Below are 72089 nucleotides of genomic sequence, written 5' to 3' on the forward strand. Positions count from 1 at the left end.
CTGGCAGCCACATCATCCAGAATTCCACATTATCCAGAAATCCAAGTCTCCTGATGCCCCTCAAGCCTACTCTGAGCGACCCGTCTCTTCCTCAGCAGTCCCTTTAAAACTACCACCGAAGGCAGAAATCTTGCGTCACTTCTACAACGACAGACCAGTTATAAGAAGCGTCATTTTCGATGATGACAAGTAATTGATATACTCAAATGATGTTAAAAGACGGCAGCAATAAATTGCAGATTTTTTAAATTGTTTTTTTCACTAATACGTTTACTGTGTAACTGAAAACAGATATCGACCTCTCGTGTGCAATGTTTTTTTTAGACAAACACATTGGAATTTATGTACATAGACACACTATGGCAAGAAAAAACAATCTGAAAAGATTCTCGTCGGATTTTCCATAGTGGCCCACATATGGGCCATGCACGCTATTATGGGACAAGACTTTCAAATTGATTGTCTCATATGTGGTTCATACACAGTGAACGTGTTAATATGGCTTCCCCTCTGTTACCATCCCTCTGTGTCTCGAGATTTTATGGGATTTTAAAGGCAAGAGCGAATATTTTATTTTACTTTAGAGTTTGCGCGCTCCACCTGGACACCCGGCGGGATTGTATTTATTTATTTATTTATTATGGTGCATCAACAGCAGTACATACACAAACACGAAATAAAATACACGCCAATTATAGACGCACACACCACTGATAATAAAAAGTAGAAACTAAAGCAAACGAATTGTAGTCAAACCTACACAAAAAATACTTTCTCCACTGTGTTGGGCCAAGTAGTGAACGCCATAAGAGGCAAATCTAGACAAGCGATTTCAGTTAATTATTTGCTAAAATTGCAGGCGGGAATTTTAAAATCCGTCTCAATATATTGGCCAATATCCCGACAGGATTAAGTTGATAGCACACGTCAAACGGGTTGCATACCAGCGACATGCCTATTTTATTCGCCCGGGTTATTCATTCATTTTAAAATGAACAGTTGTCAATCATCCGTCCCTTTCTTTTTCGGCGGATAAGAAAATGACGGACATAACTTAAAATAAAATTAGGTGTCTGCCGGAATCGGGGCCACTGTTATATTAAAAAAAAAAATTATAAATAAAAATATAAATAAAAAATAAAATAACTATGAACTTTAAAAAAAAATAATTATGAACTTTATATGAGCAGATCTGCAAAAATTTTTATCTCTTTTTTTACTATAATGAGTTTAGTTTTAACTTTAGTTTTATTTAGAGTAGAGACTCCCATGAATCCAAACACTTTCAACAGTAAAGTTAGATCTTAACATACTAGATAAGAGTTTTCTTCAATGAAAGAAGTTTGTTATAGTCGCATTAAAAGCGACTCCTAGTGTAATAAGGATTTTACGAGAGGTTCTTTGAGGCGTCTGAATGAGGAACCAAGCAACCACGCCGGTGCGGGGTGTCGTGTGAGAAACGCCTTAAAGCGAATGCAATAGTGTTGCATATTGCTAGGACATTATCGGTAGCGAAAGTTTAAAAAAAGTATGGATTACCTATCGATAGTATCCCTAATTGGCCGGCATAACGGAACGGATTATGATTTTTGTTAATAAAACCACGCAATACTGCTTACTAAAAATAAATAAGAATAATATGCTTAATAGTGCTTACTTTTATTAAATTTTGTTATGATTTTCGTTTTTCTTTTTTTTAATAATTTTTAATACAAAACAATACAAAAACTCTTTATTGCACTAATCTTTTCTCTTTTTTAAAATATATATTAATTTCCGTGTGGTTTCTGTCCTGTGTTATATGTAATGTATCTGTCTGTCTAGGTCTGTGGTGACCGGGAGTAATAAAAGTTTATTTCTTTCTTTTCTTTCATTAGTTGTCTAGTTTCAATCCAAGTAAAAAAAATGGTCTTTATTTTTACCCGATATGAAATAAATTGAAAGAAATCGATATTTGGTTGAAGAAAATCATACCATTTCAAAAAGGCCCTTACGGTTATTCACTACAAGGTGACGAGTATTGTGCACTTACTGAAGCTCTCGCGTGTCACCAGCCCTAAGCACACACCCGACACTTCATACAAAACACCTCGTTTTACCTAGACACTACACATTGGCATTATCGTACACGCGCATCTGTGTGTGTGGCGTCTGACACCATACGATTGAAGATTAAAGTAAGACCGAGGGGGTTGAGGTAACGTAGCACATCCGCTGGTGAGAAGCGGAGAGTTGCCGTTCTATACGTAGTATTATTCCTTATTCTGTGACCTAATAAGGGTCAATATCGAGCAGCCAAAGACCTTTGGATTATGTAACGATTACGTACACATCCGTAAGTAGTACTAACTGAGTGATAATTTAATTCCAATAATCTGGGTCAGGATCGGAGCAACTTCCTCAGACAAGATGGCGGACTGTGCTTTGAGATTCCACCGTGGCAACATCAGCCTGTGGAGTTGGAGAAACATATCCTGAGGGTGCAGACTATGTGGGGTGCCAGTAATTACACCAGCAGGAGGGAAATTGCGACCCACTTCGCAAATGGGTATACCTTTTACTCCTTTATATTATATATAACGTAAAAAAACAGCCTATATACTTTCCACTGCTGGGCACAGGCCTTCCCTCAAATAACGGTAAGGGGTATGGAGCATACTCTCCAAAGTTACTGGGCTTTGGAGTCTAGAATCACTGTGGAACTTCTTTGGAAGTAGGCTCCTCTCCTCTTCGCCACTTCCGGGGGTTTTGAGTCCTCTGCTCCTAGCGTGGCCTGCATATATCACCAGCCGTCTAGCGATGAAAAAAGCTGTTGGAATATTTTAGACTATGCGAGATTACTTTAGTTAAAGCCATTGGGCTTTGGAGTCTAGAATAAGCTGTGTAAAGTAGATACAAATCATCATCATCATTGTGGACCTTGGATGTAGGCTACTCTCCCCTTCTCCACTTCCGGAGGTCTTGAGTCGTCTGCATCCAATCTTGCCCTGCATGTCTCCAGGGATGTAAATAGCTGTTGAAATATTTTAAACTAAGCGAGATTACTTCTGTTAATCGAGTAATCTACGTATTCTTAGTTTATGACTTCGGCGTTTAAGTTACAAATCGAATTAAGCTTTTCATTATTTTAAACTTCCAGGGAATTATCACGTTACATGGACACTGTCATCGGCCCGTTCCTGGACACGTATCACAGGAACATCCAAAATTCATACCAGCAGTTCACCACCAAAATCCTGAGGAGGATCAAAGAAGAAGTCAACCAGGCTGTCAAGAGGAAACAGCAGATTTACAAGGAACTTATTCAATTAGCTGATGACTTGCAGATTCCAGGTTTTCTTTTAAAATGTTATATCTTTTTAAAAAAATCTTATTCTGCGGTATATCCGGTCATAAGGTTTAAATGCCTAATACGTTAATTTTGGATAGAGAATATTTCGGTACTATTCCTGTGGGGGAATTAATCAAAAGCCGGAACCACAAAAGGACTTGTGAGGTGAGGAACAGAGCCGAAGAAGCTTTGTTATTTATGAAACACTCAGCAGGGTCCACCATAATACAAGCGTCTTGGTCACGCCGCGACTTGTGCTGAGTGAGACCCTTTTATTTCAGGACGTCCAACCACCACCTTATGATCATTTCGACGAATATATAATTTTTTTAGATAATAGTTATTTTGTGACTTGTTTTTGTGTGAAACTTCCTTTTAATTTATATTCTATTGTAATTTTTAAAGCCCTTGGGCTGGGGCTAGTCAGTCCTAAGACAGCATGCAGGTTTTATTGCAAAGGAACCATCGGGTTGTTTGATAACCAATCTTAACTTTTAAGAACAAGTGAATTCCCTTTCAGAACTCTGCGCAGAAGAACGCAGGGCCACGCGTACGACAGCCAGCAATTTCGTGTCACAAATATTCGCGTGTACTGAAGACGCAAGAGCTGCTATAGCAAAGATGGGCAAATATGCTGAGGAGATGATCTCCATCACGAGAACGCACATGCAAACTACCATGAACACCATCGCCAGGGTCAACGAAGGGAATGATGAGAATAATAAGACTATGAAGAAGTAAGTTTTGTCTTCTGTTTTATTTCGACAAGTAGGTCAGATAGTAAATGTCATGTGAGGCAAATTGATAAACAGGCGCGACAAGTACCGTTGATAGATAACATAATGATTTGGAGGTCCTTGTTTGATTTCCGATCATTGTTAAAATCATTTTGTGAGATTGTCATTTGTTTCGTAAGGATATTGCAGGCTTGAATCACCTGATTGTCCAAAAAAGTAAGATGAATTTTCGGAGGGCACGTTAAGCCGTTGGTCTCGGCTATTAGCTGTAAAACACCTCCACCAACCCGCAGTAGAGCAGCGTGGTGGAGAATGGTCCATAGCCCCTCTGGTTGATTGAGGGGAGGTCAGTGCCCTGCAGTATATAGGCTTATGTAAGATTTATTTCTGCTCTTTTAGGATGGAGGTGGAAAAATGCCTGGAAAGTATGTCTATCGATGCAGTAACCTTGGGATATGAGTTGGATCTGAGTTTGACCAACGCTAGGCGTCATAACGAGCAGTCTTGTGAGAGACTCTCCAACTGCGCACTAAAGGCGCGCAAACGCAGTGATGAGTCAGTAGCTGAGCTCAGAGATCTCCTTTACCAATGTGTTTACACTTAGATATTATTTACATATACATAAAACATTAACAACTAATGTGTAATGGTGTGCATGGTATAAAAATACCAGGTATGCTCAATCCTGTGAAAAGCCGCCATTGCTACCCGTTTGATGACGTAAGTGGTATCACTGTGTTACCATTAAATTGGTATTTCCAACATTCCAAGAACGTAAATTTTATTATTGAAATTTAAGAGAATTACTGATTGATGTATTTAATTACTATTGCTTGTCACATGTATAAAAATCAACAAAACTAAATAAAAAAAAATCTCAAAAGTAAAAGTACTTAAATCTTTTAGTAAAAAGTTCAAAATTGCCATGCAAAGCAAATTAAAAACATTGGTCGTGGGTAATTAATGTTTCACATAAGGGCAACGGAGGGGGTAGGATGACGTCTGACGTAACCTTGAAATGTTAGCTGTCACTTTTGAGCATACCTTTTCTTACCATACGGTGTACATAGCCTACAAATTAGTAATTTAAGTAGTTAATAAAACAAATATGAATAAAATATGGACTAAAGAAATATGAATTTACTTTACATAATAATTTACGATTAGAAATGCCTGAAATTAAAAATGCCTGGCTCCAGTATGGCATCGTGCTCTGGGGAAACAGCACAAATATAGATAAGTTATTTATTTTACAAAAAAATGCCTTAGAATAATAGTAAACATTGATTCATTGACAAGCTGCAGACCCTATTTTAAACTCTAACATCTTTATATCAGTCAGTATATTTGTCAAAAATAATCCACATTTATTCCCGCTTTACTCTCGCCCCCAAAACCTACGGCCTCACACCAGACTAGCCCAACCTTTCACTAAATTGTAAATTATTCTCTCAGGTCCATTCGCTATGTCTGTTAAAATATATAATAAGATTCCAAAAGCGTTGCAAGACATCACCGAAATAAATAAATTCAAAAAAAGTTTAAAACAGTATCTAATAGACAAAAGTTTTTATACTCTGCAGGAGTTTTTTAATGATTAGTTGTTTACTTTAGTTTTATGTCTAAATTATGTATACTTGTTCTTATTTATTAAGTTTAAGCCTAAAAAAATTGCTGTAATTCTCCTTTAAATTGCAGTGCCCAATCCGGGTCCATATGTGTTACTTAAGTACCTTATATTACCAACATCCTACCATGTGGAACGCAATAAATGATATGATTATGAACTTACGTAGTTTAGGACATTTTTCTTAAAATTTGACTGAGTCAAGGAACACATCAAGGTTTTCAGTGCGACCATTAGCGAAGTTGTATTGGTAAGTATATGTTGTATACTCTGCCGTGGATACTAAAACTACACAAAGCGGCTATTTGCCCATTATTGCTAGCTGTAATCATCATGCTCCTGCCGTTATCCTCAATCCTCTTCCATTCATTTCTTTCAGTCATCATCTCGATACTCACACCATTCACAGACATAACTCACACATTCCATCCACACTTTCCTGGGTCGTCTCCTACCCCTCTACCCCTATACCCTACGGCAAGCTATAATGAAGAACGTAAAGCGACGAACACATTTCGCCTGCAGTCAGGCTAATTATAGACCCGTCGTAAGACAAACGGCCCTGTTTTTGATAATGTCTAGCCGTAATGTATCATCCGACTGCGGCATTATACGTATGGGTTGATAATCATCACTAATTTAAGAGCCACGCTCTTGTCAGTGTAGCATTCTCCATTCTTAAAGACCTTCACTTCCTTATGAGAAACGAGGTTCGCCTTCTCTTCAATCTGTTTCATGTAAGCTCTTTTTCCTTGTAGCTCCTGTTTTTAATAAATTCGTCGTGTCTTATGAAGGTGTCCAATCATCTTGCGACGGTGATGATTAAAATAGATGGGATTCACATGACACCTTAATATGTCACCTTATGTTAATCCCATACATTTTATCACTGTCATTGTTGATTGTCATAATCTTTTAAAACTTGGCTAAGGGAAAGGTACTATAACTAATTTGTATGAAAAGCAGCATGGTGAATCCAAAGATTTTTATTCCTGGCCATGGTTAGGGACGGACTGAAAGTAAATGGTACTATAATCAAAATTTCCCCAAAGTAAATATTACCTATTTTACGACAAACAAATTTTAATAGTGAACTGAAGTTTGTTCACACCTTTTATTGTAATTAGTCCCAAAACGATTCAAATGGAATGATTTATTCATATGTTTTGTTCATTTCGTATACAAGTTTAGATTCATCCATTAAGCCTATTAATATTTATACGATTTCAAAGTTTGTGGGAGTGTTTTCGTTGAATCTCTAAAGGATTGTATGATGGTGGGTCTTAATATATTTTATGAATATCATCGCCCTAACGACCTCCGTGGTCCTGTGGTTGAGCGTTGGGCTCACGATCCGGAGGTCCTGGGTTCGATTCCCGGTGGGGACATATTGCAAAAAATGACTTTGTGATCCCTAGTTTGGTTAGGACAATACAGGTTAATCACCCCATTGTAACGTTAAGCCGTTGGGTCCGAGCATAGTCGTTACATGAGACATGTCAGGGCCCTTTGGCGGCTCAAAACCCTGACACTAGGGTTGATAATATTGGCAATCCACCTCGTAAGCCACACGATAGATGTTGTAATTGTGTGTAAACAAATAAATAACCTGTATAGTAGAATTAAAACAAAGATTATGCAGGAAGAACCCTTCGGTCGAAGGTAGGAGCGTTTTTCGAGCAAGAAAGTTTTATTTCATAGAACGTTTAACACGAAGCCCCTGGAACTCAGAAGCCTCAAGCACGTGCTTATAAAGCCTATGCATACGTTGATCCGCCACCGAAGGTCCACCCAAAACCATCGAATCACAATTAACATTGGCCTCCCTAAGGACCAGCAGGACAAACGACGGAGCGAAATCAAATTATTCAAATATTTAAGCCAACATTGTCCGTAAATGAATTTAGATTAGTCGGTCCGAATTAACCCCGAATCCGAAATACATTTGATTGTGACTATTTTATTGTGTTAGCGGAAAATTTAGTGTAAAATCATTTGTGTAAGCCAATTTCGGATTTACATTCACAGTGATTTTGGATAATTACCTTAATTGGATTTAAATATTGTAAACGTGACATTTTGCGTGCATGAGAATAAAGGGAATCCGGGAATCGAACCCAAGAACTCCATCGTGAGCCTATCGCTCAGCCACTTGATAAAGGAGGCAGTTTTGCCACGCGGTGTTTCGCTAGAAAATCCACGTCGTATGAGAATCGCCTGCTGCAAGTTGTTTTCTTATGAATCTCTCCATCCTCCCCCATAAGGATATCAAGCGCGAGTCAAACTCAAAACTCAGAAGTATCTTTATTCATTAGGCAAAATAGTTCCACTTTGAATCGTCTATTTTACACGAATACTGAGTGGTTGAGCGTTGGGCTCACGATCCGGAGGTCCCGGGTTCGAAACCCGGTGGGGACATATCACAAAAATCACTTTGTGATCCCTAGTTTGGTTAGGACATTTCAGGCTGATCACCTGATTGTCCAAAAAGCAAGATGATCCGTGCTTCGGAAGGCACGCAGCCGTTGGTCCAGGTTACTACTTACTGATGTAAGTAAGTAGTCGTTACATGAGCCATGTCAGGGGCCTTTGGCGGCTCAATAATAACCCTGACACCATTGTTGATGAGGTTGGTAATTCGCCTTACAACCCGCACGATAGAAGAAGACACGAATACTTATATTTTTTATCGGACGTCTTATCCGCCTAAACTACTGCAGCTTCTCACAATCTGCATAGCTAAGGGAAAGTAGCTGCAAGAACTACCTCGTCACAGGGGCAGTTTTTTATTGTGATCTTTGCAGATGAACGTGTTTCTATTTCTATGCATAAAACATTTATATACCTACGTATGTTGGCACGCGCTGAGTGACCGAGGTGCGGCACAACTCTCATACATATATCACGTTTATAACTTCCATCCGCAGCGTGGTAGGCTGGGAGGTTGACTGGCAAATGTACGTCCACATTCAAACGCAACGTCCCTGTACGGCCATATAAAAAAAAAGAAAATTTAAAATAATATTAGAGGTAAATAGGTAACACGAACAGAACGCCTCCACCAACCCGCACTGGAGCAGCGTGGTGGAGTATGCTCCATATTCCTTCCGGTCAGTGGAACGTATACAGGACTTTTATGTTTGAGAGTATGTTTACTTATCAATATCTTCTTCTTCTATTGTGTGGGTTGTTAGGTCACCAACTCTATCAACCCTGGTGTCAGGGTTAGTATACCCTCATTGGTTTAAAAGATGTGTTGCTGTTACAGTTTCTTGTCATTTCTTTTCCTCAGCCATAACACCTTGCGAAATGACGTAAATTCAAAAATGTTACATTGACCAATTTTATCCATGATAATTGCGTTGAATAAATGATTCTGATTCTGATTATTGAGCCCCTATAACGCCATAACGTAACAATATGAAGAACATTATGAAGAAACTTTATGAGGATACTCCATACTCAGCTCAGCTACTGTTTTTTTTTTATAACCTCAGGCTATCACAGAGTTGCACTGTCATATATTCCCTCTCAGACAGACGCACGCACGCACGCACGCACGCACGCACGCACGCGCACACACACACACACACACACACACCAAGCAGGACACATATATGTACACGGCAGTGCAGCAGCGTGCACTCACACTGTACGGCATTCCACACAAATAATACTTAAAACCCATGTATATTGGCGGTTGTATCACCTACCCATGTAACGGAGAATCTTCGTATCTTATAACACAAGTCTCAAGTAAGAACTTAGCTTAGGATACGATGGTTTATTATATTTTAGAAACAATGTAAAACCATGTAAAGTTGTAAATGTGTATGTTAAGTAAGCTGTACATCTTTTGAAAATAGACAATTTATTTATTATTATTATTACACTCAATATCGTGTCTGCAAAAACTGGGGATTAAATCGCTCTTACTCCTAAGCCATTTTATGCCCTTCATCGCCTGGCCTACTACACCGTCATCCACAAAGATGGATGTAGTGAGCACCGACTGCTCTCTCAGGATTACCGAGACGCAACTATTACGTTCATGTAGTATTCTATTTTTACGACAAAGGGCCGCGAGCGAGAATGGGTGCCGTACCATTGCGTATATTTTTCCGTTTATTCCAAAACGGTAAGCGGTATATAAAGCGAAGGTTGATGGTAACCCTAGCAGAGGAAGACCGAGAAGGACATCATCATCACCAGCCCATTAACGTCCCCACTGCTGGGGCACGGGCCTTCCCTATGGATGGATAGGGAGATCGGGCCTTAAACCACCACGCGGGCCCAGTGCGGATTGGTGGTTATTAACGACTGCTAATGCAGCCGAGACCAACGGCTTAACGTGCCTTCCGAAGCACGGAGGAGCTCGAGATGAAAACTTTTTCTTTTGTGGTCACCCATCCTATGACCGGCCTTTGCGAAATTTGCTTAACTTCAACAATCGCAGACCGTTTCGTCGTGCGTTTACCGCTGCGCCACCGAGCTCCTCGAGAAGGACATACATTGACCTAATTAGAGAACTTTAGAAACAGTTTAGTACGATTAACTCTAAACGGGCGTGCGTGAAACGATTGATGAATGTGAAGGAAGCAAGAGAAGTGTGTCAGAACCGAAGCAAATGGAATTCCATAATTTCTGATTACCCCGGTGGGAAACAGGCGTGAGTTTCTGTATGTATGTATGTATGTTTATTCCAAAAATACCCACTGAATAATAAATGTAAAATGAAACATTTTAAATTTAAAACAAATTGATTTTTAAGTAAATTCAATTCATCTTTTTGGGGTTATGTATACATTTGTACAAAAAAATACCGGACAGCATTTTGAATTTGTCATAAAATAAACTCATAGCTCATGTGAAGCTTACTTTGTGTAAAAAAGCTTATTATAAGATTAATGATTACCTAAATGATAAAAATACCTGGTATTAATTGTGTTTCTCTAGTTATTGAATAACTTGTAATGTATACTAAATTGATTTAAAGATGTGTTGCTGTTCAATTTTCTTGTCATTTCTTCTCCTCAGCCACAACACCTTGCGAAATGACGTAGATTCAAAAATGTTGAATTGCCCGTCAACAAGTTTATCCATGGTAATTACGTTGAATAAATGATTCTGATTCTGAATTATTTTCATATTATTATTATTAATGTTATCTGATGTTGGGACCATCATTGAACGTCAAAATTATTAATAATTACACATGCCGAATAGTCCGAAAATAACTTAATCCAATTTATCAAACGAATGACCACTTGGTATAGACCTGTGATCACTTAAAGGTACTGCCCAGATCGAACAGAGATGGAATCAATCCAGACAGACAAATACTAATAGCACATTGTCCCAATTGTTATATCCTCAACTGGTATCATCCCCAAAAGGAACAGCCCAATAACCTCATCACCAACAATCCGAGAGCCTTAGCCAAGTTGAACCCCTTTTTCCTAGAAGTCGGTTAATAAAACGCGATGCGATGTGCGATACTGCGGGTTGATAGACGATGGTGAAAATAAAACCCCAACCCACTGGGTACAAATAGGCAAACATCGTTTTCCTTACTACTTTACAAGACTTCCCGCACTTAGATAACACGTAAAATATACATACGGAATGAGTTCACCCACTAGCCTGAAGGAGTAACTTCTGAAATGAGAGGCCCTTTACGACTTCCAGGGAATTTTCGAGAAAAAAGCTTTTTAAAAAACGGACGCGTCACAGAGGCGGCAGGTACCGCGAGCATTTTGGACGCGGGAACATTTATTTTGACACAAGCTTTTGCCCGCGCCTTCGCACGCGTTAAATTCGAGATAACACGGTTCCTTTTCTAATAATATACCAATTTTTAGCTTCCTACCTTGACTGCGAAAAGTCACATATACAATTTTACCCACTTTTTCAAGATTAAAAAAAAAAAAACGATTGTTTTGTGAGTCAAAAATAGTCCGCATACCATTTTTTAGCTTTCTACTCCTCCTTTCGAATGCTCCATACAAACTTAGGGGGTTAAAAAGAGACAAAAATCAGCCTATGTCACTCTCCATTTCGCCGTGAAAGACGGACAAACCATCAGACACAGATGCACTTTCACGCTTTTGCGCCTAACTGGGCACCCTCAGGTCTGTTGTCTTAAATTTTGTACCGCGTGAGAGCCCTCAGCGTTCCCCATATGTCCGGCCAAGTAGTCAATGCCATTTGAGGCAAAACGCCAATAAGTCACGTCAAAAAATATTAGATTAAATATGTTCCTACTTTTTATTCGTAGAACAGAACTCCAGTAATAATAATATTTATTACCGCCAAATAGGTTGTGGCCCGAGTTCATTCGGATGGTCCCTGAACATCCCTGAATCACTGAACGAGACTATATCTGAAGATCTGGGGGATTAAAAAGGCCACATCGAAGCAATTGATCTAAAAAGAAATATTGCAATTTGACATCTGCGCACATAAAAGTACTTACTTTTACTTGCGTAATGCCAACAAATGTCGAAAAGAAATATTGGTGCTAATTCCTGTAAACACCACCTAATTTTATTTTAAGTTATATCTGTCATTTTATTATCCGCCGAATAGGAAAGGGACGGGTAATCGACAAACATAAAATTTATGGTCACGTCAATTTTAAGCACAAATCTAAAACAACCGTCTAAAAATTTTACATTGGCCAATAAACCGACAGAATTGGGTCGTGTACTAGGTTCAAGATAAATTATGAAATTCTGATTACTAAATAAAGACACATCTAAAACTAACGAAAAACATTTTCTTTTTTCTATAAAACTTATTTATGAATTTTAATCAAGAAAAACGTAATTATAAGTCCGACATTTTGTCACGTTTTTCTATGACGTCACAGAGTGCTTTTTCATACAAATTCCATAGTAATTTCGTGTTTTGACGTTTAGTAAAAAGTAACTGATTTGACTAGTTGGAAACTAGCCTATTATGTTGACAGCACACGTCAAACGGTTTGCATACCAGCGAGATACCTTTTTGATTCACCCGGGATATTAATTCATTTACTCATTCTTCCTAAAGTTAAGAGCTGTCAATCATCCGTCCCTTTCCTTTTCGGCGGATAAGAAAATGACAGGTATAACTTAAAGTAAAATTAGGTGCAGGAATCGGGGCCATTGCCCCTCTATTCTTTATATCAGATTTTACAAACGAAAGCTAACATATCCTTTGACCTATGTGCATAATGCCTTCAGATGCGGTGAGAAATGACCACACGATAAATTCCCGACCATTTAAACAAAGGCCACGAACGATTTAATTCAACAAATGGCGAAATGCATGCGACGTCAGCGCTGCAAATGGTCAAAGAGTCGCAGACGCAGACAGGCAGTTAGGTAGGTACAATTATATTGTTTGTGAAAATGGATTATTAGATTTTTTAATGTTTTGGAAAATATATTTATTATAAAGGAGTGGACAAGCGGACAACGCAGCTTTTAAATTAGTGTTGATGACAAAGGAGTTAAAGTTTTGTTTGATTTTTCGCACCTCTGGAAGTGCGTTTTTTCCCCTTATTCAGCGGTTGTCGCTATCGGCCCACTAGAGTCGATTAATTCTATCAAATATAATTCTCTCAGACGACGCCCTGAGCCGAGGTTCGGGACCAGCCATTCACCTTCAGGTCTGCTGTTTTAAATTTTGTACCGGGCGAGAGTCTAAGAAGTAGTTAATGCCATAATGGAAATCATAATAGTATGTAGAATGTGTATTTCGATATGGCGCTTAGGAGGTTTTTCCTAGATTTATGGCAACGATATACATCCACTCTTTGCCAGCTATGCAGTGACCCCTCTGCTTATATCGATTCTGTGGCACTACTGCGATAAACAGGGCACCCGTAAACAGCTATGGTGGGTTTTACGACGCTGAAATTGTCTCACACATTAACTGCAAGTTGAGTGCAGTGCTGATAAGAATTATGCCCTGTTAAACACTGCTTACTACTTACCGGTAATGGGTAGGAGACTATTAGGAACTTAGATCCGCTTATTGCTAGCGAGCTTTTTCAAGACCATATGCCATAGGCTAGTTTCCAATTAGTCAAATCAGTTACTTTTTACTGAACGTCTAAACACGAAATTACTATGGAAATTTGTGTGGCTCTCTGTAACGTCATAGAAAAACGTGATAAAAAGTCGGATTTATTATTATGTTTTTCTTGATTAAAATGCATCATCTCCCTAAATCCGTTTTTACAGGGTCCGCCTACCCTGAAGATTTAAATAAATAAAAATAAAATACATTTATTTCAAGCAACATAAGGCTCATATCATGATGATGATGAAGGCTCATATACAATACTTTTGACACAATACAGTAAAAATAAAAATAAAAGAAAAACAAAATGAAATGACAATTAAATGATATAATATACAATGAAAATAAACTAAAATAAAATTAAAATGAAATACACTATTTGACAGGTCCGGTTTTTTTTTACAGAAGCGAGTGCCTCTTGATTAAAATTCATAAATAAGTTAAATAGAATAAACAAAACGTGCAACACGCACGTAACGCTCAACATGTACACACACACACACGCACGCGCGCGCACACGCACACGCACACACACGTAAAACAATGCGCAATGTTGCCAGCTGAAACGTAACACGTCCCGCGGCTTGATGTTTATTTAGTGAGCATCGTTAGTTGAGCACCAATTGTTGTCGAGTGGAGACGTAACGCGCAACAACACAAGTCGTCAACGACAGACGTGTAGTAGATGTGTAAAGAGAAAACGTCGTTAAACAAAACTTTCAACATGTTGTGCAACATGTCGCGCACAAAATGTTGCTAAGTGGAATCGCGGCTTTAAGTAACCTGAAGTATCGTCGCATCGGCAAAATCGTACGCTTGACGTCATAATATACGTCTATACGTCAAACTGTACGTGTATACATCACAGTACGGATGACAGTGATAAGGTACGCGGCATCAAACGGGATTTCCGGCAAGCACGCCCATTTATCATTCTTGGTAAACACAAATATCTATATGGTTGTCCTCTTACACAGCTCAAGTGTGTGAGGTCGTATTATGAAGCAAATACACTTGCCTGTTGGTCTGAGAGGAAACATTTATACATCTACTCACGCCCAACCCCTAAAGTTAGAACAAAGACAACTTGCAGTTACTGGTGATACGATGGAAAATAGGCGTGATCTTATGTTTGTACTCAGGGTTACTATCGAGCCGTTAAAAACCCCTTTTAAAGAAATCAGAATCATTAATTATTCAACGTAATTTATCATGGATTAACTTGTTGAAGGTCAATTTTACATTCTTTGAATCTACGTCATTTGGCAAGGTGACGTTAAGGTCTTCTTCTTCTTATCGTGTGGTTATGAGGTGGATTACTAATCTCATCAACCCCGGTGTCAGAATTATTATTGAGCCGCCAAAGGCCTCTGACATGGCTCCTGTAACGACTACATACTTTCATAAGTAAGTAGTAACCGGGACCAATGGCTTAACGTGCCTTCGGACAATCAGTTGATCAGCCTGTAATGTCCTAACTAAAATAGATATCACAAAGTGAAAGTTTTGTGATATTTCCCCACCGGGATTCAAACCCGGGGCTTTCGGATTGTGAGCCCAACGCTCAACCACTGGACCACAGAGCCTACCTTTGTGTTTTTGGTCTACCTTGGTGACCTTAGTGTATGCGTAATTGTGTTGAACAATAAATATATATATGCTTAGTAAATGGTGGAGGCAGTGCTATCAGCTCAGTATTAGCTCACGGACAGCACGTCCGTGCACGCCAACAACCCGATCTCGAGAGATCTCGTTAAATTTTTCGGGATCAATCCCGAAGCATAATATGACAAGAACCCATTCGATATTTACGGAATCGCGCGAATCTCCTTGAGTTATACTTTTTGTTTTGATTATGCTGACTTCCAAACAAAACTTAATTATTTAGTTAGTAATATTGAAGAAAAGGTTTTTGTTTTCTTTCAAAAAATATTTTGTTTTAATTCACCTCACTATTGCAAACAAGCAGTTTTCATCGTTTTCAGCCATCCTAACTTTACATTTTTTTATGACCTAGACGAGATCCCGAAACTTTCGGATTGAACAGATTACAATAGATTATAATGTTATGTTTTCGTTAAGTGTGGATGCTTCATCTAAGGAGCCATTAGAGTGACCAATTACAAAGTTGCATATCTGATTTTTGTCATATGGTGTAAACCACAATGCATTGTAAAGTTGTTTTCTTGGTAAGACACTGCAGTGACAAGGGTTCTTATCACCCATAACAATGTCCATCATGTTTCAAAGGACACAATCCCTCTGTCGGATTTAATGCCATTCCCGGAGAGATAAGCAGCTGAATGTGTTCTGTCATTTTTATTCGCTCTCACTCCAGCATAGAAGCTCTGAGAGAAAAGAGATAGCATAAAACGCTTTCAGTCGTCTTTTGCAGACTACATATCATCCGGCAAACTGTAAAAGTCGACTAAGGCTTTATGTTCCATGCAACATGATTTACAACAGAAAAGTATATGAGAATATCACAGATTTCGGTTTTACAACGCGACGTTTCGCTTTGGCCAGAGCCATAGAATATATAATAATTAGAATAGACATACATACATACACATACATAAACTCAAGCCTATTTCCCACCAGGGTAAGCAGAGACTTTGCAATTCCATTTGCATCAATCCTGTCAGACTTCTCTTGCTACCTCCAAATTCATCAATCGCTTCATACACGCACGCCGGTTCAGAGTAGATCGTACTAAACCTTTTCTAAGGATATCTCCAATTTGGTGAATGTACCTAAGTCCTTCTAGGTCTTCTATGCCAGCCCTACCATCAACTTTCGCTTTATATACCGCTTTCGCAATCCTTCATCCGCTTTACGTGTCCAAACCAATTTAACATTCCCTTCTCAATCTTAGTCACTATATCGTCTTTTATACCACATCTCTGTCTTATCATACTGTTTCTCACTCTATCACCCAACACCGCAGATGCTACGAAAATTAGAACAGTTTCTTATTTATAAATTAGAATTAGAATAGAACATAGAATGGTATCTTTCTGCCCTGCACCAATTCGTAACGCGCGCCGGCCTTGCCCCCTCTAGTTCTTTCTGTAGTTCTTTCTTTAGTTCTTGTTTTAGTTAGTTCTTACTTTTTAAAGTGGATCGCGCGCTGGCTGTCTTTAGCCATAGAGGCGGCCAATCAGCTCGCGACAAAAAACGCTACACGATACCGATTCTGCCATCATGGTCGACGTTTTCCCTCTTCCAGCGCTTATCGCTATCCCCCTACCAAGGGCGAATGTCTCAAAATAAACATCTAAGACGACGCCCTGAGCCGAAGCCGCTTAATTAGCTGCACCCTTAGGCTTGAATTTTATACCGAGTGAGTGCCCTCTCCGCTCCCCATTTCTCAGGCCAAGTAGATAATAGTAAACAAAAAAGAGGTAAAAATATAACAAAGAAAATTCAACATATCCCATTATTATGTTGCAAAGGGTTTTAATATAACGTGAGCTTCCCCGTTGGCCCGCGGCGAGGTAAAACGTTAGTCATATTATTATGTCGTCCTGTGTTGCCAGCGTTCTCCTTGATGGAATATGTCGTGCTTGTCACACAACTACATCGACTTCGTATAAGGAAAAGTAGGCTAAATGTTTGTTAAGTGTTATTTGAATTACTTATTGTAATTTTGTGATGGTATGTTGAATGATGACTTACTAGATGGACGTCTCAGCCGGTAGATGAGGTTGGTCGAGGGGTTTGGTGGTTGATGAGATTGGTAATCCACTCTATGGCACCATAGCTACACACTGCTTTCGCCACTCACTTAGGTATAGTTCCTTCTTTTATTGTTTTAATTCTATCTTCCATGTGTAACGCTAAGTCGTTTTATTTGTACTGTTTATTTACTTTTTAATTTATTGTGCGGGTACTCGCGTTTCACCGATCGACGTGGGTTGAAAATCAGTGTTGCCCTCTGGGTAAATTTTCACTGAACCCTGGCCTTTTTTGGTGACCTGCGGCACCCATATACCTTTATGTTTTTCAACTAAATATTAATGTGTGTATATTTTAATGTTGTAAAGGTATATGTGTGTTGTAGGTTTAACCTAAATAAACTTTTTTATTATTATTCTATAACGAAAGTGCCCCCCCCACGAGATGGTCTATGGGCAATTGTCGCCAAGCCGTGGAGGAATGCGAAAGCGTCTCCGTAGCTTGGCATAACGGCGGTGATAAGAACAGCGGGAGGGTATGCGGTAGGTATTTCCCCTCGAGAAAAAAAAGTTGGTTAGTGGTTGATGAGGTTGGTAATCCACCTCGTAACCCACACGATAGAAGAACAAACCGGTTATATTAAAATAACGATAAGTATCGCGCGAAACCTAGAGGTTCCGTAGAAAACTTACCAGGGTAAAATTTCATTCTTTGCGAATGAAGACGAATATATTTTTTTCTTCCATTGGTATTTGTGGGTATGGTGTTGAGTAGAGAGCCTTCAGGGCTCCCCATTTTTCCGGCCAAGTAATTAATGCCATCTGCGGAAAATCTACAATAAGCTACGTCAAAAAAAAAGGTGTTGGGTATCAGATGAAAGGACTTAATTTGCACATTACAAAATATGTACATATTAGCGGGTTTGCTTGTATTTACCGGGGTGCGTGTATGAAACGATCCTTCTTATTGTGTTGATGGCAAACTAAATAATATCGGCCTATCAATATTGTTTTTGAGGAATGTACCTTAGACAGTGTAGCCATCGAAGTAATAGTCTCCGAAGATTTGCGCCACTTTAAAAAATAATTACGGTGGTTTTAACTGTACTGTTTAAGTTAAAATTTACATACATACATTCCTTATAAAATTGTGATTTCAGACAAGTGTTTATACTTATATTTACCTAATATTTTTCTAATTTAAAATTTTTAAGTTTGCTGTGTAATTTTACATTTACTTTATTTTTAAATACTTAGCCTTAATTGTATAAGTTATGTACGCCGTAATAGTCATATATATTAGTCACAATACCGTAACCTTCTAAAGGGCATTGAACATTTCACTATGGAGGCTGGCATAGCCTGGTGGCGCCACCTAGCGGATTTTTTAAAACTGCGGCGCATGATGAAACCTGTGCATATCGATAAGGGGCACTTTTCTGCACAAAAAAGCTTTAATGAACCTATGCTCTAAAGCGTCACGTTTTCAAGATATTTAGCTTGAAAGTTCCGAAAAGTGTTGTATGAACAAATCGATTTTACTTTTATATGCAATTGGAATATAGTGACTAAGTGATTATGCATGGAATATTAGTGTTTAATATACCACATATTTACTTTATTGAAAAATAAATAAATAGAAAATAGATAAAATAAATATCTATAACTTACTTTTATGTGTAACTTAAAAGAAATCCAGAAACGAGTCGTGACATGTACAGCTCATGACTTATTCTCGTGGTAATCACGCTCAAAGTTATTTGCTATGATTGTCTAACAATTTCACACTTTTTGAGTTTTTATGTTTATTCTATGAAAGGCAGCTTAAATGTCTAATCACAGTGAAAGCAGGTGGGGTGTGAAAATTTGCTTTTAGGACTACTTTACAGCAGTGTATGGAACATACCTAGTTCGTATAGACACACCAATGGGGTGTGTGCCTTCAATGCAACGGGACCTTAAGCTTTTTAGTTCATAACAATCATATTACATGAACACATTGTTCAATTATTCATCGATTTTCTTAGTTGTGTTTTTATAAGTATGAAATAAAACATCGTAAAAGTAGTCATATAGTTATTTATATTTTGCTTAAAAATGAAATCAATACTAATTGTTATTGAATACATACAGTGTATATAGTTATAACAAATAGGCTTTTTTTATACAAATTCGTACCTATTAGGATAATGAATATCAGTCTTCTTGAATAATCAATCTTCTTCTTCATCAGAAATAATAACTTGATCTAAAAAGGCAGCAGGGGGTTGAATTTCTTGGTGTCGAGCCCATCCCATATACCAAACTATGCACATGACATGAGCACAGCACCCGAGTATCCGTTTTCCAACTATACAGCTGCAATAGTGACCGACAAGTTTATTTCTGTTTTTCAAACTATTATTTAGCAAGATATATACAAAATAAATTCTGTTGCTCTGGTGCCTCGGGTGCTCTTGTCAGCCAAGGATCACAAACTACTATGTTGTATTGATTTAAATTATAGTCAACTTCAACATCTTCATACACTTCAATGAAAAACGTTCCGTTTTCTTTTAGGTGTTCGCCATAGTAGCTTCTTGCCTGCGTCACTTGATACGGCCCACAGTGGCCGATTTGAATTATCTAGGAATTAATAAATCGCGTCGTCGAAAAAAAATTATATCTGGATTGGCAATGCATATACTTGACTTTTCTTGACTAATATGTAGACTTTAATGGTTAATCTAACCAATACAAAGTACACTTATATTTTTAACCGACTTCAAAAAGAGGAGATTCTCACTTTAATATAGGTATTAATTTAAATCCTCATTTCATTATTTTTATTATTTATATTTGTCAAAATGTTAAAAAATATACATTATCAACCATTAGTAACAGAAAAAACCTACATATCGTCTTCATCGTCACATAAAACGGATAAATCGGGCTCATCTAGTAACTGCAGAACTTCATTATTTAACGGTTCTTTGAACGACCTGGTACCAATACAATGTGACAGGGATGATATCACAGGGTCTGATGATACAAGAAGACCGTTGAACAAATCTCTCATTGTAGTTTCTCTGTTGAACTTGCCAGTGTTATACTGTCGTAATTTCCGAAAGTCCTTATTCCGAGACTCTAGGGCTTCTTCCGAGTACATACCAATTGGGAGTAACAAAGACTTTACAATCTCTGGTCTGTAACACGTTTTTTTTACACTTCCCACTTGGCTGTATGGCATACAGGTGTGTGCCTACGCGCCGGGAAAAAGTTATGTTCGTTTGACATTTCGTTTACGCGATGACGATGGCAATTTAGTCCCGTCGCGATTATTTCTTTAAAGTGGTGTATAAGCCACATATATCATGATGAAAGGATGGTGAAGTCTTCTGGTGAGTGTTTTGATGGTTATTATCGTGGAACGTTGGTAATTATGAGCTACATATGTTCATGACAATGACCTAACCTCACGTTCTTTCTTTCAGTATAAAAACAATGGTTTAGTCCATCGACTAGGGGGAATGCTGTTATAATATCGTCCCACGTGATGTGGTGAGTGTTTTTACCTTTAATTCCGCGTCGTAACGGGGTTGACAGAGCTGTAACATGTCATTTTGTTACAGGGGTCAAAGTCCACCGGCAGAGTCCAGTGTTAAAGTTCTACTAGAATGATCAACTGTAAAGACTAACTTCAAAAATCAACTTCAAGGTCTTCCTTCAGGGTCTAGCTCCCCAGCCATGACTACCATTTGTGTTCATTATCTACTTTTACCGTCAGGGTCAGTTCCTGCTGCGGTCATTAATGTACATAATTCCAGTTTGGTGTTAAAATCTCTGGATACCATCTAGATATCTCTTCTTCATGATTGATTTAACTTATTATGGATAGTGCCATTCTCTCAATGTGTTATTCAACTAATACATGGAGTATTTATCCTCAATACATACTCCATGCCTTTTGTCAGGACCTGCCGTCCTGACACTTTACTTATCCTCAGAGGGATAAAACCTAGTTGTTTAGGAATAATACTAAGTTAAGACACCATGTTATAGTAATAGATTTATTTCTTAATTTACATTAGGATGTATTGTAACCGACTGACTTTATATTGTTTTTAATGTGAAATTACTGAACCAATTATACCTTTGTTAAAAGTGAAATCTTTATTATTTCCAACACCTTGGCTTTGTTTGTAATAGGAGGGGATCTTCTATACGGCGCCCAACATTTTAATCTTATTCTCCCCCTATTCTCTGAGTTAGGTGCCTATTTCCACGCCCTGGGAAACTAATATCTCATTATAAGACAACATCCATAGGGGCAACTCACCCCCCAACATTAACTGTCTTACAGTAAGCGCCCAACGTTTGGCTCAGAAAAGCAGGGTTGGAAATTAGTAGGTATTTCACTTTCTTTGTTCTTTGTAACATAACCTAGTTATAAGCACATGGTGTAACTTTATAGCAAATAGGGTGTGTTTTCTTTTAATAGTTACACATTTATGACTTTACTTTTCTATTTATAAGTAGGTATGTAAACTTGAAATTTAGCATATCTCCAGTTGTTGTTGCATAGGGACATAGTGATAATTTTATTGACAGGACCATAGTATCTCTCAGATTTCTTTTTCTTATTTTGAGCTGAGTTAGTTTACATAGGGCCATAGTCATATACTTTTAATATCACATAGGACTATAGTAACACAATTCCTTTTTCTAGTAATTTATATGATTATAAACATAGTGACTCAGAGCACATAGAAGTTCTCACATAGACATAGTAATAATCTGTGGGTTTTTATCTTATTTTATTTGACAGTGGTTACATAGGAACATAGTATTCATAAATTTGATACATAGGACCATAGTAGCATGTAGATAAGTACTCTATAGGGGTGTTACTTATATTTTTTTTTTTCTTCATTACATTTTGTTAGTACTTAGAGTACTATAACTGTATTCACATACATTAGTGTCATAACCATATTTCTTTTTTCACTTATCTGGTATACTGTTCTTACTTTGTTTACTCAGAATGGCGGAATTCAATGCTAATATTAACTTCTTGTTGAAAGATGAACTTATTCATGAACTTTCTATTCGGAACGTAAAGGTTGACCGGGATAATACTGTTGAGCAATTACGAAAATTATTTCGACAAACTTGTAAACAAGCCCGTCGCGGCAGTATAGTTGTACCATCTCAGGGTTTTGAGAGTGATATTGATGATGAACATAAAACTTTAACATCAAAAATAAATGAAATCATCTCTTGTTTATCGAGTCCTGACAAATCTCCTTCGGCCCATCAGCGTATTCTAGGCCGTGCTCAGTATTTGCTTTTGCGGTTGTCTCGCATAGAACGTCCGGCCGATGACCTTGAAAAATTGAAAACTTCTTTATTGTTATCATTGGCCAATAATGATATCACTTCCGATTCATCTTCAGATTCCGAGCATGAATTAAACCGTCCGTCGTGTATTAACAAATATAAAACTATTATTTCTCCTGAAAAGAAATATAACCTCAACTCGTTGAATTTGAAATTTAAGGGTGATTCCTGTGTTCGCGCTTTCCTGGCTCGTTTGGAGGAGCTGTGTTCGGCACGGAACATTCTTATTGATGATATTTACACGGGTTTTACTGACTTGGTGGATGGTCCCGCTTTATGCTGGTACCGCGCCAACAAATGTCGTTTTTCTAACTATAGTGAACTGGTTTCTGCTTTGAAATCAGATTTTGATTTACCTGACTACGACTTTCGTCTTCTTGAAGAGATTCGTTCGCGAACACAAGCAAAGGATGAATCCATGGTCATATATTTGTCTATCATACTAGGTATGATGTCTCGTTTGAGTAAAGAGCTTTCTGAGAGCGATAAACTCGACATCATCGTGCGGAATATTCGTCCTGAATATAGTAGGGAAATTCGGATGATTGATGTCACTACCATCCAACAATTACAACAGATAGGTAAACGTTTGGAATTGTCAAAACATAGGATTGACAACTTTATAGAACCAAACTTCTCTAAAAATTCCGTAGCTCCGGATTTCAACTTTAAATGCAAACCTAAATCCTCTAGGGATTTTTCTAAAAACATTCCTGTCGCTTCTGTTAATCGTTCTTCGACTTGCTTTCGCTGTGGTGGAACGAATCATTCCACAAATCGGTGTAATGCATCTAAGGAAGTAGTTTGTTTTAAGTGTGGTAAGAAAGGGGTAAAGACTCCTCTTTGCCCAAATTGTAATCCTCATTCTAATTCAAAAAACTAGATTGCTTAGTCTCTCTGGGATCTGAATCCTGCAGGGAGGCGATATTTAATCCTAATTCTAAAGACTTTCGCCCTTATTTAACTGTTAAGGTCTATGGTATTAAAATTTCTGGTTAACTCGATTGTGGAGCCGCTTGTTCTATTTTAGGAAATAATGCTCATAAATTCTTTAAAAATCTTGGTATCCCATTGCGTAATTTAAAGTCCCCTGTATTTTTGAAAGTCGCGAGTGGTCACGAATACATTTGCCAATTTTACATGGATATTCCTATTGAATATAACAATGAGGTTAAGCTCATTCAATTTTACATTCAACCCGAAATTAAACTTCCATTACATTTCGGAATTAATTTCTGGAAATCATTTAACTTAGCTCCAGAAGTTCTGGCGTGTCTACCTGCAATAGAGCCTGTCGATTTATACAATGTAGCAAGTGTCAAAGAAAATGGCTTGCGCAATTTAGATTCTCTTTCGGATTTTCAAAAACAAGAAATTGATAATGTTAAACAACTTTTCTCTAATATTGATTCAGAGTTAGTCGGCCTTGGTCGTACTCATTTAATAGAGCATGTTATAGAAACAGGTGATGCGAAACCTATCAAACAAAAATATTATCGTATTAGTCCTGAAAAACTTAAACTTCTAGACGGCGAGTTAAACCGAATGCTCCAACATGATATTGTTGAACCATCTTTCTCTCCTTGGAATTCTCCAGTAACCATGGTACCTAAAGCCAATGGTGATATTCGTCTGTGTTTAGATAGTAGAAGGTTAAATTCAGTGTCAAAACCTGATGCCTATCCACTACCATATATTAATTATATTATGGACAATCTTCGCGATGCTAAATACTTAACTTCTCTTGACTTGAGTGCTGCGTATCATCAGATTCCTCTCTCTACCTCTTCGAAAGAGAAAACTGCTTTCACGGTTCCTGGCCGTGGGCTATTTCATTACAAGGTCATGTGTTTTGGTCTTGTAGGAGCCTCCGCTACTATGCAAAGGCTAATGGATAATCTTTTCTCCTCTCAATTTGATAACAAAGTGTTTTGTTTCATTGACGACATCATTATCTGTACCAGTTCTTTTGAAGAACACGTGAAAATTCTAAAAGCGGTTTATGAAAAACTAAGATTCGCTAATCTCACTGTTAACATGAAAAAGTCATTTTTCTGCCGATCTGAACTTAAATATCTCGGTTTCGTAGTTGATCGATATGGTCTTAGGACCGATCCTTCTAAAGTAGATGTTATTGCAAATTTTCCAACGCCAACTGACGCGAAGTCAGTTAAACGTTTCTTGGGAATGGCGGGTTGGTACCGTCGTTTTATCCAAAATTTCTCTCATGTTGCTAGACCTTTGTCTCGACTTACTAGTAAGAAGGTACCTTTCACATGGTCTCCGGAAGCTGAAAAAGCTTTCACCTAACTTAAATCTGCTCTTATCTCGTCACCTATTCTACAATGTCCTGATTTCTCTCAGCCATTTTACATCCATACGGATGCTTCCTCGTTTGCTATTGGTGCTGTTTTAACTCAAAGGGTCGATGGTATTGATCACCCTATCGCTTATTGTAGCAGAACATTAAACGCCCAAGAAGTCAATTACTCAGCGACAGAAAGAGAACTGTTAGCTGTGATTTATTCTCTGGAGTTATACCGTCCTTATGTTGAGGGTAGCAAATGTTATATTATAACCGATCATGCCTCGTTGCAATGGTTTCAGAATCTTAGTAATCCGAGTGGTCGTCTAAATAGATGGGCATGTCGTTTGAGTCAGTTCGATTTTGATATAATTCACAGGAAAGGTAAAGAACATGTGATACCTGATGCTTTGTCTAGAATCAAGATTGACTCAATTGAGATTGATCCCTACACTATTTCTGATCCTTGGTATATTGAAGTCTTTAACGGTTGTACTAAAAATCCTCGTCGTTATCCTAATTTCTCGGTAGTAAATGGTAAACTATGCCGTTTATCTAAAAATAAATATCATCTTATTTCTCAACACGATTGGAAAATCGTTGTTCCCCGTGAAAAATATGTAGAAGTTCTTCGTAAATATCATGATGAGCCTTCTTCCGGTCATTTCGGTGTGGCTAAGACCCACAAGAAAATTTCTTCCATATATTTCTGGCCTTCTTTATTTAAAGATGTAAAATCATATGTTGACAATTGTGAGGTATGTCGTTCATACAAGCCGGTCAATACTGCTAGGCCTGGTCTGATGGGTAACCCCCGTCAAGTTACTAAACCTTGGGAGGCTATATCATGCGATATATTAGGTCCTTTCCCTTCATCTTATTCTCGCAATCAATACTTATTCGTGGTCTCTGATTATTTCAGTAAGTATGTTCTTTTATTCCCTTTGCGTAGTGCAACTTCTAAGGCCATTGTGAAATGTCTTGAGAAACATGTTTTTCTAGTCCATGGCGTATGTCGTATCCTGTATACCGACAACGGTCCTCAATTCACTTCTAAAGAATTTAGAGATTCTTTAACTTCTTTCGGAGTACCTCATATATTTTATAATCCTCGATACCATCCTCAGTGTAATCAAACTGAACGCGTGAATCGTGACATTGTTCGTGCCATTGCTTCCCTCGTGCATTCTGATCATCGTAAATGGGATCAGAACATTCAGGAAATCCAGTGTGCGCTCAATACTTCGGTCCACGAAAGTACAAAATATTCTGCCTTTTATCTAAATCATGGTAGAGAAATGGTCATCGATGGTGCTACTTACACAAATGATTCTTCACCTTGTGATGGGTCTACCATAGTAGTAGATACCCAAACTTTTGCTTTTCGGTTGCCTCGTATGGCTGAAGTCTTCAAGAAAGTTGAATGTCACCTTAAGAAGGCATATCAACACAATGTAAAATATTATAATCTTAGGAAGCGTCCTTTGGAACTGCGGGAAGGTCAAATTATATATAAAAGATGTTTTCCGTTGTCCAGCGCTCCCAAGCACTTTTCTGCTAAACTAGTCCCTAAGTTTGAAAAATGTGTAGTGCATAAAAAGCTAGGTAATGTAGTTTATTCATTGAAAACCTTAGAAGGTAAACCTTTGGGTTCCTTCCACATTAAAGATCTTGTTGTTCGAGGTTCTAGTGAGGAAGTTTAGGTCTTCTCTCACTTTCAAGGGTGTGTTCTAAGGACACTACCTGTTAAGTGGTCATCCCTATAGGAAGGTGATCCATTTGATGAGGTTTCCCTCGGTCGAGTAATATCCGTAGGCCTTGTTTATGCATTTGGTGTGTGTTTGATTACCACCCAAATGACGCCAAGGATATTCACTCTTAAAATAAAAAGAAAATAGATTAAGTTTTTTTAAGTACTTAAGTAGTTTTTACTTGGAATAAGTTTAGTGTCATGGCCATGACTAAGTAAAACGTATACATAAGGTTTAGTCTGTTATTCTAAATTTAAAAGTTAGGTAGGTCTTCCTTTAACTTGACCATGTTCAAGATGTTTGTATGTTTAGTTAAGGTTAAGCAGTGTTAGATTTAATTCTTTGAGTTGTCGTCTGACACCACCTGGGTGTTTCTTTGATTTGATTCAAACATATGTTGCCTATGTGCAATGTGTTTTCTTGGGAGAATCCCAAATTTTAACTCTGGTAAGCACAAGGCTAGTGCGGAAGGTACTAATCCTTTTCCCCTTGGGTTATAGGAGATGTGTTTTCAAGTTTGATACATGGTGATCATGTTTATTTCTTTCCATTCTTTTACCTTTGTAAGGTAAATGTACGTTCATAACAAGTTAACTCATCAGGAGTCGCTTGTTATTTCTCTTTCGTTACTAGAGTGTAGCGAAAAATTTTATTTAAAAATTTAAAATTTTTAAATAAAATTTTTCTTCCTCAACTAAAACGGAACTGTAACACGTTTTTTTTACACTTCCCACTTGGCTGTATGGCATACAGGTGTGTGCCTACGCGCCGGGAAAAAGTTATGTTCGTTTGACATTTCGTTTACGCGATGACGATTAGGGATGCAACATCGCTCATAAAAAAACATCGATATTAGAATATCGATATTTTCAAAAGTGAAACATCGATGTTAAAAATATCGACGTTTATGATCGATATATCGATTTTTTTTCGATATTGTGAGATGGGTTTATAATATATTATTTATACACATTTATTAATATATTTTTATGTAATATTTATTTATTTTTAACAGAAAACCAGAATTAATCAAGCATAGTTTTTATTTTACTTATTTCCTTAAAATAGAATTTAAAAATAACAATTTTGACAACCTGGTGCCCAGTAAACGGTTCCTCTCCTGGGTAATTGTAGCTCCAGCTTCTGAGAATAACCGCTCACTGGGTACCGAAGTTGCCACTATAAGTAAATAGATCATAGCTAGGCCATGAAGTCCGGGAAATAATCCCTTCATGTCATCCCACATCTCCAAAGGATCTCCCTTTACAGGAGTAACAGGTGATGACATGTACATATGAAATTCTGTTTCTGCTTTAGTTTTATCTTTCGTTTTATTTTTAATGTTGTTATGCGTCAATACTTTATGATAGCTCCATATGTCGCCTTCGTTATCGCCTTTTTCCGATTCATCAGAAGACTCACTTGCTGCATTATTTAAATTACTCAGTAAATAATTGTTTATGTAATTTATAACTTTTCCCTTCGCAGTAGCATCTTTAAAATGAATTAGCTTGAAACGAGGATCTAAGGCAGTAGCAATAGCCAACGATGAACATTGCTCTAATTTGTCAAATCTCTTTGAAACTTCCTTTTCAATTTCTGCTTTTAATGACAGGGTGCTTTCAAATGATGGTGAATATTTTTCTAACATATCCCGTAAGCAGCTTACGAGAGGAATGACTTTACTCGCTGTAATATAATTTTGCCCACAAATTTCTTTTGTCAATCTTTCAAAGGGTTGCAAGAGTTGAATAATTTCGCGCAGACAGCCTACTTCGCTTGAAGTTACCATTGGTGGCGCATCTGAACGACATAACAATATCGCGCCAATCATTGCAACTAAGTCCATAAAACGTTCCAACATATAATATGTGGAATTCCATCGCGTACGAACGTCAAGTATTAGTTTCTTTGTCTGGCCTTCCTTCGTTCCATTTTCCCTTTGCTTTTTGCGCAGTTCGTCACTAGCATTGACACTGCGTTTTATGAATTTTACAATTTCACGTACTTTGCTTATGATCGTAGATGCAATTTTAGATTTATCCAATGAATTCATGACAACTAAATTCACGGTGTGAGCAAAACAAGGTATTATCTTTTTTTCACCAAACATATCTTTATTTACTTTTATAACCGTGCTGTCATTATCAGTTACTACAGCAGTTACTTTATCAGTTGAAATATTCCATTCCTGGAAAATATCTGTAAGTCTCTTTTGTACGTATTCAGCTGTATGTCTTTCAAATAGTTCAAAAACTCCCAGAGATCCGCTCGTAAGTTTAGAATTTTCTAAAAAGTGTATGGTGACTCCAATAAATGACTTATTTTGCATTGTCTCAGTCCATATGTCATATGTAATACAGTAATGGTTTGCTTCTTTTATATATTTTTTGAAAACTTCTGACATGGCCTCATATTTTTCGTCTATACGTTTTTTAAATGTTTCTCTTGAAGGGATTTTATACAAAGGCATAACTTCCTTCATTAGTTGTGTAAATCCCTTTCCTTCTACAACTGAAAACGGTTTATGGTCCATGATGATGAAATTCACAATTGATTCAGTGACTTTTTTATGTTTGTTACCTTCAACATTTGATATGCTTTTAATATTATTAAATAAATCTTTGACATTTTGTTGTTTTTGAGATTTTTGTATACTTTTTGTATCACTTGAACTGCTATTAAAATAACTGACTGTATCAGGAATATAATTGGAATCGACATCCGCAGAAGTACTAGTACTTGCTATGGGTTGTTCAGTTTGAACGTCTTCGTTTATGTCATCACATGTCTTATTTTTCTTTTGAACTGGCTCCTCTGCTACTAGATCCTGAATAAACTCTGGATGTACCTTTTCTAGATGACTCCGCATATTAGAAGTATTACCTGACGTTCTCAGGTTTTTATTGCAAAATTTACAAACCGCTTCCTTGTCATTATCATTTTTCTTGAAATAATTCCAAATTTTACTTTTTTTTTTATTAGCTGGCATTTTACCTGTAAAGAAAAACAATTTTAAGAATTAATTAGTCATATTGTAATTAGTAAATAATAGTTCATGTTCATGTAAATGTTCGATTATCATCGACGTTTAATATCGAACACATCCCATCACTATTTTCTTGACAAAATTTTCGTAAGAATAGTGTGTAATAAAAACAACTGGAAATCGGGAGGAACTTACTTAACTTAGGTAACTTTAAGTAATATAAACAAATAATATTTTGAAACTGACGAAAACACAATAGATTACGACAAGAACAACAGACTCAGAAATATAACCTATAAATAAACGTTTACCTTTGCTAACTACTTTTTTAAACTAAAACAATGAAATCGAGTATAATTATATTATTGAAATGATAGGTACTTACGTTCGCAATACACAGTTGAGTTTATCTACCACAGTTAAGTATATTTACTTCACTCCATTCGTTTAAGACTATGATGAGATGAATGATGATGTGGTTAACGTCAAGCAACAAACAAAACAATGGCCACCTGTCCCGTCGACAGTATTGCCAACCTAAAAAATCAGTAGACAGCAGTAAATGCAGAGTAAACGAGACGCTAAATACAAAAATCTACGCTTGTGACTGAGAGAGGTTTATGCGTGTAGCTGTAGATCACGGACGGGACGGATAGATGGCGCAATGCTAAAACATCGTTCATAAAACATCGTTCATGAAGAACGATATATCGCCGATGTTTTGGGTTTCAACATCGATGTTAAAACATCGATGTTTATGAACGATATATCGATATTTGAAAAAATCGATATATCGTTTGCATCCCTAATGACGATGGCAATTTAGTCCCGTCGCGATTATTTCTTTAAAGTGGTGTATAAGCCACATATATCATGATGAAAGGATGGTGAAGTCTTCTGGTGAGTGTTTTGATGGTTATTATCGTGGAACGTTGGTAATTATGAGCTACATATGTTCATGACAATGACCTAACCTCACGTTCTTTCTTTCAGTATAAAAACAATGGTTTAGTCCATCGACTAGGGGGAATGCTGTTATAATATCGTCCCACGTGATGTGGTGAGTGTTTTTACCTTTAATTCCGCGTCGTAACGGGGTTGACAGAGCTGTAACATGTCATTTTGTTACAGGGGTCAAAGTCCACCGGCAGAGTCCAGTGTTAAAGTTCTACTAGAATGATCAACTGTAAAGACTAACTTCAAAAATCAACTTCAAGGTCTTCCTTCAGGGTCTAGCTCCCCAGCCATGACTACCATTTGTGTTCATTATCTACTTTTACCGTCAGGGTCAGTTCCTGCTGCGGTCATTAATGTACATAATTCCAGTTTGGTGTTAAAATCTCTGGATACCATCTAGATATCTCTTCTTCATGATTGATTTAACTTATTATGGATAGTGCCATTCTCTCAATGTGTTATTCAACTAATACATGGAGTATTTATCCTCAATACATACTCCATGCCTTTTGTCAGGACCTGCCGTCCTGACACTTTACTTATCCTCAGAGGGATAAAACCTAGTTGTTTAGGAATAATACTAAGTTAAGACACCATGTTATAGTAATAGATTTATTTCTTAATTTACATTAGGATGTATTGTAACCGACTGACTTTATATTGTTTTTAATGTGAAATTACTGAACCAATTATACCTTTGTTAAAAGTGAAATCTTTATTATTTCCAACACCTTGGCTTTGTTTGTAATAGGAGGGGATCTTCTATACGGCGCCCAACATTTTAATCTTATTCTCCCCCTATTCTCTGAGTTAGGTGCCTATTTCCACGCCCTGGGAAACTAATATCTCATTATAAGACAACATCCATAGGGGCAACTCACCCCCCAACATTAACTGTCTTACAGGTCCATGAATTAAAATTCGGTGTATGCTTGATGGCATGTTATACCACGGATACAAATTGACATAATAACTCAGCAGTGGTCTTCAAAAATTTTTGAAGTTCGTTTTGACTCCTGCCATCTACGAGCAAGTTTAAAATTGAAAGAACTTACTTTTTTTTTAAGATTTGTCGGGCCAACCTCATCTTCATTAGTGGCTGATCCAGATCTTTCAGATACCAATTTAAAAACAGCTAATTTCTTTTTTTTCATTGTTTTTTCCTTTCGCCAAACTTCATACAATTCCCGCTTAGTAAGCGACATAGTACCTAAAAAAATAAATTGCTAAGTCTTTGGCACTTTTTGGCAGCTACTAATAAATTATTTAAAAGACTTATGACTTGATGTATTTTTAAAAAAATAAAGCAAGGCGGAATACTTCGAAATTCGTTTTTCCGAAATGATTTTCAAAACAAAAACTTAAATTTTTGCATTGATGACCTTTGAACTACAATCTTTCTTTTTTACGTTGCGTAATCATTACAAGGCATTTTTATAAATATTGTACATACCTTTAACAAACAATATCCAGAACTTAGTTCGCCAACACTTAATACTTTTTTCACAATCTTTTTTTAAATACGCTTTACAAAATTCAATTTATTTACGGACTGCACTCTAAACTGAGCTTCACTACGTGACAGCGGATAAACGCATGAGAGTTCGATAAAAATATTGATATGTCGAACTACCCACATCATTAGCATTATTATATAAAGGTACCATCGTTATCGTCAACATCAAAAAATAATAATTATTAATTCCTAGATAATACAAATCGGCCACTGTGCGGCCCCAGAGACATTATCAACAGATCCTCATATGATAAGATGGGCAACTGTTGAAAGCCTTCACTTGAGTTTATAGCTTGGAAAGCGGTTCTGCGTTGATTTAAATTGTTTTGTATTACAAACTCGCACAGATAGTTTGGGGCGTCGTGCTTAAGGTATATATCGTTGATTACTTCATTTACGAGTGGGTGATCTGTCACCCGTTTTCCGAAGGCATTTATTAGAGCGCAAGCAATCCTCACTTCCTCTTTTAAATGTGGCATATTCGGTATTGCGTAGTTAGCTGGAAAACGATAAGAATACTGTTCCATCAATAATGAAGTAAGTACGTCACATTTAGACTGCGTTTCCACCAGTAACATGCTAGATGCTACGTAGCATACCCTACAATCGGGTTCATTGTGCCGATCAGAATCAGACCCAATTATCTGATTGGTGGATATTAAACCTAGCAACGTAGCACATGTCAGATGAAAAAACAGCCTTACCGTTGTGCTTGCATTAATATGAACTGATTACTTTCTACTGTTACAAAAAAATGCAAATATCATTTATTATACATAATTAAGTGGTAATAGTTGGCTATAAAATCTATTGAAAGCTTAAGTCTGGTACACAAGTGATACGCTTGGCGTAAGAGCTATCTCTGGCTAATTATAATAGAGATAAGTTGACGACTTTCTGTTAAAAATGTTTTGCGTTGATTACACTTCGTCTAAGACGCTACATAATGAGAGCTTCGATAAAGTAGGATATATTATTTCCATACACGAATTTTTTTCATATGACATTTCGATTATGAAAAGCACGATTGAGAAACGAGCCGAATTATACTATATTGTCATTTTATGTATTATACTGACCAGGGACTATAATATAGATACCAGATATACTGCATACTGAGATTTTTAGTTTTTGCAATGTTCAAATAAGATTACTTAGCTCTCGATCGTCAAATAAGTGGCGAGCATAATTCAGGATGTTGGGGTGCCTAGCAAAATAATCTTCAGTTGTCAAGTAAGACTGTATAGGACGCCGAGATCTTCGGCGCGGGCCACGAACAGTGCTTACACCACAACAAAAAACATTGCCTGGCACCAACATGACTGGACATCTTGCCAAGACAACAACAACAAATTCAACAATAACACTAACAAAGTCAACAAAAATACTAACAAACTCAAGAGGAATATTAACAAACTCAACAGTGGTAACAAATACAACAGAATGAACAGGATAGAGTCTCAGAACAGAGAAAAGCGCGTGCGCACGTTGAAGATGAAAGTGGCAAACTGACTGAAAGTTCACCCGGCTGCCAATCGTCCTATTGTATTTATTGTATGATGTTGTCTCACTCACACTTATTGTATGGCTATTCGCTATCCTTGTTGATTCCGCCGAAATAATAGAAATTCGTGCAACTTTAAACAAAGGACCTCCATTTTCGTAGTTCCTGGAATTAAACGAGAAAGCAAAATGGCAGTTAATAAGTACACCATTTTGTTTCTCTTACACAGATTTCTTAAACTTCGAGAATTCTGCTTTTTAACGAGTACTAATGATGCCGCACTAAACGCATAGCGTATATAAAAATGTAAACTTTATTTTATATTTCATTAGATCCTGTCGTTGTGTCAAGTAAAATCAAGTTAAGGAGTAAATGACGCCTATATCATACATAACACAAACTGATAAACTCGGTTTGCTATTAGTAACCTTAGATAAGGTGTGCACAGTTAAGTACCTATGTACTTCCTATATAATGTAGCAAAGACAAAAACCATTAATGTTGTTGCAAGTATTTATTAATTTCATTTTTTCAATAAGATAAATATGTTGTATATTAAATAATGTTTCATGTATAATCAATCACTTTGTCACTATATTACGATTGTATATAGATAAAGAGTAAAATCGATTTATCCATACGACACTTTTCGTAACTTTCAAGCTAGATATCTTGAAAACGTGACACTTTAGAGCATAGGTCCATTAAAGCTTTTTTGTTCAGACAAGTGTCCCCTATCGATTTGCACAGGTTTCATCGTGCGCCGCAGTTTTGAAAAATCCGCTAGGTGGCGCCACTGAGATATGCCAGAAAGGTTCATAGCCCTTTAAAAAATGTTTTTGTGGCGGACCCAACTAGTTGGCCACCTAGTTCCGCTAACATGCAACAGATAGCGCCACATTCAATAATGCAGTCTTCAAGCAGTCGTGAAACGCGATATCGAAGTTAACACAGCAAGACGCATATACAGGGTGTTAGTGACATCGTAACGAAAACTTTGAGGGGTGATTGAGGCTATGATTCTGAGATGATATCAAGTGGAATTTTCCGTCGCAAAAGTATGGAACGAAAAATAATTAAAAAAGACACAAAAATTTTCATGAGTATTCAGACTGAAAATTCCACTTGATATCAACTCAGAATCATGGTCTGAACCATCCCCCTCAGTATTCGTTACGTTGTCACTAATACCCATACCTACTTGTATGGCTACTGTATGTACTTGTGTGGGGTGTAAGTGACATCGTAACAAATACTGAGGGGGATGATTCAGCTGATTATTCTGAGTTAATATCAAGTGTAATTTTCCATCGCAAAAGTATAGAATTGAAAATATTTTAAAAAAACTAAAAAAAATCATGAATTTTGCGACGAAAAATTAGACCTGATATTAACTCAGAATCATGGTCTGAATCATCCCCCTGAGTATTCGTTACGATGTCACTAACACCCTGTATACAACTTCCAACACAACACTGTTGGATCGTCGATCCCTAGTCACACTATCAACTTGTGGCTAGCGGGGTACTATGCTCAGTTCGGTACCCCGAAAATGTCCTTTGGCGGCAGCACACCCACGCCGCCTTTTAATGTATGTGTTGTGGCTGTACTTTATAAATAAATAAATAGACAGTCCCTCATTGTAAATATAATGATCGACTGTTGTCACCCCGAAAATGACTGTATTATTATTATTAATAGCCCTCAATGTCCCACTTCAGGGCAAAGGCCTCTCTTCCCTTCTTCCGCTCCTCCCTGTCCCCAGCTTGTTCGCGCCACCGTTTCGAAAAGTGGTCTAACTCGTCGCGCCATCTTTTTCGTGGCCTTCCCCGACCTCTGGCAGCATTTGCAGGAACCCACTCTGTAGCTTTTTTGGTCCAGAGGTCATCGGGCATTCGGGCAACATGTCCAGCCCAGTCCCATTTCAAGCAGGCATTTCTTCTCTTCAGCCATAAAACACCTTGCGAAATGACGTAAATTCAAATGTTACATTGACCTTCAACAAGTTTATCCATGATAATTACGTTGACTAATGATTCTGATTCTGATGCAGCCTTTTTCGCTATGTCTGCGTTTGTTTTTTCGTCTGAGTGAAAATGACTGTGTGAAATAATAAACAAATCGCGACGACTAACTACTTAGGTATACTTTCAATCAATCATCTATTAAAGTGGCTGAGAATTTTACAAAAGTCCGTCGTAGTTAAAACCCGCCACCACTCAGTATTCCCGTCGGGTACAACCAAGGAGCCAACTTCAATATAATTACACCTACCTACACCTTTTCAATCGACCGAAGAATCAACAACTCGGAGAAAGTTCGACCGCAACCAACCAGTTTTAAACTGTTCAAAATCCGTAAAATCTCCGAAGTTTGAGTTGCTTTGGAATATAAACGTTTTTTATTTGCGTTAAAGATTTTTAAATTGGTTACATTATTCTGTAATTGCCTATTAGTAAAAGAAGTACGGTAAGTACTTCAAACTACTAACTTCTTTCACTTTTTATTCTTCTACTTATCCGGTTCGAAGTACCACAAAAATGTTCACTATTTTAAAATGTTCATCTTTGGATAGATGCAGTGGGCCTATAAAAATATACTAATAAGTTTAAATATAAGTTTAACTAACACTAAAACCCGGCTACGGAAAAATCGTGTATGAGAAACATCGGAATTTCAACTCGAGAAAGTCGCCAATAGAACAAAAATATCAACTCGCGAAGATGCTTGGAATGAAATATGTCTGGAATCTGTGGGTTGAAGGTACCCAAAATCGTTCTTCAAAACCCGAATTCCGGCTGAACCCCACGTATTTCGACAAAATTGCCGTAGCACAAAAAACTTGCTAAGACGCTTCAAATGAGGTATGTCTGGAATCTGTTGGATGAAATGATGTATCAGGAGGTACCCAAAATCGTTCATAAAAATCTGGATTCCGGCTAAACCCCGCGTAAGTCGAGAAAGCCGTCGTAGACCTATTTTTTGTTTTTTGACTACTTGGCCGGACAAATGGGGAGCGCTGAGTGCTCTCACTCTGTACAACGTTTAAGACAACAGGCCTGAGGGTGCCCATTTAGTGTTTCGCGGCCGGCGGGCCTGCTGTTTGGGCTACTGCCCCGGCTGCGCGTCCCTGCTCTGCCATCGAGATGATATCCTTCATTACTCTTTCTTTCACACTTCGGCCACATCTTCTACACCTCACGTAGATACATATACACATGATTATCACTATCATCGCTATAGCAAGTAAACTAAAAAGTTCCAACTTTCTCTCAATAGCGGCAGTGGCCGAGTTATCTGATCCTTGCTGAGCAATAACAACTTCAGCGTTCTTAGATTGTTGTTTGCCCATAGTCACTATGATAGGCATCTATCACAATATTTAAACAAAGTATACTCTTGAGAGTTCTACGTAAAATGATTGAAACTTTGAGGTTACATTTACAAGAAATTTCATATGACATACATTTAATGATTACTCTATATTATATAAGAAAACGCACCGGTGGCCTACTGGTTCTGCCACACCGGGTGGTATAAGTGATTAACTTATCGTTATTCTCTCTACTTAATTCTGAATTTAAATCTACGTTTGTACTGCCTGATATTGGACCTGATTTCTCAACACATGTTTCTGACTCTAATAAATATGCAGGTTTTAGCCTATCTATAGCTATATTTACCTGTCTGTTGTCTAACTGAACTTTAAAAACTTTATCTGTCCTACTTATGACGCTGTATGGGCCATCGTAAGTAGGGTTCAAAGGTTTCTTCACTGCGTCATTCCGGATAAATACACTTTTGCAAGTCTTGAGATCTTTATGAATAAATAACTTACGAGGATCGCTATCAACTCGAGGCTTGGGTCGCACACTGTGCACTATGTTGCGTAACTTCTCTACAAAAGTATATTGATCAACAGAACTGAGACATGTGTCAGCAAATACATACTTTGTTTATAGAGTCAATAGCGTTATTTTGTACTGTAACAAATTAAAGTAATGGTTACCCTATGATTGTAAATTTTAGGACATTCTTTTTTTCAAATTTATTTAATTTTTTATAAAAGGGGGGGAGTATTGTAGGTGCTGACACAGCGCTAGCGCACGGCTAGCGGAGGCAGCCCCTCGCCTCACTTTACATTTAGTCTCTACGGTCCGGGCAACGGGCGGGGTCACCACTTTAGTGTTTACTTGTGTACCTTAGGGGTGGGGTTTCCCTAAGGGAGTCTCTACGTTATCGACCTTGGTGTGTTATTGGGGCTCATGAATAAAATCACTTAATAGGGATCACTGTCTATTTTCCAGAAAAACATAGTAAATTTACATTACACTTTATCAACATAGTAGAGCGCGCGTTCTACATAAAATATTAGAAAAGCCAATTCTGAGGCGTGTTGCCCCGTTGCCCGGACCGTAGAGACTAAATGTAAAGTGAGGCGAGGGGCTGCCTCCGCTAGCCGTGCGCTAGCGCTGTGTCAGCACCTACACCCAGTTGGGCGCGAACCTCGGCTTAGGGCGTTGTCTGAGAGGAAGAATATTTGAAAGAATTAATCGAGCCTAGTGGGTCGATAGCGATAAGCGCTGAATGAGGGAAATCGTCGACCACGCCGGCGGAGTCGGTATCGGGGTTCTGACGTGTTTGGTGTCGTGAGCCGCCATAGACCAAAAATATCGACCTGTTGAGACGATTCGAATGAGATTTGATTTGTGATTCGCAACGTCTTCTTCTAGAGATTACAAGCGTCAATCGACCTCATATCTCAACAACAGCACATTTTCCTAACAACACAATCGTACAAGACAGGAAAATTACATGCCAACTTGTCAATACAATCGCACACAATCATAGCAGGAAAGATTCACCCTCGCATGAAGCAAACATCCCCTTTGTTATGAAGACAATAGCTGTGTAATTGCTAAGGCCAACATGTATTGTAATTAGCACACATCCTTCCTTTTTAGGGCTCCGGCTACGAGGAATTTCCATAAGCTACCCTTTTAGAAGGATATATAGGCGAATGATGTATCATAATTATAACCTATAGCCAAATGAGATATAGCCAAAAGAAGAAGGTTATTTGAATCATAACCACACACCGGACACTTCATACAAAACGCCTTGTTTTACACAGACTGTATGGCTGTCAATTACCCGTCCCTCTCCTTATCGGTGGGTAAGAAAATGACGCAGGAATCGGGACCATTGTAAATTTAGCCGTAAGCTCCCCAAAGAAAATAAAATAAGTACAATAAAAATATCCAGAAAAATACAATTTAGTTACGGAGGATTTCACTACGCGTGTTTTGGATTTCAAAAAATTTACCGGATCGTTTGGCATTTGTTTTTGACGTCATCTTAAATTCAATTTCCGTCCCCCAAACATACAATAAAGCACAATACAATACAATAAATAGCGTACTCCAATTATTATTCCCTTTTGAGCACAGGTGCGGGCCACTTCCGACCCAGTTGCTGTAGGGTACCATATTCTATTTAAGCGACCCTTGACTAGCTGACCGTATGACGCCGATCAATAGACAAGTGGCTGAAAATATGTCTTTGTTTGGAGTTTATCTGGGTTATTTATACTGATTTATACATAAATACATGTGTAGTAGCGGTATCAGTACTGGTTTGAGGCCGAGGAAATGGATTCTGGTAGGGCTCTAGCTAGAACATCACCGATTGAGAAATTGGTCGGTGTACTGCGGAACGGAAGGCGATTGGGGCAACCACCGTTCTACACGCCCTATCTATGGAGTAATGGCGATTACTCCACCGACAAGAGCGCAGCTCTTGAATAAAGTGAGAGAGAGAAAGAGAGAGAGAGAGAGAGAGAGAGAGAGAGAGAGAGACATGTGTACTCTAAGGGTGGAAGAAGCGAAAGTGTGTCAGGATCGTTGTAAGTAGAATGCCGTGGTCTCTGCCTACCCCAATGGGAAATAGGCGTGATCTTATGTATGTACCCAGGGTTACTATTGAGCTGCTAAAAACCTCTTTTTGTCGTAATCAGAATCATTTATTCAACGTAATTTAACATGGATTAACTTGTTAAAGGTAAATTTTACATTCTCTACCTTATTCATTTGGCAAGGTGATTATTGAGCCGCCAAAGGCTCCTGACATGGCTCATGTAACGACTACATACTTACATCAGTAAGTATTAAGCGGGACCAACAGCTTAACGTGCCGAAGCACGGATCATCATACTGTTGGACAATCAGGTGATCAGCCTGTAATGTCCTTACCAAACTGGGGATCACAAAGTGATTTTTGTAATATGTTCCCACCGGAAACCCAGGGCTGTAATGTTTTTAAAAAAACTAAGAAGATGAAGTAAAATAAGTAGATGAAATATAAGTGTAAGAAAGTGGGTTTACTCGAATTTATTTATTCCTAAAACCAAAGTAGTAAAGTATGTAACAGATGTAAAATAAGTATTCTTAAATACTCGTAGGTATATGGACTTTTAAATCCTAAGGGTACATTCCAGGTATTCAAGGCCACTGGTCATTCGTTAAGCATTAAAAAATAAGAAAGGTGTCATAAAAACCTCCCTAGGTCGTTTGATAGCGGTGGCAGGAAGGAAGCTGAGCCAAAGAGGAGCAGCTACCAATAAATAAGCTGCATCAAAGAGCTGCAAGCTGGTACAGCATCAAGAAAGCAGCCCAAGACACGCCGTACAAAAGACGTCGTATAAAACACCCGTACAGTACACCCGTACAAAACAGCTGTACAAAACCCCCGTATTTGTCAGCTCGTATAAAACAGCAGTCATAGAACACCTCCTGCGGACAAAACGCACAGGGGTAAATCAAACCTCTAGGGGCGGAGGCACAACCTAACTAACTCTTAATCTCTTTCTGGATTGTGAGCCCAACGCTCAACCACTGGACCACAGAGGCCGTTGACGTTATGGTGACATGACACAATGTAGCATCTCCTCAAGTTTGCATTATCTGCGTAACATAACCTGACGACTATACTATAGCAAGGGGGTACATCCATCGTAAGATGAACTAAGCACCCACACCTCTTCGAACTTTCGAGCATTAACAAAGTACTTTGCCGGAAAATGACTTGGTAATACCCAAGCCATGCTAAGCTAAACCAACAGGCGTCTAACTCTCTCAACATCCCGTCGCATCTTCAAATTCTGTGAGTGTCGCAGTCGGGAATCGAACCTTGGACACGAACCACTGGCTGCGTCGGTCGCTGTCGGGTTGTTTGTGTGTTACTGTCACCGATGTGCTTCCAATAACGTTTTGTTGTATTCCTGTTAGAGTTACTGCGTTTGATACTGAAGTATTTATGTATGTATATGGGAAATATAATTAAATAGGATATTTTCTCTATCTTCACTCCTTTTATTTTCTCCTTTTTTACAAAAAACAAATGCACATTTACACTCCGACCCCAAAGACAATCCTTTTTAATTTTAAAACAAAAACTTCCTTCTGTCCCATACATTATCCATCCATAGTATTCTCTCTCAGGGTGGTATTAATAAACTAATCTCAGTTGAGACTGCCCTCAAGATCATGCTCAAGTCCCTGTTTTTATATGAGAACTGTCACATTGACACGATCTTGAGGGCAGTCTCAAAGCTGAGATTGGTTTATTAATACCACCTTACTTTCTTATCAATCTTACGTTCCGTTTTACTCACTTTCCTATATATTATTATATTCAATACTAATATCCAAATATCACCCTGGCATGAATGCTGAAACCATGTCATAGAATAAATAACATTAGCATGTTCACAGAAGCGTCAAATGAAGCCACCTTACCTTAAATAGTTGTATACTCCGTGTACTTGAAGTGAAATAAGAAAGTTCTGTCACAAGATAAGTATAAACCAGACGCAGAGATATTGCAGCGAGCTACAACCGGCTTACTGAATAATGTCTTCATATAACACATAGATAAGTACAATATATCTACAATAGGATAGTTAAAAACATGACAAAATGTCGGACTTATTATTAAGCCATATTGTTAATAACCATAGCTACACACTGCTTTCACCACTCACTTATAGATCCTTCTTTTAGTGTAATATTTCTTTCTTTTATTGTTTTGTTTCTGCTTTCCATGTGTAACACTAAGTCGTTTTTTTTGTACTCATTATTTATTTTTTTTAAATTTATTGTGCGGGTACTCGCGTTTCACCGATCGGCGTGGGTTGAAAATCAGTGTTGCCCTCTGGGTAAATTTTCACTGAACCCTGGCCTTTTTTGGTGAACTGCGGCACCCATATACCTTTATGTTTTCCAACTAAATATTATGTGTGTATATTTTAATGTTGGAAATGTATATGTGTGTCGTAGATTTTACCTAAATAAACTTTATTATTATTATTATTATTAAGTATTTTTTTTTATTAAAATTCGTAAATAAGTCACATTTTTACTGTTTTAGCATGTGGAATGAATCTAAGAAAGAAATTTAACTTTGACAAAATGGGTGGCGACGCCGAGCGACGAAGTTCAGAAAAATCGACCTTATACTACAATTGGTACTGTAATTGTTATTCTGTATGGTCATATTATACTGTTTGTCAAAATATTGACCGCAAACCACCGATATAATTATTGCCGACGCCGACAGAGTTTAGAAAAATCGACCTTATGATTTAAATTTGAATGGGACGTATTCTATCTGTAAAAAACAATGGTATGCGGGCATTATTTTGAAAAACAGTATATGACACTACAAATAACGATTACGGTAATAAGAAGGTCGATGTTTCTTTGATTCCTCTTGATTGACGATTGATTGAAAGATGTAATATCGATGTAAGTGTAATATGTCACTACTAAACTCTATCCATTATTATGAGCGTCATCTGAACATCTATAAGCCGCTGGAAACTGTTTGAAGAGTGTAATAAAATCGCCGAAGCAAACTCTTCCGTCTTATAATTTCCTCCAACTACTCTACTCCGTAAACAAACTCTCGATACTTGGCAACTTGAAGAGCACGAAGAGTTGATGCGGTATCTATTGTGTAACTAGAGTTTTAGTTCATTATAGTTTTAGTTACATATTTCTGCGACCTCAGAATTTTATTTTAAGTTACACCCGTCAATTTCAAAGGAAAGGGCGGATGATTGACAACTGTTAATTTTTACCTCACCCCTCCCTAAATCTTCAATCGTCTTAGACGTCACACACACAGATGCGTGTAGGTTTTGTTTTTCTTTTTGACGTGATTGATTTTAGATGGCATTTACTACTTGGCCGGACAAATGGGGAGCGCTGAAGACTCTCATCCGGTACAACGTTTAAGACAACAGGCTTGAGGGTGCCCAGTTGGGCGCGAACCTCGGCTCAGGGCGCCGTCTGAGAGGGAAAATAATTGATAGAATTAATCGACCCTAGTGGATCGAAAGCGATAAGCGCTGATTGAGGGAAATCGTCGACTACGCCGGTGGGGTCGGTATGGTCAATATGTAGTGTCTATGTAAAACGAGGTGTTTTGTATGAAGTGTCCGGGGTATAGAGTAGCTATCTTTTTGAGTGAAATAAGCAGCAGAGAGTCATATCCAACACTGCCTCCCAGCTCTACGGCCTCGCTCGGACGGCGTCCAGGTTTTTCCATAACGCCGACTTTCCAAGTGTACCGGCTCAGTCGAGAGCCACTTCTCGAGTAATTAGCCTCAATTTCTATTACACTCACCTATATTTTCTGTCTACAAGGGTCTACTGGGCCTAGGTGTTTTTATCCGTTTTAGATCTGATGCTAAGGGGCTACAACTGACATCCAATCTCAAAATTTGAACATATAAACTACTTACTGACAAAAAATAAAAACAGTAGTCCGCGCGCAGCCTTCACGATTCAAGTCTAAACTATATTCGAGGGGGTCGGGGTAAACCTAGCTGAGACGCTGGTGGGGGCCGGAGAGCTGCAGTTCTATACGTAGTATTTATCCTTATTATATGACAGTATACACCCTTGCTTCTAAGCTAAAGTAAGACCCAAAGGGGGTAAGGTCAGCGCCCGATAGGAATTAGAGCGAGGCGGAGAGTTACCGTTCTGTATGACTAAACACAACAAAACAATAGCATAATTTGTAAGTCCCCCTTTTATCCCCCATTTCAAATTACAAATCAGATAACGGTATTAACTTAGTTTTCCATTTGAAAACAACTGCGACCAGACGCTATCTCCTCATAATTTAGTCGATAAAACTCAAATATAAAAGTTAACATTATTTGGGAGTTGGCTCCGAGTACCTGGACCTCTTTGCCAAGTCATGCTTATTATTTATTTGGATTTTGCCGTTTCGGAACACAATTTCGGCTGGTTAATCTTCTGCAAATGTTGTGGCTTTTGACTGTCTGTTTGCATCGCCGGGTAGTGTCCAAATGCTTGGTAAAAGGAGTTACGTTTTGTTAAAGTCAAACTGAGAAATATTATTTGTATGAGTACTTACTTAAGTATGTTTCTTTATCAATAAAAAGAAAGAAAGAAAGAAACATTTATTATTTAGGACACCACAGACACGGATTACATATAATCTCGCGAGATAGATTATAATCTAACGTTATTTACAATTTTACGGTGACATATATACATTATAATGACATCACATCAGAAGTCAACGCACACACGAAATATTAAAAAGGTAGTATATGTAAATAAGACAAACTTTACACAAGCTCACGATTGAGCTGAGTACTCATGCTTCACCGAGCAACCACATACCACAACACTAAGCCTCTATCCACCACTTCACCGAGCCACTACTCGCCACTTCACCTAGCCGCCACTCACCACTTCACCTAGCCATTACACATCACTTCACCATATACTGATATAATAATAATACTATATGCACGTGTTCTATGTGTATGTGTGTGTATGTACTGTATACATTGTTTTAAGTTTACGCGGTTTTAACTTGCAACAGTGTCGAAATATCGGAGTCTCATATCCCCATTTAAACGCGGTAAGAACCCGTTATTATGTGCTTTAATTATGTACTGTATGTTGATATACTTATCAACATGCTTAAACATTATCCAACAAATAGTAAGTATTGCTATCAGACACTCATCCGGCAAATGGTCTATCAGCAAGTCCCAAAACAGGTATTAAGTCTCCAGTAAAAAAATGAGATAGTCCTTTTTCAAAGCGTCGATATCAAAATGTATTCCTTTGTTGGAAGCGAGTTTTATTCCGTTTGTCTGCTGCCTTTGGGAAATCTTATGGATAAATTATTCGCTTCTCGCGACACCCGTGCTGGGTGTCAAAAAGAATATATAATACAACGTTAGCTAAGAATAATGGGTACTTTTTTCATAAATAACACCTTATAGGTTATAGGTTGTGCAATACTGCTACGTGTGGATTTACGGGGAATGTTTTGGGCTTAGTCGAAACCATGGATAGGGTTAGCCGCTTTAAAAAGAAGGTTATGTTCGACTGCATATATGTATTTGTGTTGTGTATTTTCGAGGATTAGGAAGCCTCTTTGCTCCTCATTGTGTGGACAATACTTAGTAATTTTACCAGTTCTACAGTAAGTGACGTCCAGAAAAACCTTTTTTCTATTGGATTTAAAAAAACTCATAATCGTTTTTAAATTAGATTTTTGACTATTAAATATTTGTTAAATGTCACCTTTGGTGGTGGTATATGGTGTTAATAGATAAAAAAAAATCTGTTCGTCTTTTTAATTTCATAGACTTCATAATAATTAAAACAAAATACACAGAATATGTTACCCGGATCATAGTAACGAATTGATTGAAACCTCATTTATTAAAATGATTTATTCGGTAATGAAGGACAGTACATTATAGATGGCGATAGGAATAAATAATTAAGGCTCAAATTCAAATTCAAAAATATCTTTATTTAGTAGGTAACATAGTTACACTTTTATGAGGAGCTCGGTGGCGCAGCGGTAAACGCGCTCGGTCTGCGATTGTTGAAGTTAAGCAACCTTCGCAAAGGCCGGTCATAGGATGGGTGCCCACAAAAAAAGTGCTTCGGAAGGCACGTTAAGCCGTTGGTCCCGGCTGCATTAGCAGTCGTTAATAACCATCAATCCGCACTGGGCCCGCGTGATGGTTTAAGGCCCGATCTCCCTATCCATCCATAGGGAAGGCCCGTGCCCCAGCAGTGGGGACATTAATGGGCTGATGATGATAGTTACACTTTGAATCGTCAACTTTTACATAAGGAACGTCTCATCCGCCTAAAACTACTGCAACTTTTCACAACCTGTATAGCCGGGGAAAAGAAGCTGCAAGAAAAACCTCGGCACAGGGCCCTAGACGTTCTTTAAAAAAAAAGGCTAGGCTATATTTGGTCTATATTTGTAAATGTTCTTTTCCCGTTAATTCAATAATGTTTGTATATGTCTGTTTGGTGGGACTTAGCCATAAGATTAATTATAAGACCAAATTATGTAACCAAAATGATACAATAAATGACTTGATTTTTTTTGAAAATGGTTTGCTAACCCGTCTAGACGAAGACCTTCCTCTTTTATACGGTGTCGAGTTTACAGCTGGTTGAATGTCACCTAAGCGGTGGAAACAATGTCATTAATCACAACACCGTCTCATTGACAGTTCATTATTTATATCAGCGATAAATCACTGATATATTGCCTGATAAGCGACGGGCCGCATTAGGTGTTTAGAGGGTATTAAGCTTGATAATCTATGTAATTACATAATAGATTATGACCCTCTATATGACCCTTTATGACCCTCGATCCCCTCCCTACTTAAAGGAACGTTTCCAGTTCTTAGGTAGCGACTGTTCTCGTGAACTTTGCTCGCCGATGGACAATGTGCTGAAGGCTCCTTTCTCAAGGTCTGGATACTACAGAGATTCTTTTACTGTGAAGTCCACGCACTTGTGGAATGATTTGCCTCCTGATATCAGGCATTCGAAGTCATTGGCTATTTTCAAATCTAAATTACACTATTATTTCTTGGCTAAATCATCGTCTTGCAACTAATATTCTATTTTTACTTATATGTATCATTGTATGTATATATTTATAGTAATGTATATATATATATAATTATTTATATTTTTTATTTATTTATTTATGTTTTTTCTCTTATTCTATTTTACTTTTTTGCGCGCTACACTGCAGTGTACAAGTGTACTATATCCTCTGCCGAAGGTTGTCTGGAAGAGATCGCTCTTAGCGATAAGGCCGCCTTTGCCCACCTTAGAATAAGTTTACCCTGTAAATGTTTTGTGAATTTGTGTGCAATAAAGTGTTTTATTTTTATTATTATAGATTATACGATGTACAATTAAAGAGAAAAGTTCAGTAACTGAGCCGGGCGAATTATTCGTAAACAGTGGTGAAATTATGAACCATTCAATCAATCAATCAATAATTCTTTATTGCACAAAGACATCGGGAAAGGGCATGCTAAACAACAAGTACTACCAACCTTTAGTTGTCATAATTATAAAAAATATGTTTTTGTATCGCTGACGTTGGCAGGAAGACCGCCAGGCTAAAGTGGGACTGGGCTGGACACGTGTGCCGCATGCATCTGGAACGATGGGCAAGGATCATCACGCACTGGGTACCACAGGACGGACACCGTAGACGTGGTAGACCCCAGAAACGATGGCGCGATGATCTCGACAGTTATCGAAAAGACTGGATAGAGCTCGCAAAGAACCGGGATACTTGGAAAGACATGGGGGAGGCTTTTGCTCAGCAGTGGGATCATACAGGCTAATAATAATAATAGTGGTTTTTGTAGGTGTTTTTAGTCTATTACATAAACGAAAACCAGGAGGTCTTAAGTGCAACCAGTCAATTTATTACTTTGCAAGAAACTAATTGGACTTTTGCAGGTTATCGTCATCTTCGCTTTATAGTGAAAAATGCGTAAGCGCCTTTCTCAAAGATAAGATAAGATATGATTTCTATAGTATTTTTCCCGGGTCTGCATGGTTGTGCGCTTCAACCAATAGCGTTTGACGTCCATCTACGTAGATAGCATTCGTATCGTTTATTGGTCGCAGCGCTCAATATAATTCGCGTCGCGCGCGGCGCGGTTGTCATGCAGACCCGGCTGATATTATTACAGAGCTCTTAAAAGTAGAGGAATGTAGTCAACACAAGTAAGTTTACTTAGCTTAAAATTTAATTCTCTCCGCAAAATGAAGTCGTTGCGAGTTTGTCGCCACAAACTCTTGGGTACTTTCCTTGGTCAAAGATAAAGACAGATCTAAAGGTGACAAAATACGTATTCCTTTTTCTATTTAAGTAAGTAACTTATTTATGAATTTTAATCAAGAAAAAAATATCAATAAGTGCGATATTTTGTCACGTTTTTCTATGACGTCACAGGTTGCTTTTTCATACAAATTCCATAGTAATTTCGTGTTTTGACGTTCAGTAAAAAGTAACAGATTTGACTAGTTGGAAACTAACCTATTATTTTCCTTTTATATAGCAATGTCACGATATTTCTTAGACTTCAGGTATAGTGACGTAAGCGGGGTGCTCCGAGACGGGTGAAAAATATTCAAATTTTGAATTCTGCAACCGGAGACTGGGCCCTTAATACATAATGATTTTCTTTCAATTATTTTCATTCCGGGTAACTAGCGTCTCCATTGTGAGGTTTTGTTAACAAAAATCACATGTGCATGTAATATTTATAAAAGGCGCTTATTTGGCTTTCGCTTAAGACGACAATATAATGTATTCCGTTGCCAGGCACAAAGGGTCTAAAATGATACATTGAGCAGCAATTTAAAAATTAACAGTAAGTACCTACAATTGACGACATACCTACATTGTAGAGGTACATTGTACTTTTTAGCTAAAAATGCGTACAATCTTTCTGCATATATTTTATCTAAATATATAAAAGGAGAAACTGACTGACTGACATATCAACGCACAGCCTAAACGGCTAAACGTAGGCACTTGAAATTTGGAAGGGACGTAGCTTAGGTACCGTAGAGGTGCACTAAGAAAGGAATTCCCGGAATTCTCACGGGAACGGGAATTAGCGGGAAAATCCTTTTGTATGAAAAATCTAAACCGCTTAAGTTAGACGCTTGAAATTTGGCATGCACATACCTTAGTTAACATAAAGCTTAGTTGCAACAGGATATTGTAAAATTCCCACGGAAACGGGAGTTAGCGGGAAAAAAATTGTATGAAAAAATCGAAACCGCGTAAGATAGATGTTTTCAATCTAGCATGCATGTATACCTTAGTAAATATAAAGTTTAGTTATGGCTGTAGTTTGAAAAATGAGAATTAGCGGGAAAAAAAATTGTATGAAAAAATCTAAACTGCATAAGTTAGATGAAATTTGATATGCACTCCCACACACACAAAGATCTCTCTTTTATAACACGCCACGCGGACGAAGTCGCGGGCAAAAGCTAGTTAAGATATGTGATACTATATAAGCGATCCTAACGTTCACTTTATTCAATCGTCATACGCAATAAAAGCTTATTAAAAAAAACAGTTAAGTATAAATTCATAATCCAAATGCATAAATCAGTCCTCTTAATACTATTTCGTCCGTGCGAACCCGAGCGAAAAGTTGATCCATTCAAAACCAAAGTTCCTAACGAAAAGTCAGCAGATGTCATGCAACTCAGAATACGCTACACATTTAATTTAGCCTTCACAATTTGTGTGTCATGCACACAAATTGAGTCACAAACTAATTTCCAGTTCCGTACGTAGAGTCCAAAATATCAGTACCGAATCCTGCCTCGTTAAAACTTCGGTGGGAGACATATGGTTCGCTGGATGTGGCAATACTTTTTAAAGGACACTTAGGCTAGGCCACGGAGGCTGTCCTAATAACATTTGTGTAATTAAGGTGATCTTTAAGGTGTTCTTCCTGAGTAGTGTAGCGGTTGGCGAGTGAAGCGGTCGACAAGGTATGTAATCCGCTGATGCTTAACACACGAACACCGCCCTGCGCGGTGCATCGTAAAAAAATTCAGGTCATATGTGTGGCCTTAGTTATGTTCCTGTGTAACTAGCCTAGCCATAGAGGCAGCCAATCAGCTCGGGACACCAAACACTTCAGGACCCAATACCGATCGCGCCGGCGTGGTCGACGATTTCCCCCAATCAGCGCTTATCGCTATCGACCCACTAGGCTCGATTAATTCTTTCAAATATTTTTCCTCTCAGACAACGTCCTGAGCCGAGGTTCGCGCCCAACTGGGCACCCTCAGGCCTGTTCTCTTAAACGTTGCACCGAGTGAGAGTGTTTAGCGCTCCCTATTTGTCCGGCCAAGTAGTTAATGCCATCTGCTGCAAATCTACAATAAGTCACGTCAAAAAAAAAATGTAACTAGACACTTCTAGCACCAGAATTTTCCAGCCTATGTAAGTGTGTGAGTGTAGGCATCTTGTCAAAAGACTGCGAGTTTATAGAACGCGACTGCCGTGGAACTACCTAAGGGGTATTGTGATCTGCTTTCTGAATACTTAAGTAGTCGTTTTCTATTAATGTAGTCATGTGCACCATACAAGGTAGAGGACCCAACATTGTCACCTCCTCTTAATGCGTAGGCTGTTGTCAGCACTTTGTCAAAGGAATTCAAAGTCATAACAAAAACAGGATGTGCAACTAAGCAACGGTTGACATTCCAAGAACAGACCGCCTACGTATATGAGGCTACCTTTTTAATTAAGCTAGTAATAAGTTCAGATTCTATTGTAGAGCTCCGTCGATCAGACGTGTAAGTTAAGTTTAGTTTTTAAAAAAGCTCGACGACTACCACGAATCATTTGACTATGTTGTATTTAAGCACATAATAACGGGTTCTTACCGCGTTCAAATGGGGATATGAGACTCCCGATATTTCGACACTGTTGCAAGTGCTATGATCACGGTATGACTGATGAGATTGGAGTGGAGTAGGTAGATCCATATTTTTTACGGGCAGACATATCTGTCTACCCTCTTTCTTTGCTGCTTGATTATGTTTTTGATATCGGAATGTTCGGAACCATCAGAACTCGCACTAAACTCACTATGACAAACCGCAATCACTGTGTCCTCACGTTTTGTCACCACATTAGGCCGTTTCAAGCTTTTTACAACACCTACTGGATTCCACATGCTCGATAATTTGAACCCGTCTTCCCTATTGAAATTATGATAATATTATAATAATAATCTCGTAAGCTTAAAACAATGTATGTTGTATTTATTGTCCATTAGGTACAATATCGATATACAATACATCATGCTGATATTACCTAATCGTAAAAGGAGACAGCTACCACACGCCAAACTGGCAAGGGATTACTGTCCTTTTTATTGACGTGACTTATTGTAGATTTGCCGCAGATGGCATTAACTACTTGGCCGGAGAAACAGATTACTGTCCAAGAACTACACTTTGTTTGGATTGCCCATAGAACATGTGCATAAAAGTATACAATATGACACTTCGAATTAAAAACGGACCCACAAAAATTCATAAATAAGTTGAATAGATAAAAGAATGCTTTTCGTTAGTTCTAGATCTGTCCTTATTTAGTATTCAGAATATCATAATTTATTTTGAACCTTACACGACCCAATTGTGTATACTATACATCTCTGCATTCCTTCGGGGATACAGTAACTTTAACATTTCTAGATTAAGTAAACTAAATCCATCTTTTTTGGGGTTATGTATACGTTTTTACAATAAAATACCAGATAATATTTTAAATTTGTCAGATAATAAATTTAAAGCTCATATGAAGCTTATGGTAAGGCTCTAGCTAGAACATCACCGATTGAGAAATTGGTCGGTGTACTGCGGAACGGAAGGCGATTGGGGCAACCACCGTTCTACACGCCCTAACTATGGAGTAATGGCGATTACTCCACCGACAAGAGCGCAGCTCTTAAATAAAGAAAAAGATGAAGCTTACTTTATGTAAAAAAGCTTATTACTTACAAGATTAATTAATGACTACCTAAATGATAAAAATGTCTGGTATTGAATGTGTTCCTCTGGTTATTAAATAACTTATAATGTGTTCCCTCATTGATTTAAAAGATGTGTTGCTGTTGCAGTTTCTTGTCATTTCTTCTTTTCAACCATAACACCTTGCGAAGTGACGTAAATTCAAAAAAGTTACATTGATCTTCAACAAGTTTATCCATAATAATTACGTTGAATAAATGATTCTGATTTCTGATAGTAACTTTCCTCTAAATATTTTCTGCGGAATACTGCTTTGTCAGGGTATAGGAAGAAAAAAAATCCACTGAGGTGAATACAATAACATTGTTTTCGATGTGAACCTGATTGATGTCAACTGATTGAACACCGGTGGACAATGGATATTAATATTGATTGATCAATCGTGACTTGCAGGGCTGAAGTTACTCAGCTATTTGAGAAAACATGTCTCTCTGCTGAGGTAAATAAAAACACATATATTGCGGCTTATGCTGAGGAAAGTCAATTTATTGAGGACATCCACCATCGCTATATGACTATTTCAAAGTACTTAAGCGCGTTTTTGAAAAATATCCGATTTGATTTTTGTTACCCTCGCAATAGACAAGCTGGTTTTAATCGTCAAAAATTATGATCTTAATCTCTTGTCGGTGTAGCATTCTCCAACTACTACTTTTTTGTATGCTTCTTTTTTGGGGAAAAATGGAGCGGTTCCCTCTTGCCTTCCGCCCCGCAGTACTCTGACGCGACGTGGGATGTCGCCCAAAGTAGTCTATTTCAAAGCCGTACTAGGACTCCTATCCTCCGCCTCTGAATGGTATTGACAGTTACTGCTGTCCTCTGTCAGGTTCTATGAGACCTATGAATTTACAAATCAGTCTAACACCAGTATCAAACCACGCTACCACTAGCTTTCTTTCCAGCCGATACATAACATAACATAACAAACACTTTATTGCACAAACAGGAAAATACAAAATACAATAGACGGCCTTATTGCTAAGTAGCAATCTCTTTCAGACAACCTTTAAGTATAGGAGATATTTAATATTATGTAATGTAGCGGGATAGTGCAGCATGGTAATAATACTTGTACGTATAAAAATAAAATACAAAGATAGATACACTTACGAGTAAATAAACTACATACATACATACATACATACATAAACTCACGCCCGTTATCCCTAATGGGGTGGGCAGAGCCACAAGTAATCAAAGACAACTTACTACAGTAAATAAACTACATAATAATAATACACATACATTTAGATTAAATTGTCTCAAGAGGCCTCTACGTGTTAGCTTCGGCCCTACGCACGCCTTCCAAAAGTCCGGGACTCCATAGGCCCGAGATATGGAAATTACATACACATATAATTGTTATAATAAATAAATGTCAATACTTCAACTACTATATACTATAGAAGAAAAGGAGTAGATAGATTATTAATATGAAGAGAAAATAGAAGTAAGGAAATGCGCCTTGACTTGCCCTTTAAAGGACTCCAATGACCAACTCTCTTAATATATTAGCTAGTGTCTCAACTCCCATTTTTTTTTGATGTGACTTATTGTAGATTTGCCGCAGATGGCATTAAATACTTGGCCGGACACATGGGGAGCGCTGAAGGCTCTCACCCGGTACAACGTTTAAGACAACAGGCCTGAGGGTGCCCAGTTGGGCGCGAACCTCGGCTCAGGGCGTCGTCTGAGAGGAAAAATATTTGAAAGAATTAATGGACCCTAGTGGGTCGATAGCGATAAGCGCTGAATAAGGGAAATCGTCGACCACGCCGGCGGGGTCGGTATCGGGGTCCTGAAGTGTTTGGTGTACCAACTCCGAATAACTCGTACAATACTATCTCTATACAATCAGCCTGGATTGCCTCAATAGCATAACTACAGTGTGTAACATTGCTGTATTGTTCTCTTGATATAATTCAGATTAGCAAACGACAAACGCAGGGGTTTGCGTAAGGCAAACCTTCTAATTTGACTTGAAACCATTAATCAATGACAGGCGGGAATCATTTCTCAGAGCGAAACATACGAGTGAAGGTTGAAATCAATAAGTAAGTAGTAGCCTTATGTTTATTTTGTAGCCTATGTAAGTCGATTAAGGCATTTTTACCACGTAAAGAAACGACGCTAAGAAATATAGCATAAAGTTAGATGAATGATATCAGAAGCCTTAGGCGCCGACTCAAACGTTTCCCTATAGCGTTATCCCGTTTTCCCAGGCTACGCTTACCTAACCTGACAATTTCACAGGTCCAGTTTTTTACCAACCTGCAAAGGAAAAGCCGGTCAAGGGACATTTCTCGGGAATGTGGGTTGTCCTCACGATGTTTTACTTCACCGCTAATCAGAAGCCTTTGACGCCGACACAAACGTTTCCCTAGTGTTATCCCGTTTCCCCAGGGTCCGCTTACCTGACCTGACAATTTCACAGGTCCAGTTTTTTACCAACCCGAGAAGGGAAAACCGGTCAACTCACATTTCTTGGGACTGTGGGTTTCCTCATGATGTTTTACTTCACCGCTGAGCAACGAGATAAAATTTTTTTTTTTTTTAAATAAATGGTTTAGCCCTGTGCTGGGATTCAAACCTGCAACATTATAATGAGAGTCAAGCGTTCTTCCAACTGCGGCGGCGACTCAATAATAACTTTAACACTGGACTGGTGATTTTTGATCAGTCAGTAACCTTACATATACATACATACATAACATACACAGCCTATATACGTCCCACTGCTGGACACAGGCGTCCCCTCAATCAACCGGAGGGGGTATGGAGCATACTCCACCACGCTGCTCCACTGCGGGTTGGTGGAGGTGTTTTTACGGCTAATAGCCGGGACCAACGGCTTAACGTGCCCTCCGAAACACGGAATCATCTTACTTTTTCGGACAATCAGGTGATTCAAGCCTGAAAAGTTCTTACCAAACAAAGGACAGTCTCATAAAGTGATTTCGACAATGTCCCCATCGGGAATCGAACCCGGACCTCCAGATCGTGAGCCTAATGCTCTAACCACTAGACCACGGAGGCTGTTAAAATAACATAACAAAAATATTGATGTGTAAAAATAAGTATGATTGGCCGCCAGCGTCGGGGAGTCCATCCGGACTTGCCATTTTAATATATTTGTATGTTACTAACACTAGTTTTGTAAGCTTGCAATTTTACTAACAAATATGGATGTAATCAATGTGGATGAGTCAGAAATAAATGATTATTATTATTATTAAAAATAAGAGATTGAAATGAATAAAACGCGAAGTAAATCTTTATTAGTAAAGTCTTTACTTTTTGCAAAACGGGTTTGACTTCGTTTGTTTTACAAATTGCTGGTCTGACTCTGACTCCGTTTATCATAACTCTAAACTCTACCATTTTTCCTGAAACAAACCTTGCGACTCACAGGTAAGCCTTAAAACATCTGTCTTACTGACCTTAACATTTCTCCGCCGTGTCGTACAAGCTAACATTAACCGGTTACGGGACAAGACGGGCTGAATCGGGACGAGGTTAGACGAACGGGGCGGAATGGGCCGGGATGGGACTTGTCAATCCGGCTGAAACGGGACCAGCTTAATTGATGGCGACACGTCCGCCCTAGGGACGTGTACATATGGGTTATTGATTGTGTTACTGATGATAGGTAATGTCATACAAGTGCATCAGCAAAGACATGGTTGATTGGTTGAGACTTGACAGAGTAAGTGCCTATATGGATGTTGTATACATCAGCAAGAAGTAATTTACCTTGTCGTTGTTATAATAAATAATCGTTTGCCGAAAGTATTCCTATTAAGTACGGATTGTTTATGTGACGTGACTTATTGTAGGTTTTCCTCAGATGACATTAACTACTTGGAAGAGATTGCTACTTAGCAAAAAGGTCGCCTATTGTACTCTTCCTATTTCTCTTTTGTTTTGTAATTCCTGTCTGTGCAGTAAAGTATTTTATTTTGTTATGCTGTGCTGTGCTGCGCTGCGCTGTGCTGTGCTGTGATGTGCTGTGATGTGCTGTGATGTGCTGTGATGTGCTGTGATGTGCTGTGCTATGCTATGTTATGTTATGTTACTTGACCTGACAAATAAGGAGCACTTAGGATTCTCACCCGGTTTAAGTGCGGATATTGTGTTGAGTACAGTGCTTCAAGTTACCGAATAAAACCATACAAACAAACGATTGACGGATTAAATTAACGATTGAAGTTTGTATTCGTCAACATGAGGATAACCGAAGGCCAATACAAAAACAGCACTGTACCTAGTTAGAGAAATGAGTTCCAGGCAAGTTTTGAAGTGAAATGAAGATTTTGGAATTTTCTAACAAAAAACAACAACATTTCAGTTCTATGAAAGGTAACTCCTGGTCGCGCAACCAATTTGTTGCCTTCAACCATAGAATAAGGAATAATACTACGTATAGAACGGCAACTCTCCGCTCCCCACCAGTTGAGCTAGGTTTACCTCACTCGCCCTCGAACACAGTTTACACTTAAATCGTTTGGCGCCAGACGTCACACACACAACTGCGCGTGTAATATAACGTCAATGTGTGGTGTCTGTGTGAAACGAGGTTGTTTGTATGAAGTGTTCGGGGTGTGCTTCAACCTTCCCAAATAATTTTCCGCTGGTGACCCGCAGTGTAGCAGCGTGGTAGAGTATGCTCAATATCCTCTCCGGTTCATTGAAGGCTATGTCCAGCAATGGGACGTACGGCAGGGGTATGGACCATATTCTACCACGCTTCTCCACTGCGGGCTGGCGGAGGTCTTTTTTACGGATAATCCGGGCCAACGGCTTGAAATGCCCTCCGAAGCATGGAATCATCTTACTTTTTAGAACAATCAGGTGATTTAAGCGATGTCCTTACCAAATAAAGGACAGTGAAGACTGTTGTAACTCATTGACATAGAATAAGAAATAATACTACGTGTAGAATGGCAACTCCCCGCTCCCCACCAGCGCCTGAGGTAAGTTTACCTCACCCTCCCTCGAACACAGTTTAGACTTAAATGGTATGGAGCCAGATGTCACATACACAGATGCGTGTGTAAGATAACGTCAATGTGTGGTGTCTGTGTAAAACAAATGTTTGTGTTGAGTGTCTGGGGTGTGTCATTGGTGAAAGTCCGGTACCAGAAAGGCATAGAAAAAGGTGTCATTAAAAAGGCTGACAGACACCCTTTCTCATCATTATGGGGTCCGATATATTGTGTATGGTGAGCTAAGTAAGTTCACATGTCGATGGTTCGTACTGATTGACGTCAACTGACGGGCTCGCCTGGAATTGATGGGCACTGACGCGGGCTATTGAAACGGATTTGCAGATCATGTGTACATTATAATGACATGTACATATCGCCTTCTTTTATGGACACCAGAATAAATATAAACGCGAACTTTTGCAGACCGTCAAAAAGAGAAAAGTTGCATATTTAGGGCATGTGCTAAGACACGAAAAGTACCAGCTGCTGCAACTGATAATGATGGGCAAAGTCGCAGGAAAAAGAAAATTGGGTGGGAGGAGGAAGTCCTGGTTGCGTAATATCAGGGAGTGGACCGGGATCACGAGTGCGGTCGAACTGTTCACACGTATGAGTTTCAAATTTAATGCCTCATATGTGGTTCATACACAGTGAACGTGTTAACATGTACATATAGCTGGCGAGAAGTAGGTGTATTATTATTGCGTATGGCAGACAAAAATAAAATATCCTGCGTGGATCATATATCCAGCTGAAGCTCCCCTAACCAAGCCTCTTCCGCACCCGTCACACAATGCAGCTCGGCTATACCACCTGGGAACCTGTGCAGAGGGCACTCGTTCACTATGTGAGATATAGTTGGATCGGGGTGACCACATTCACTGTATGGCGACTGCTTTAAGCCCCATTTATGTAGGTGATGGTTTGACTTTTCATGAAGAAGGAGGTGTAATTGGATAGTATACGTACATTTCTGCCTACCCCTGCGTGTGTTAAGTACATTTTTTTTAATAAGCACTGAAATGTTCTTTGCAGATAATAATCATGATTTAATACTTAATGTTTAATTACTCTAGAAAAGAGTGCAGAATTTCATATTTTATCCCACAACAAAGACAATTTTAAGCCCGATAGTCGTTTTTAGAAATAAATCGTTGTCTATTGTCTCATTCGTTTCCATTTTCTCTTTGAATACGTAAGGGTGATGTTAGAAGCTGAACGCAGAGGGGGATTCAGGTCTGGGGCCTCGGCGAGAATTCAGTGTAAGTTCTTAAATAACTAATTTGTCAAGTAGTCTATTTACCGGTGGAGCGACAGCGGTGGAACCACCATGGTGTCTTAGTTAGATCGGCTCGATGACATACCTGTAAGATAAAATACAATTATTATTTATTTATTATTTACCAACTCTAAAAAGTATGACTTTAATTTAAATTATATATATTTTGTTATATTAAAAAAAATATTACTGTTATTAAATGAGTTTGTAGCCTTAGTTAGTCCAGTTCATTTTATTTTGAGGTCGCAGGTTCGATTTTCGATTTTGTTTTCAAATTCATGTTTGCGGGACGGAAAACATCGTGAGGAAACATACATTCCCGAGAAATGTATTGCAGAGGTTTGTGACCTAACTTATATTGGGCTGGTTTCTGGTTTGGTAGGTCAGATAGGCAGCCGGTTCAGTAAAAACCGGACCTGTTAAATCTTCAGGTTAAGTAAGCGGACCCTGTGAAAAACGGGATAAATAGGTACCCGTACCGACGACTGGATTCGTCCTGTTTTCTTTGTATGTTACGTGTGTCTGTGTACAAATAAATAAATGATGATGACTGTTATTAAATTGGTTTATTATTGTCCAAAACCAAGAATTAGAATTGGTAATAATTTCACCAAGGAATAACAAAGATATAACATAACAAGGCCCCTTAATCCTAAATACGTCTCTGTTAGAAATGCGGAGCAAATAATGAAAATTGAGCTGTTTCCCTCCTTTTGTTTATTTTTCATTTGTTTAATATATAGAGTATTTTACGCTATGTAAAATACTCTATATATTATATAGAACAATGGAGAAACTGCCTTCTGCTCCACGTGTGGTAAGATCGATGAACTGATCATCTACAAGGAGCTCATAACATAACATAGAATAGGCCAATTCAAGTGGAGGAGAGTCGAGTGTCTTGGAATATGGGCGTTAATTTTCAAATGCCACTCTGTGCTACTCGTACAGGCATGAGCAATATAATGTACCCACTTTAGGACTCTGTCGCACTAACATATTTGACATTTAGTGAGACGTACAGTTCAATTTGTCAAAAAAGTTAATGTGACATGGTACCAAAGTGTATACATATTAATGCTCGTGACCGTACATCGGAACATGGTATAAGAATAACAGGTATGCTCAAAGCTGCAAAGCATTTGATGAATAGCTTCGATGTGGCCTTTTTAACTCCCAAAGTCACGGGCTTTTACGAGCTCGGCGAACGGAAACGTAGTCTAATAGCAAATTGGTGAGCGTAACCATGGTAACCACGATCGAGGTAGTCTAACAGCGTCGATTTTCCCGTAGAACAAAACCGCTTAAGACCATGGTATAAGAAGACCAAGTATGCTCAAAAGTGACAGCTAACATTTCAAGGTTAGCCCAGCTGACGTCATCCGACCCTGCGTTGCCATTCCGTAAAAAATAAATTACCCACGTCCAATTCATTTTGCAAGGACATTTTGTACTTTAGTAAAAGATTTACGTACTTACAGTTTTTATGATTTTATCATATGTGTGACAAATAATAGTAATTAAATACATTAGTCTGTAATTCGCTTAATTTTCAATAATAAAATTTACGTTCTTGGAATGTTGGAGATACCAATTGAATGGTAATACTTACGTCATCATTGGGTTAGCAATGGCGGCTTGTCATAGGATGGAGCATACCTGGTCTTCTTATACCATGCATCGGAAAATCAACCAATAACCAAAATAAACACGCTAACGGTCGAGCAAACATTAATATTTCCCCAATTTCAACACTGAGCAGATAATTTTACCCACACCATTCGAATAGAAAATTAGTAACGTTAAATTATTCTCTCCGAAAACTATGACACAAAATGTTCTAATTCACCGCCCGCACAAAAGCTAGTTGGGATTTGAAATTCCACTCACGCCTTGCTTTCGGTATAACACGACGAAATTGTGATGCCTCCATTCCGGTGGTATCATCCATTCGTACTGGTATTATCAATTTGGTCGGGTTATGCACAGTCGAACTGCAAATTAGGCTAAGTCAGGGTTGTGGAAATGCACCTTATTAAATATTCAAGGGATGTATTAGAATATTAGGTACCCGTACCGATGACTGGATTCGTCCTGTTTTAGTGCATGAATTATTAAAATACGGTAACTTGTCAATGTGGTATGCGATGCATTATTTAACTTGAGCCAGTCATACAGACGAGACGTCTACCTGAAAACAGCTCCACGTTCCTAACATTGTCATAAATTCATAATCTGTTGTTGGAAATTACCTAATGTATCAATGAAGGACTTTCCACGCTACGTTCACCAAAAACAATATAGATGGCGTTGTACAGATTTAACGTGATAATTAGCTATTTTCTCATTACTCCGGTATATGATTATTCGTGACAATGTAATAACAGAAGCATATTTTATATAGTATAGAATTATGTTGCAACCTACTATATTGCTTCTCTTCAATTGATTAGAATAATAATGGGTGGAAGATGTAGTTGTGGTGTCGCGGCTCGCGCCGCGGCATAAGCTGAGTGAGAACCTTTTATACGGGACACCATCCACTACACATGGATAAGCCGACATGACGTCACATTTTAATTTAGGTATAAGTTTCTGTGTTCGTTTTCTATGTTTCTATATATAAAATATTTCGTGTGTGCGTTGACTTCTGATGTGATGTCATTATTATAATGTATATATATGTAATCCGTGTCTGTGGTGTCCTAAATAATAAATGTTTCTTTCTTTCTTTCTTTTTTCTAATTGCGCCTGAACGTAACAAAAAGAGTCATCATTTATACCCAAAAACAAAGATAAAAGATGCATAATATGTCTGTTATCCATGTATTTAGAAGGGTAAACGAAGAAAAATCTGTACAGCGCCATCTATATTGTCTTAAGGGAATGTAGCCTGAAAAGTCCCTCATTACTGACACCTGTCTTACTTTCCCAGCGCTACCCATTAGTCCGGCCAAGCAGTTAATGCCATTTGACGTAAATTTACAATAAGTCACGTCAAAAAAGTGCTCTATTTCGACTAAGAGAAAGCAAAAACTAAAATTGTTTGAGAACCGCACTAGTCTATAAAGTCAACCAAAAACGTTAGCAAAGACAAAACACCGACAAGTCACAACTAAGTTAAAAAACTAGGAAAAAACAGTAGAACGAAAATGTGAGAAGGAAAGACAAATTGGGAAACATCACAGCGGGTGGGAAAACAAAGAAACCTCCTTAAAAGTTGGAGTCCATCATTAGACACTTGTGTGAGATCAAAGACAAACTCCACTGACAACTACAGATTAGATTTCCACGCAGATATCATTATAACTGAACATTTATTGCTACTGGAAGAGGTAGTAGAAGAGGAGCTCGGTGGTGCAGCGGTAAATGCGCTCGGTCTGCGATTGTTGAAGTTAAGCAACTTTCGCAAAGGCCGGTCATAGGATGGGTGACCACAAAAAAACAAGTTTTCATCTCGAGCTCCTCCGTGCTTCGGAAGGCACGTTGAGCCGTTGGTCCCGGCTGCATTAGCAGTCGTTAATAACCATCAATCCGCACTGGGCCCGCGTGATGGTTTAAGGCCTGATCTCCCTATCCATCCATAGGGAAGGCCCGTGCCCCAGCAGTGGGGACGTTAATGGGCTGGTGATGATGAAGAGGTAGAGACGAAGACATTGTCTTAAGTATGGTATATAAGAAGACCAGGGGGGGTTAAAAAGGCCACATCGAAGCAATTCATCTAAAAAAACAATATTGCTGTTTGACATTTGTTTGCATTACGCACTTACTTTTATATGCGCAAATGTCAAATTGCAATTATTGCTCTTTTAGGAGAATTGCTTCGATGTGCTCAATCCTATGACAAGCCGCCATCACTAGCCCTTTGATGACGTAAGTGTTACCATTCAATTAGTATATCCAACATTCTAAGGAAGCGAATTTTATTGTTGAAAATTAAGTGAATTACTGCCTAATGTATTTAATTACTAATAATTGTCACGTATGTATACAAAAATCAGTAAAATTGTACGTAAATCTTTTATTAAAAGAACAAAATTTCCTTGCAAAGGAAAAGCAAAAATCAAAAAAACATTGGACGTGGGTAATTTTTTTTTACGAAATGGCAATGCAGGCTCGAATGACGTCAGCTGGGCTAACCTTGGAAATGATAGCTGTCAGTTTTGAGCACACCTGGACTTCTAATACCATAAGTCTTAAGCGGTTTTGTACTACCCAATCCACGGGAAAATCGACGCTATTTCACTACCTCGATCGTGGTTACCATGGTTACGTCCACCAATTTACTATTAGACTACACTATTCCGATCGCCGAGCCCGTGACAGGCCTTGAAACATCGGGCAGAATGGAATGAAAAATGTAATAACCGCTCTAGAAAGTTCCCCTCTCCTAAACAACAGAATACACCGGACACTTCATACTTACAACTTCGTTTTACACAAACACTACACATTCACATTATCGTACACGCGCATCAGTACGTGTGATGTCTGACATCATACGATTCAAGTCTAAACTATGTTCGAGAGGGGGTAAGGTAAGCCTAGCTCAGACGCTGGTGGGGAGTGGAGAGTGGCCGTTCTATACGAAGTATTATTATTCCTTATTCTATGACAGAAGTGCGTAACGTCTAATAAGCAACACGCTTAATTGATCATTTGTGAGTATTTTTCCAAGAAGACTATATTAAAAAAAATAGGTTACACCTAAATGATTATATACATTACAGAGTACCTAGAATATGTGGAGTAGAAATCTCAGAGAAGCTGGTGTGGGTTTGTTAAAAGACCACATGCTACTTTTTATACGAGTATAAGTACGTAGTCGTTGCATGAGCCATGTCATGGGTCTTTGGCGGCTCAATCATAACCCCGATATAAAGGTTGAGGTTGGTTATCCTCTCTACCCACACGAGAGAAGAAGAAAATAAATAATAACATAACATATACAGCCTATATACGTCCCACTGCTGGGCACAGGCCTCCCCTCAATCAACCGGATGAGTTATGGAGCGTACTCCACGCTACTCCACTGTGGGTTGGCGGAGGTGTATTTACGGCTAATAGCCGGGATCAACGGAGTAACTTGCCCTCCGAAGCACGGAATCATATTAATTTTTCAGACAATCAGGTGATTCAAGCCTGAAAAACCAAACAAAGGACAGTCTCGGGAACGCGGACCTTCAGATCGAGAGCCTAACGCTCTAACCACTAGACCACGGGCATATTCAGTGGGCACACCCTATCCAGTGCCCTAACTCTTCGACCCCAGTCGTCTCTTATAAGATATTCTGTTTGCCAGCTGTATTTTAGAAATAAACTTATCTTTAACTTGTCGAACCAAGTTAAAGTTGGTGGTCCCCTAATTGGTGGACCGCGTTCGGGACATTTCAGACCATTTCAGTCTTAAATTCCACTGTTTTTGGTTGCCTACTGGTTTTATGGCGATGGAATTTTAATGCTGAGGGATTTGAATTTCACGCTTTTAAGGGGCAGTATTTAGGAATACTTGTAACATTTGAATCAGCTTTGGGATGCATATTCAGATAGTATGTTAATGTAGGTATTTAAAAAGAAAAATGTATTGTTGACGATTACTTTTGTATCGTTAATAAATGAGGTGGTAGATTGTAGAAGAAATAAAAAAGAATTTTCCCTTTCAATTCTACAGTCTCGCTTACCCTGGTGGGAAATAGGCGTGAGTTTATGTATGTATGTTTCTCTTTCAATAAATGTTCTTTGATCCTACATTGAAACCAACGCACTTTTGGTTTTAAATGCTAAACGATTACTTTCTCGGTCTCGGTCGCGAGTACTAATATGTATACACTTTGAAACCATGTCACATTAATTTTTTTGACAAATTAAACCGTAAGTCTTATTAAATGTCAAATATGATAGTGCGACAGGGTTCTAAAGTGGGTACATGATATTGCTCATGACTGTACGTAGTCGGTACATGACGTTGGTAATCCACCTCACAACCCACACGATCAAAGAAGAAGCGGCAAATGTGCAATAAGTCAGGTCAAAAAAAAACTGTCCATTGCCATAATCGTTTGCAACTTGTCAAAGGCCCCCTGGGCTATCACGACTTTTTTACTTGTTTTTTTTTATTTGTGTGAAGTTAAAAATAGGGTAAATAAGGTTCATCATATCCATCTTTGGACTTCGTATCAACAGTGGCTGCAAGTTGTCTTTGATTACTTGTGGCTCTGCCCACCCCATTAGGGATTACGGGCGTGAGTTTATGTATGTATGTATGTTAAAAATAGACTTGATATAAGTCATAACCTTCGCGGTTGAAGGCTAACTCTTGGCCATATACAGGATGTTAGTGACATCGTAACGAAAACTTTGATGGATGATTCAAAGATTCTGAATTGATATCAAGTGGTATTTTCCGTCGTAAAAGTATGAAACTGCAAATAATAAAGAAATACACAAAAATTTTCATGAATTTTCCGACAGAATATTCCTTTTGATATCAACTTAGAATCATGGTCTGAATCATCATCCTCAGTATTCGTTACATTGTGACTAAAACCCATACGTACTTGTATGTCTATCTGTACAAATCAAATCAATTTATTTGCGAGAACACATATAATACAAAAAAATTGTAAAATAATTGACATAATGTTTGGATTTGTAATACTTGTACGGGGTGTAAGTGACATCGTAACGAATACGAAAGGGTATGATTCAGCTCATTATTCTGAGTTAATATCCAGTGAAATTATCCATCGCAAAAGAATTAAAAATAGTAATAGAATAGAATTGAAAATAGTTAAAAAAAAATACATGAATTTTGCGAAGGAAAACTCCACTTGATATTAACTCGGAATCATAGTTCGAATCATCACCCTCAGTATACGTTACGATGTCACTAACTCCCTGTATAGTGGCTGTTGACACAGTATCCCCTGGACCCAAAGTTATTAGTTTAGGTGCGTTTGTATATAATTTCTTACATAAGTAACGTAAACAAAAGGGCCTGGCTGTCCTTGGGCCTAATTGTATTAAACGTTAATGAAGTGGGCAAGTTTCCGGACCTTCACGCTTCGACTGCTTGCGTCTTGAGTAGCGGTACAGGGGACAAACAGTCCACGTTACGTTGTCATGACGACAAACGGGAAAACGGTATTGGTATCAAATTCTACAGAATAATTTGAAGTAGCATTATAGGTGTAAGTACTTAACGGTGTATCTTGAAGCCGTGAGCTACCAGGTCGCAGGTTCAAATCCAGCACAGGCCTAAACCAATCATTGTCGAATTTGTTTTCGAATTCTTGTTTGGGTCGTAAATGATTATCACGAACTCAGCGGTGAAGGAAAACGTCGTGAGGAAACCCACATTCCCGAAAATGCATTTTCGGAGGTATGTGACCTAACCTGTATGGGCTGGTTTTCCCTTCGCGGGTTGGAAGGTCAGACAGGCAGTCGCTTCTGTGAAAAACCGGATCTGTCAAATCTTCAGGTTAGGTATGCGGACCCTGTGAAAAACGGGATAATGCTAAGGAGATAATGAGATAGATAAAATTTGTATTTAGGTTTAAGACGTTACACTAATTTGTAGTCAGTGATGTGCCATTACCAAAAAAAAAAAAAATTAGGAATGTTCCCGTTGTAAAAACTCTTTAATAGGAGTGTCCCCGCCAAGTCGAGCAAAGCGAAGCGTAAGGGAATATAATAGAATAGGGTGATTGGGTTTGTATAGTTAGCCCGTGTAGAGTTAGAAGCTTGGCTCCACATGAGATCTGATAAGTTTTTGACATTGTGATTGATATGATTTCGTCTTGTGAAATAAAAATGTTTTTGTTACGATTGTTCTTTCTTGTAGTTTGATCCTATCTGCCTAAAGTCTAGGTAATAGAAGCGTACAAAAATACAATAAAAGAACTCTTTATTGCACTTACATCACATTAAAAATACATTCGTATTATAATTAAATTGGTAGTACAACAGGCGGCCTTATTGCTAAGGTATAAATCTCTTCCAGACAACCTACATAACATAACTTAATTTACTTTTTACATAACTTTTGGGCGTTTTTACTGGCGCATCATTGGTTGTGGTGACAGCCTCTGTGGTCCAGTGGTTGAGTGATGTGCTCACGATCCGGAAGTCCTGGGTTCGGTTCCCGGTGGGGACAAATCACAAAAATCACATTGTGATCCCTAGTTTAGTTAGGACATTACAGGCTGATCACCTGATTGTCCAAAAAGTAAGATGATCCGTGCTTCGGAAGGCACGTTAAGCCGTTGGTCCCGGTTACTACTTACTGATGTAAGTAGTCGTTACATGAGTCATGTCAGGGGCCTATGGCGACTCAATAATAACCCTGACACCAGGGATGATGGAATAGAATAGAATAGAATAGAAAATGTTTATTATAAAAGGACGCCACTCACAAAAAAAGACAACAACATCATATCAAATTTCCACTACAACAATTACAAAAAAGCAAGACGGATGTTTGTCGAAATGACCATAAGGTGGTGGTGGACGTCCTGAGATAAAAGGGCCTCACTCAGCACAAGTCGCGGCGTGAACCACGACGCTGATATTATGTGGACCCTGTTAGGTGACGCACGAACATCGTATTTCATAAACATGTGTTAATGGTGTATATATTCCAATTCAATTCCAAAATATACTTTATAATATATACCAAATTATTTTAATAGAATTAGAGTGTACATAGACAAATATTATCGCAAAGATGTATACGTAAATACTTAAGGTTAGAATAAAAAAGAAAGTTATTAATATAGGTAAAACTAGTAAACAAATGTAATAATATAAACAAATACGAATTCCATGAATGTGTATTGTGTAGTCTGTCTGTGTTAGAACCTATATGTATATCGCGCGCGCCGCACTCCGATTCTAGCTCGGTCGGTAAAGTAGTTTGGTTACTACTAGTACTTACAAACAAAATATTTTTTTTTCCATTCGACCGCCGCGCCGCCGAACGGGCACAACGTGTTCCTAAAGTAAAGCGAGATTATATATTTGTAATAGAATTGCGTATATTAATTAAAAAGAAAAAATAAAGTGAATCAAATAAAGCAAATATTATACATTAACCAAATTAGAAACAATAAATTACGTCCAATACACTCAACAACATCCATAGTAAATAATAGAAACGTGCAGTCGTTTGAAAACCCCAATAAACAATGAGGTAAGCCAAAACAAAATATAGTATTTTATGCTTAAAGTACCTACCTATACTATCCACTTATATTGAATAAGCACGCACTTTTTATTTTTGATTGACGGATAACATAATTAAGCCTGTGTATAATATTGCGGGGTATTGATGGGGTTGGTAATCACCTCACAACCCATACGATAGAAGAAGATTGGTTGTGGTGATGCTGAATGTTGGCTGAGAAAGTTCCAAATAGTTACACTAGATGGCGTTGACCCGGAGTCCGACAGCCGAATGACTTATGTATAGTCCATTCAAAAATGATCTTCATAAAAGGTAAACAAACCTGTTACCACAAAGAATGTTCGAATTTCACCTAAACTACGCAACGTATTCTTCTAATAACATCCGTAGCACTCAATAGATGTATGATTTCTTAGCTCAATGTGAAATTAACGTAAAATAATTATTAAAAACACATTTTTTCATGTAAAAACAAAAATCAAACAAAACTTCACACAAAAAAGTTGATTTGTTAATCTGTGGCTAGCTGTCAATTTGACGATTAGTGATGAGACATTTCATTCAGGTCAAGAAAACGAGTCAGTTCCGTGAATAACTTAAGTGAGTGTACTGTACTTAATAAGCCGAAATGCGCAGAAAAAATGACTTACAAAGTGAGTTAGTGTAACCACAAAGAAACGTACAATATATATTTTAATATTATCATACAAAATATTCAAACAACCCAAGAGAGTCAGTTCATTTTGATAAAATAACTTGAGCTAAAATCAATTCAGCACTTCACTAGTATGCAGTTTGACACAGATAAAAAATATCGGCAGCCATATTTGTTTACCTTTTATGAAGATCATTCTTGAACGGACTATATGTGAGTGACCTCGTAATGCAGACGTGAGTGTTCCTGGGACCACAAGCAAAACAGATTAACCTGAGACTAATTAGTCAGTAGACATGTCTCAAAGGACGACAATCTCTACTAACAAACTAGGAATCATGAGAGGTCACAGGTGTGTGGTAGTTTCGTAGGTCAAACACAAATTATGAACAGATAACGTAGCATCATGATATTTTTTTGACGTGACTTATTGTAGATTTTCCGCAGACGGCATCGGCCCCGATTCCTGCAGACGCCTCCTAATTTTACTTTAAGTTATACCTGTCATTTTCTTATCCGCCGAAAAGGAAAGGGACAGGTGATTGACAGCTCTTAATTTTAGGAAGAATGAGTAAATGAATGAATACCCCGAGCGAATCAAAAAGGTATATCGCTGGTATGCAAATCGTTTGACGTGTGCTATCAACATAATTCTGTCGGGTTATTGGCCAATGTAAAATTTTTAGACGGTTGTTTTAGATTTGTGCTTAAAATTGACGTGTGTTCCATAAATTTTATGTTTGTCCCTTTCCTATTCGGCGGATAAGAAAATGACAGATATAACTTAAAATAAAATTAGATGGTGTTTACAGGAATTAGCACCATTAATTACTTGGAGCCGGAGGGCTGAACGCTCTCACCCGGTACAACGTTTAAGACAATCATATCAATCAATCAATCAAAAAAGTTAATGTGACATGGTACCAAAGTGTATACATATACATATTAATGCTCGTGCGTGACCGTACACACATAAGTAAGATCACGTCGAATTCAGCGGTTTAAAGCCCGCACCGGAGTTCCAACTGGTGTCACTGCAATATAAATCACCCGTTCTCTAAACAGGACTGTCACGGATTTCACGATATGTCCGGGGATAGCACCTTTTTTTTTTATTTTTTTAGACTTGACTTATTGTAGATTTGCCGCAGGTGGCATTAACTACTTGGCCGGACAAATGGGGAGCGCTGAAGGCTCTCACCCGGTACAACGTTTAAAACAACAGGCCTGAGGGTGCCCAGTTTGACGCGAACCTTGGCTCAGGGCGTCGTCTGAGAGGAAAGATATTTGAAAGAATTAATCGACCCTAGTGGGCCGATAGCGATAAGCGCTGATTGAGGGGAAGCATCATGCCTGATCGCCAGTATGTTAAGTAAACCTTGTGTTGACTATGTTGTAGTGCCCTTACAGCGTTCCTGTTTGTACTTTCCTCTACTGTTAAGACCTCTATAATAACATCAGGAATGCAATTAATATCTTATCTTATCCCCGACACAACACACACACACACACACAACACACGTAACAGCCTCCGTGGTCTAGTGGTTAGAGCGTTAGGCTCACGATCTGGAGGTCCGAGTTCGATTCCCGATGGGGACATTGTCGAAATCACTTTGTGAGACTGTCCTTTGTTTGGTAAGGACTTTTCAGGCTAGAATCACCTGATTGTCCGAAAAAGTAAGATGATTCCGTGCTTCGGAGGGCACGTTAAGCCGTTGGTCCCGGCTATTAGCCGTAAAAACACCTCCACCAACCCGCAGTGGAGCAGCGTGGTGGAGTATGCTCCATACCCCCTCCGGTTGATTGAGGGGAGGCCTGTGCCCAGCAGTGGGACGTGTATAGGCCGTTTATGTTATGTGTTATCCCCGAAGGGGGTAAGCAGTGTATTGTATATACACCCACTTCTCGCCAGTCCTGTTTAGTCTCATGTAATAAGGGGCCTAGTGGTTGAGCGTTGGACTCACGATCCGGAGGCCCCGGGTTAAAATCCCGGTGGGGACATATCACAAAAATCACTTGTGATCCCTAGTTTGTTGACATTACATGCTGATCACCTGATTGTCCGAAAGTAAGATGATCCGGGCTTCGGAAGGCACGTTTAGCCGTTGGTCCCAGTTACTATTTACTGATGTAAGTGAGTAATCGTTACATGAACCATGTCAGGACATAACATAGGACATAACATACCGGCTAGTTACAATGAGGGACCATTGCAGAACTAAGAGGTTCTGAGTACATCAGAAGCTAGTAAAGTTCTCAGACAAATGTAAATCCATCCTAAGCTGCATGAGCACTAAGGCCGCCTGTTGTGGTGCATTTCTGTATCTGCTGTCCTTATCTATGCATGTTCCATTGTGGTCATCATCATCATCACTAATTATTTAAGAGCCACGCTCTTATCGGTGTAGCATTCTCCATGCTACTTTTTTAGGGAAAAATAGGGCAGTGGTTTCCGTCTTGCTTTCCGCCCCGCAGTACTCTGTCTGACACGATTGGGATGTCTCATTATTGTGCTCATCTTGTAAAAACAGTGTGAGAAACAGTGTGATAAGACAGAGATGTGGTGTAAAAGACGATATAGTGACTAAGATTGAGAAGGGAATGTTAGGTTGGTTTGGACACGTAGAGCCGATGAAGGATATTACATTATAATTGCGAAAGCGGTTTATAAAGTGAAAGTTGATGGTAGGGCTGACGGAGGAAGATCTAGAAAGACTTACATTGACGTTTAGTACGATCTAGTCTGAACCGGCGTCCGTGTATGAAGTAATTGATGAATGTGGAGAAAGCAAGAGAAGTGTGTCAGGATCGAAGCAAATGGAATTCTATAGTATCTGCTTACCCCGATGGGAAATAGGCGTGAGTTTATGTATGTATGTATCTTGTAAAAGTAGACAATAAAAAGATTCAGTTTAAGGTCCCTCAGAGGCCACGCACATTGCATTTACTACGCCTATAAGTATTCTACATAAATATGGCTAACTCCTCAACTTGAGAAGCCTCAAGAACCAACAGAACAGAGGCACCCTAATCAACCTTTTCACGGCGACGTCACACACGTAAGACGTGTCCCTTCCTCACCCCGGCTATAATTAATCACCACCTATTGACAGAGGATCACTTCGGGTAATCCCAATATTTGAGAGAGAGAGAGAGAGAGAGAAAACGTTTATTCAAACAAACAGCACACAAAACAAAAGCATAACATTAAAATAACACATATAGGCTATAAAAATTTACCAAAAGAAAAGAAATAAAATTAATAACAAAAGTGTTGTTTGAGATAGTGAGCATTTATTTGAAAAGGTAAAACGACTCAGCATGTGTTTGCCCCAAAGGGAAGCAAACGCTGATTTTCAGTCGCACCTACATCATTCGACAAATCCCGGGGAAGCAGATATAGATACAGTTAGATACATAGATATAATCATATGTTGGCTTGAATATGTAAATAATTAACTTAAACGTACAAACTGGATAAACTAAATATATATAGCTAATTATGATACTTTATTTTATGATATTTCATACTTTTATAGATATGTATTATTATATACTTAAATAGTTATTCAACGAACAATGCATAACAACAAAATATATGTCTATATTTATTTATTTTAAATATTTTGAAGCTGCCTATGTGACGTTTACGAGTTTCGGCGACTCAGGTGCCTATGCTTCTTTTTCTCTCATGTGGTTTGTGAGCGGCAGTAAAATAGCGCAATTGTTATGTAAAAAGAGCTTTATTAGAGGTAAATAACGCTAAGGCCTTAAGAAAGATAGGATCACAAATTGGAAAATGAAAACAGCCAGTATCCTTAATATTAAAGAGTTTTTATAACAGGAACACTCCTACTTTCGGAAGCACATCACTAGTTGCGAGAGATCAAGAACCGACCTCTGTGGTCCAGTGGTTGAGCATTGGGTTCACGATCCGCAGGTCCTAGGTTCGAATTCCGGTGGGGACATATCACCAAAATCCCCCTATACCCAGTAGTCTTACCGAGCAGTCTTACCAGTTGAACTACTGGGAATTTCCATCCCAATAGACTTACTGAACAGTAAGACTTTCGCTTTACCATTAGTTCACTTTGTGACTTCTAGTGGTTAAGACATTACAGGCTGATTATCTGCTTATCCAAAAGTAAGATTCGTTCTTCGG

General features: G+C 38.3%; 2 protein-coding genes and 1 long non-coding RNA gene across 3 annotated transcripts; 2 read left to right on the forward strand and 1 right to left on the reverse strand.

Moving 5' to 3' along the window:
- The first annotated feature begins 1414 nt into the window (after window positions 1–1414).
- On the forward strand, window positions 1415–4672 carry LOC126375100 (uncharacterized). The gene is made up of 5 exons (XM_050021943.1): window positions 1415–1438; window positions 2385–2548; window positions 3140–3333; window positions 3852–4027; window positions 4430–4672. Exons 1-5 carry the CDS (start codon window positions 1415–1417, stop codon window positions 4670–4672), a joined length of 801 nt encoding a protein of 266 aa, XP_049877900.1.
- A 23230-nt stretch (window positions 4673–27902) lies between these two features.
- LOC126374860 (E3 SUMO-protein ligase ZBED1-like) lies at window positions 27903–30361 on the reverse strand. The gene is made up of 2 exons (XM_050021620.1): window positions 30252–30361; window positions 27903–29874 (listed from the first exon to the last, which is right to left on the reverse strand). Exon 2 carries the CDS (start codon window positions 29867–29869, stop codon window positions 27929–27931), a length of 1941 nt encoding a protein of 646 aa, XP_049877577.1. The 5' UTR covers window positions 29870–29874; window positions 30252–30361; the 3' UTR covers window positions 27903–27928.
- A 310-nt stretch (window positions 30362–30671) lies between these two features.
- LOC126374901 (uncharacterized) lies at window positions 30672–31535 on the forward strand. Its single transcript, XR_007567502.1, has 2 exons — window positions 30672–30766; window positions 30860–31535. It is a non-coding gene; the product is annotated as an uncharacterized LOC126374901 (long non-coding RNA).
- The last annotated feature ends 40554 nt before the right edge of the window (window positions 31536–72089 follow it).

The sequence above is a fragment of the Pectinophora gossypiella genome, chromosome 18, assembly GCF_024362695.1.
Source record: "Pectinophora gossypiella chromosome 18, ilPecGoss1.1, whole genome shotgun sequence".
NCBI lineage: Eukaryota > Metazoa > Arthropoda > Insecta > Lepidoptera > Gelechiidae > Pectinophora > Pectinophora gossypiella.

Coding starts and splice junctions, on each gene's coding strand:
- LOC126375100 (XM_050021943.1), top strand. CDS start 1,415: ATGAGGAACCAAGCAACCACGCCG. Junction 2,549..3,139: donor GCGACCCACTTCGCAAATGG/GTATACCTTTTA, acceptor TTAAACTTCCAG/GGAATTATCACGTTACATGG. Junction 4,028..4,429: donor CCATGAACACCATCGCCAGG/GTCAACGAAGGG, acceptor AGTGCCCTGCAG/TATATAGGCTTATGTAAGAT.
- LOC126374860 (XM_050021620.1), bottom strand. CDS start 29,869: ATGCCAGCTAATAAAAAAAAAAGTAAAATTTGGAATTATTTCAAGAAA.